Genomic DNA, 60,948 nt, shown 5'->3' with positions numbered 1-60,948 from the left:
CCTGGAGAGAATTACATGAACTGATGCTGAGTGAAATAAATAGAACCAAGAGAACACTGCATACAGTGTATATAGCACAAGATGTGACCATCAACTGTGATAGACTTTGCTCTTTTTGATAATGAGGTGATTCAAGGCAATTCCAATAGACTTGTGGAACTAACATAGTATTTTTATCTTATTGTTGTCATTGTTTGCTTTTTTCTCATTTTTTCTCTTTTTGATCTGATTTTTCTTGTGCAGCATGACAAATGTAGAAATATATTTAGAAAAATTGCACATGTTTAACCTTTATTAGATTACTTGCTGTCTAGGGGAGGGAAGGGGGAAGGAAGGAGAAAAATTTGGAACACAAGGTTTTGTAAGGCTGAATGTTGAAAATCATCTTTTCATGTATTTTGAAAAATAAAAAGCTATTATATTTTTTAAAAATACAAAAAAGAACTATACAAGAAAGGGTTTAGTACTAGTGATAACCATAATGGTGTAGTTAATCATCAAGAAATCCTGGAGAGGGACATGAAGTGGGCCTTAGGAAGCTTTGTTAACAATTAGGCTAGTGTAGGTGATGGAATTCCAGTAGGGCTATTTAAAATCCTAAAAGATGATTCTGTTAAAGTGCTGCACTCAATATGCTAGTAAATTGGGGAAAGCTCAACGTGGTCACCGGATTGGTCTACCTTCCAAACCTAAAGAAAGGTAATACCAAGGAATGTTCAAATTACAGAACAATGGCTCTCATTTCACAAAGGGAACGGGGAAAGACATGGTATAGAAAGCAAGATTATAGCTGGTCCCTAAAAGAAGTCAGTAAAATCAGAAGGAAGAGGTATAGTCTGGGAAATAACCCAAATCAGGAGATGGAATATCTTGGGCAAGAAACAGAAGCAAGGCAGCTTGGTAGTACAGTGGATAGGGCACTCGTCCTTGAGTCAGGAGTTCAAATCTGAACTCACACACTTGGCCTTTACTAGCTGTGTGATCCTGGGGCACGTCAGCCTCAGTTTAGGGGGGAAAATAGTAAGAAAAAGTGTGTGTGTCTGTGTGTGTGTGTGCAGTCTCCTTAGTGATCAGACATGTGTTTTGGGGAAATCCCATTAGGGGCTGAATGGAGGAAGAACCCCTGAATGGAGACTTGAGCAAGCAGCCTCTCCCCATCCCTATCCCCAGCGGCTATTCCAATGGTCCAGGAGGGAAATGTTAAGGTCCACACTAGGGTGAGGGCAGGGTCCAAGGGGAGAAGGAGGGGAATTCTGCAAAGGTGATATTGACAGGCCTTGGGCCCATATTGGATCTGGGGGATTAGAGATAATAAGGATACCAGGATGAGGCCTGGCTTGGGAACCCGAGGGACTGGGACAGGTTTAGTGTCCTGCACAGTAATAGGGAAGATAGAAGAGGGGAAAGTTTGGGGAAAAGAAAATGACTTTGATGTAAAGGACTGCTTGCCATCTGGGGGAGGGAGGGAGGGGAAAAATTGGAACAGAAGTGAGTGCAAGGGATAATGCTGTAAAAAATTACCCTGGCATGGGTTCTGTCAATAAAAAGTTATTAAAAAAAAAAAAGAGAGAGAGAGAATGAGTTTGGTTTGGATATATTGCGTTTAAGATGTCTACATCCAATCCAAGATGTCTAACTTGGAGGTGAGAGGCTTGAGTCAGCAAAGAGCTTGGGGCAGGAAAGGGAGGTTGAAAAACAGAAAATAGGGATAGGAATGAAATCCTTGGGAACTGATGAGCTCAGCTCTAGCCAGCTGGCTATGGTCTTCTATCCTTCAGTCCTGGTAATGACACTCTTCTCTTCCAGAAGAAATCGTCTCTCATTGAGTACTCAGAACCTCAAAAAGTCTTGGAAAGTCTCAGCAAGTCTAGAAAAACTAGGATTCTGGCAAGGCTGGAAATATTCATGTCTCTACTTTGTTGGTTGATGCCTTATGGTCAAGGAAGGAACAGAAAACGGAAGATGGTAGCTAGGGCCTCTGGGGGCTGCCCAGATAAGCATGCATTCTCATTGCTCTGTACTTGTGGCCACCATTGTTGCTGAAGGATGCATGGGGAAAGGAAAGGAAGGGTTGGGATGAGAAATTTCTTCCTCAAACCTTGCTGGAATAAAGCCTAGAGGATGAACTTAAAGGAGCAAGCCTGAAACAGGCAGAGAGCCAATTTGCCTTCATCTTGTAGCCCACGGAGTACGCTATACCTCCTACATTAGCACCTCCATCAGTGGCCCTGTGACTGAGTGGGGTCAGTCACTATCAATAGAAACCCCCATCACCAGAGACTTATCAAGAGTTGTTCTGTCAGGCAGAGGTCCCATCATAAGAGCTTGGAGAGAACGTCTAACTCCGTGGGAGGTGGCCAAACCCAACAATCCCTCTGTTACCCTCTGATAACACACTGCAAGAGAGATCTACAAGTGATGTATTGTAAATGTAAGTCCCAAAGCCATTGGATGGGGCTCTCTCCTTACTGGTAGAGATCAATGCACCAAGTCTGCAGAAGAATGGGGTAGAATTGGTAAGAGTCAGAGAAAAGAGAGCTTCAAGTTTTCTTTGAATCCCTGGTCTCTTCAGAGTTTGGTGCCTCTGGTTTCCAACTTCCTCCAGAAGATGAAGGAGGCTGACTCCAGTTCAGGTTATTGAAGGAAAAGATTGGAAAGACACGAGAGGAGCCCAATAGCCTTAATCTTGTTTCCTTCCCTAGCTTGCTATTGTAGGGAATGGATTGGAAAAAAGCATCAGACAGGATGTTCCTGATATTGGCAGGCGACCTCAAGCTGGGAGAGATGATAGCTAACAATACATGACAGGCTGAGTAGGCAAAGAGATTGTTAAGGTTAAAACACAGGGCTAGATCTAGTAAGATGAACTCCAAAGGGATGAATGCAAAGTCTTATACAGGGCCCCAAAAAGTCAATTTCACAAATGTAGGCTAGAGAAAGCTTGGTTAGATATAGCATGAAGAAATCTTAGGATTTGAAGAAAATTTAAAAGTCACGGGATCTTAGGTCTCCAACTAAAAGTAACCATGGAAGTTGCCTCTTCCAACTCCTTCCTTTTAGAGGAGAAAACAGAAGCTCAGAGAGAAGTGACTTGCTGAAGCTAACAAAGGTTGTAAGTGGCAGAACCGGAATTCCGAGCCAGTTTTTCTGACTCATGTTTCGCCCCTTTCTACCTCACCCTGATGCCTCCACCCAGGTATCGTATCTTAACTATCTTTCTCTCTTAGTAGGGAGAACACAATTTGGGGTACTGGGCAAAGGGAGGCATTTCCAAAAATGATTGGGGTGTATAACAGAAAACCTAAAGCCTATTTTAAAAATAGAAACATATATAATAAATAATAATAGGATGATATAAATATAATATATAATATGTATTAATATCTTTTCTATAAAACCTATTTTTAATTAGTTTGAAAGACAGAAGTTTAGAGAAAGAAAAGATGGAAAAGCATAATCAATGGCTTCAAGTACATTAATGGGAATTAAATGGCTCAGAATTCTGGTTCTGCCACCTTTGTTAGCTTCAGCAAGTCACTTCTCTCTGTGCTTCTATTTTCTCCTCTAAAAGGAAGGGGTTGGAAGAGGCAATTTCCATGGTTACTTTTAGTTGGAGACCTAAGATCCTGTGATTTTTAAATTCTCTTCAAATCCTAAGATTTCTTCATACTATATCTAACCAAGCTTTCTCTAGCCTACACTTGTAAAATTGACTGTTTTGGGCCCTGTATAAGACTTTGCATTCATCCCTTTGGAGTTCATCTTATTAGATCTAGCCCTGTGTTTTAACCTTAACAAGGAATAACCTTAAAAGGAATAATGGGAAAGGAAGGAATAAGCAATAAGTAGGCACCTATTATTGCCAGGCACTGGCTAAGTGCTTTACAAATATCATTTCACTGGATCCGCATAATAGGCCTAAGAAGAAGGGGTTATTATTATCTCCATTTTACAGATGAAGAAAATGAGAAAAAAGTTAAATGACATGGCATCTGAAGGCAGATGGTTCCTCCTCAGTGGAGGTCTGTAAGCAGAAGTCAGGCAACTACTTATTCTTATTGCAGGGATTCCTTTCACATACAGGCTATACAGGATGGACTCAGGGGTCCCTTCAGGGGAAGGGAAGGGTTGGGAACTGATGAGCTCAGCCCTAGCCAGCTGGCTATGGTCTTCTATCCTTCAATCCTGATAATGGCACTCTTCTCTTCCAGAAGAAATCGTCTCTCATTGAGTACTCAGAACCTCAGGAAGTCTTGGGAAGTGACAGGAAGTCTAGAAAAACTAGGATTCTGGCAAGGCTGGAAGTGTCCATGTCTCTGTTGGTTGATGCCTCATGGTCAAGGAAGGAACAGAAAACGGAAGGTGGCAGCTAGGGAGGGATGGTCAGATTCTCTGCTTTTGTGGCATATTTTTGCCAAGAAAGATGGCTTGAGTGGAGTGGAAGCTTGCTTTTAGACTAGTTTTCCATCTTCATTCAATAATCATTAAGTGCCTAATGTGAACAGAGCCCTGTAATCAAGTGCTATGAGGGCCAGTGGAAGGAAACACTGGAGAAAAAGAGACAGGATTGAGCATTGTTTTCAACTATTTGAAGGGTTTTCTTGGGGTAGACAGCTTCCACTTGATTTGCTTGGGCTTCACTGGACTATCTGTACATAGAAAACTTCTCTTCTTTCTCTACCTTTTTGGGGGTCATAGACTTCATAGAAGTATTAATAGTTCCAGGAGGATGCACAGTTTAATAGCTTTTTAGGCACAGCTTCAAATAGCTTTCCAGGACTCTGCTAACAATGGATCAACATGCTGTTTTTCTCCCAGCCTCTCCAGCATGTACTTTCCCCTTTTGGGGGAGGGGGGGGTCAGTTCTCCCAATCTGACCAGTGTTAGGTGGAACCTCACAACCGCACGTTCCTAATTATCAGCAATTGGGATCTCGGATGTCTTTAAGAAAGAGATTTTGAACAATTACAGCTGCCGGGATTGCATTATGAGGTCCATTAGGGGTGTGCTGGAGCTGCTTTAGCAAGCTCCAGAGAGCGGACTGTTAAGTTTTCAGCTTGAGCATCGACACCTGGGAAATTGGCTCTGGAGTCGCTCATTTTTCTGGAGAAGGATCCCACGCCCTGACTCTCTCTCCGTGGACAATTGGGTGCAGCAGAGGCTAGAAGGCCGGGTCTGGGGTGAGAAAAACGAGTTCAAACGCAGCCTCCGGCAGTTTCTAATAGCTGTGGCCCTGGACAAGACTCCATCGTAGAATCCGGACATAACGGGGTTTTGTGAGGATCCCGTGTGTGATACTTGTCAAACATACAGGAGGTGCTCCCTGAATCCTTGTTCTCTCACCAGTGGACAGGGCTATACAGAGAGAGGTTTACCTTGTCAGGGACATGCATGCTTCAAGAAGGCGCTGAAGAAAACCTGGATTCAAATTGATCCGCTGATAGAGGCTTCGGGATCTTGGGCAAGGTGCCCTGGGTCTCGGTTTCCCCATTTTTCAAAGCAAGGTGTTGGCCTAAGGGGGTCCCTTCAAGCTCAATGACCTTTGACATCCCTTCCCCGCCCAAGGTTCAAAGGTGAAGGTACTTAGTCATTAAATGAATGCATGATGCCGGCTTCTAAGTCCCAGCTAATCTCACCTCCTACCAGAGCCTTCCCTCCATTATTTATTTGTCTTGTATAGACCTTGTTTCGTAGATGATTATTAGCCTTCTGTCGGCACCCCCAAGTTTGTAGGACTGGAAGCTCCTGGAGGGCAGGGATTTGCCTCTTTTTGCATCCCCAGCAGATGCTTAATACATTTTGATCGAATTGAATTAGGGAAGAGTTAAGAAGTTTGGGATTCTCTTTTCCCAGAGGGACGAAGCTGTTCCCTTTTTCTAGCACCTGGGACACCATAGGCATTAAATAAAGGCTTGGGGAAGGAATGAGAGTCTCAGACTGAGGCAAACCCTGGCGACTAAATAATAGTGATTCTCATTTTCTACCCTTCTGACACTCACTAGGATACACTTCTGCGTTAACGTCTTGGGGGCCTCAGTTGCCCAGTTAAGAGTTAGACAGGAGTTAAGCCCCCTGCCGTAAACACAGGATGGGGGGAGGGAGGAAGAGGCTGGAAAGCCTTTCAGAAGCCGGGGGAGGTGTGGCCCGGACGTCAAGGCTCCGGCTCCTTCCTCCCTCTCAGGCGCCAGCCCTCCTGAGCGCGTGCACGGGCGGACGCAAAGACTGACGCCTGGCAGCGCGCGCCCGAGCCCCGGCCAGAGTCGGGAGGGCCCCCCAGTCGCGCGCTCCCGGAACTCGGGCCTGCCCTCGCCGAACGCCTGAGGGGCCATCTCTCTCTCGACCATTCGCTCTCACTATAGCTGGACGGGAGCCTTAACTTCTCACTTCTGTCTCCTCCTTTCGAAATCTGCTCCGCTGGATGTGGGCAATCAGTCAAAATGCGAGAATCCTCCCTCTCGGGATTACAACCCTCTCACTTTAATTTTGAAAGAATTGCATTTTCCATTCAGGCTCCCCCGAGGACACCTCTTAGCCGGGGACAGGGGGCGGGGGGAGACCGGAGTGTTGTCAGCCGTGGCGATGCCGGCGCAAGCGCAAGGGCCGGTGCGTGGAGGGAGTTATTAAAGGGGCGGGGAAAGGGGGCGGAGTGAAGGCCCCAGTTACGGCGGCTGAGGGGAGACAGATTCAGAGCTCTGAAAAAGAAACTAGCAAACGAGCTGGCGCTCGGGGCCGGGGAGGGTGGGGCGGGAGTGGGGCCGGGCCCAAGGAGCGTCTGGGGGAGGGTCAGCCGGGCTCGGGAGCGCGCGCGCGCGCGGGGTTGCGGCTGCGCGGGGGCCCACGGAAGGCTCGAGGCGGCCCTCGCTCCCTCGACCTCCCTGCGCACGCGCCGTCGCGCTCACGCTCGCTCGGGGCGCGAGGCGCAGCCAGGCGGGCAGGAGGGCGAGCTAGCGGGCGGGCAGGGGGCAGCCGCGGGGCCGGGCCGGGCCGGGGCCGAAGGCGAGGAAGGCCGGACGAGCACAGGGCGGCAGCACGGCGGCCGTGACGGTGGCGGCGGCGGCGGCGCCGGGGCCGGGGCCTGGGCCGAGCCCGGCCCGAGGCGCTGCTGAGGGGCTCCTCTCGTCGTCCCTGCCCGCCTCCCTTTTCCGCACGGTGAGTGCGCGGCCCGGCCCCCGGGAGGAGGGGCCTGCGGCCAGCCCGGAGTCTCCCCGGGTCCGGGGGCTTCCTCCTGCCTAGCCGGGGCCGAGTGGCGGGGCGGGGGCGGGGCCCTGCCGGGGTGGGCAGCGGGCCTAGCCTCTGCTCTCCTTCCTAAGGTAGGCCGCCGCCGCGGGGGCAGTGAGGGGGGGAGGTCCGAGCACTCTGAGACTGGGGGGACCCGTGGCAGCTGGAGCTCCTGCCCCTGTCCAGTCCTGGCAGGCTGGAATGCTTGTACGGGGTCAGCCGGGTGGCCTGCGGGAGTGAAGCCAGACTTTGGTCTCCGGAGGGCTTCCCGTGGAACGGGGCTCCCCACGGAGGAGTTCTCCCCTTGGAGCGAAGCTCAGGGCTGTACGGAGCTCCCCTAGGAAGCTAGGAGTCGGGGGAGGGGGGGGGCGGCCAAGGCAAATGGAAGCTCGGAGCCTTCGATTCTTAGGCTTTTCTCTTCCCTGGGGAAGAAGTCTACGATTCCTTCTCTTCCGAGTTGGGGGTGGGGATTTCTTGGTCAGGTCTGAGGATTCAAGTCTGGTCTATCCTGTGTAATGAGGGGCAGCCGGTGCCCTGACATCTGCTTTTGAACACTGAACTCTCGTTAAAACCTGGATGTGTAATTAGAACTCGTGCTGATTTGGGGGAAAGTTTCCTTCCCTGAGTTTACCAGCTTTTTCTTCTCGACGAAACTTCCCTACCACTCTTCTGTGGCAATGACTAATCTTTGGTTATTTTGTGCCTGATTGCTATAGGCTCTGTGCTGTTCAGTGAGCTAAGTCCCTATTTCTCCTATTCTTTCTCTGTGCTAAATTTTCTTAACCTGTAAGATAAGGGACATTCATCTTTCCCAAATTGGTTCAGCAGTTCAGAAAATAGCTATTCTACGAGTGGTTTTTCCTTTGGGTTTTTTTTGGGGGGGTTTTTTTGTCCACTCTTAGGAGGGGAGCAACGCTTTAAAGAAAGGAAAGCTACTGAAATGTATTTCTAAAGCCCACTTAGATTGAGCCATAAACCTGTGCTGGTTTTTCTTTCAGGTGCATAGAGTTAAAGACCCACAAATAGCCATGGATAGAAGAGGTGGGGGAGAGACGGAAAATGGTGAAACCTTCCTTGACCTGAAGAAGCTACCAGCATCAAAATCCCCACATCGTTACACAAAAGTAAGCTTTGCTTCTAATAGTTTCCTTTACAGATTGGAGGGAAGTGACAGCATGGGTGTCCGTGCCATTAATTGAAAAGACCATTGAGCAGCTATTATTCCTCTTGGCTATATATTGGAAATTGTTTTGATTATCAGATGACATTTTTTGGATTGTGCAGCAAGTTAGGAAAATTTAAGCCTGTTTTAGATCTGAGTACTTTATAGCTCAGGGGTATCTTCTTCCCTCCAATGTGAGTGCTTATGCTGTGGAAGCCTACTTTTTATTGACAGTGCTTTGTAAATTCTATAAGTGTTCTGTAACTAATGTGTTATTGGTTCAAATAGTTCTATAAAGATTAATTCCTTAATAATCCACAAAATAAGAGTGTCTTGTGTGGAATATTTTCTTAGGAGGTGACATATTTCCTGAAAGGAATGCTGTCTAGTGTGCTTGTCCAGATTAATTGAGTAGGAGGTTTGTTGTTTTTCCCCCCTTTTCCTTGTTTTTTCCTTACATTCTAAATTAGGCACAGGAAACTTTTTTTTTTAAGTTTTGTCATTCTTACACAGAATGTTACAAATGGGCCCAAAAAATGTTTCTAAGATTTTTGTGATAGTTACAGATGAAAGATCTTATAATACATTTATAATTCTTACCTCTAGCCTTTCCATTTTTTCCTGGGGGAAAAGCTTTGTTGACTTACCTACTCTGACTTTATTTTCAATATAGGGAGATAGGGCTGCCAAGCGAATCTAAGAGATTAACAGGTCTCCATGACACTTCTCTTATATTGCCTATAGAGCCCATGGGAAACATTAATGTTGGTGAGACTATCTAGAGTGCTTTAACATAGTAACTGTTATTATTGGAAGAAATTCTTTTGTATCCCTGTTCTTTCTCTGGGTCAGATCTAATTTAGAAGTTAAGGGATGTGTTGTAAAGTGGTTGAGGTTCAAGTGAGAACCAATGGGAAGCAGCTGAGCAGGTGCTGTTGAGCAACTCCAGTCCAGGTCGTCTCTGTGGATGCTAATGCTGTTGAGCTTGGGTTTTCCCTTGCTTTCTGCTCCTCGCCATAGTCATTCCTGTATTAAAAAGTTAAGATTAAGTAGTGTTCCTCATTGTACCTTTTGGTTTTGCTTGTGGTTTAAAAAAATTATTACAGGAAACCAGACTCACAAAACCCTTTGCTCCAAAATCTGTTATTTAGCAGGTTGTTTTGATAAATACAAAGGAGGGGCAGCTGGGTGGTGCAGTAGATCATTGGCCCTGGAGTCAGCAGGACCTGAGCTTAAATTTGGCTTCAGACTAGCTGTGTGACTCTGGGCAAGTCACTTCACCTGGATTCTCCCCCATCCCCCCACCCCCAGTAATATAAAAAATTTAGTAGTTGAACAAGAGTGACAGATAGGATTTTTTTTTTTCCCTTCACTGGTTCATCTTGGTTGAATTTTCTGTCTTGCAAGCTCGTTGACTTGACTAGTACCCGTTTTGATAGCTTTGAAAATGCCTTTTTAATAGCTCCATATTTTAGTTTATCAAATAAACATGTGAGCAGGGAAGGTGTGACTTCTCCATATGGAAAATTCATGTCAAAGGAAAATGATTTTAAAACACTTTGGTATTGGTTTGGTGGGGGAAACAATCTTCTTTGATAAGGAAGCACTTGAGGGCTAAAAAGCACTTGGCTCACTGCATGTGCTTCACCAGGTTGTTTGCAGAGAGGATGACAGTGGGGTTAGGGAGTTCATTGCTTACCCAAAAAGGAAGTATTGGAGCAAAGCTTGGGTTCTCAGTGAGCCTTCATCACTTTAGCTGCCTTCCAAGTACAAAAAATCTACTTCTGAAATCAGGACTGGGAATTTCAGGTCTGGTTCAAGGTGCCTTGTACCACATTTCCAAATGTTCAGATCTTGTTTGAGGGGACATAATTGTTTCACTAAAATGTGACCATAGGAAGTGAAATTAAAAGATGGACAATCTATGCCCCTCTTGCCTGTTCTACATCATTGCATCAATGAGTGTCTGTTTTATCTGAAGTGTGGCTTAGAGTGCTGGGTTTTAAGGACCACAGACATAGCTTCCCATCCTGCCTGCCAACTTGGGGGACCTTGAACAGCTCTCTTATTCTGGATCTTGGTTTCCTTTTCCATAAATAATCAGAAAATTGGAATTGGTCATCTAAGGTCATTTGCAGTTCTAAATCCTATGATTTTGTGAGTATATCTCAATTTTTGTGTGTGGATTTTGACTCTTAAAACTTTCATATCACCCAAACCAAAACATTAAATAAAGTTTTTTAAAATTTAGCTTGGAGAAATCTCCAAAACAGGCTTCAGAAATGTATTACTCTTGAATATAAGTAATCCTTAAGACTTCACCTGAATTTCACTACATATGGCAAGTATAGCAGGACCTTATCCCAGTGGTTTTTGAACAATCAGTTTTGAGATCAATTAGTGGGGAAGTGTCAGAAGGACTGAATTACGAGGTCAGAGTGATCAGGGCATCTTTCAGCATTAGCTCTTTGGTATATAAGTGGATCTGAAAAAGATGGTATTACCGGCTTTTTTTCTGAATAAGATGAAGTGAAAAATAATTCTTCCTCATTTCCCTAACCATTTCTTCCTCAGACCAGGTGTTTCTACGGTGAAAGTGTTAATGATCTCAGGGGTAAATTGGACTTGTATAGGTAGTATGTTTTTGGGGATTGGGGGTCCATGTGAATGTCAAAAGCAAGAATAATGATTGGTGGAAGGGGACATGCCTTTGATAATGGGCTAGATGTTCTTCTCTTGGATTATGGGAATCAAATGTTTCAGTGTTAAAGACTTTAATTTGTACTTGGCATTTGCTCCAATAATGGACATGGGGCAGCGTGCTAGTGTTCTGGTCTCTGAATGTAGTGAGCTTGGAAGCAGGAAGACTTGGATTCAAAATTCTGCCTCTTATTAGCTGTGAGACCCTGGACAGCTCCCCAGCCCTTCTTACTAAATTGGAGAGCCACTCCTAGAAGTGGAAGGAGTTTCCATACTGTAGTATACATTAAATATAAAAGTTTGCCCTTGAATGCTTCAGTTAAAGATGCTCTCATATTGGATACATGAAATAGAATTTTGCCAAGAATTAAGTAGAAGGGCTGATGTACATAATTAAAATTCACATGTCTTCTCTGAGATGATTCAACCATCCTTATATCCTGATCTACTTTTCCTTTTGCTAACCTGTGGATTATTGGAAGTCTTGGTGGAGATGACCTAGCTATGAGAAATTATGCCTGTTTTCTCTTTAGAGAGATGTTCAAGTGTATTTATTACATCTTATTGAGTCTTCGTGTGGAGGTTTTTATAGCCCTAGTTTTAAAATATGAACAGTAAGCTATTGCAAAAATTTTTTTAAAATTTGTTTTAAATGTTTTGTTTAAGTGTTATAAACTTGTTCCCAAGCCCCCTTTTGTTTTAGGGACCCGAGATAATCCAGTATAAAAACTGCTGGCTAGGAAGTGGCCTAAGAGAAAGTCGAACTCTTCAGAAGTAGAGTAGCCTTCCTGTTGTCTTTGTCCTGTGGCAGCTTACCTATCACTTCTACCTTAATGCTTGTTTGTTAGCAGACAGTCTTGTGTCTGTAGGCTGCATTATCTGAGGGTGTCTACCTCAGTCCTTTTTCTTTTTTTTTTTTTTTTTTTTTCTTTTTTGTCATTTCTGCTTGTTGGTGCCTCTGAAATGGTAGTGTGTCACAGGAAGCTAGAAAAGGTCATCAGAAGTACAGTTGGCTGGCCCGAGGTCACACAGAACAGAGGAGAGGCTTGGACCCAGGCGGTCTTGGACTCCAAACCCATCCTGACATCCCAGGGGAGGATCCCCTTCCACTACTTACAAAATCATCCCAAAGGGGTTCTGTAATAAAAGTATTACAGAAAAGCTCATTGTAGAAATGGTCACTGTTGTAGGGCGTTCCTCATACAAAAGAAATCCAGTCCAATCCCCATCTTAAGCCTGAGGCAAGTGATCAGATGAGGGGACCCAGGAAGCCAAAGAGTAAAGGAGCTGAAAGTAGATCTTTATAGTTTGACTTGACAAATGGAAGTTTGAGGCCCTTACTTTATTCAGATCTTGGATCATTGGTGAATCTGAATTTACTCCACTGTTTGTTGCCCATTGATTTAGTTGGAAATCATGTGAGATACCTTTTTAAACCAGCAGTAGGCTGATATTGAGGGTCTGGTTTTAAGTACCCTTTCAAAAGAAAGTGATACCTGCCATCTAGGGGAGATGTTGAGAGGAAGGAGGGGAAAATTTGAACACATGCTTTTGCAAGGGTCAGTGTTGAAAAATTATCCATGCATATGTTTTGAAAATAAAAAGCTTTCATTTAAAAAAAGAAAATGAAAGGGAGCTAGTGGGCCATTCTCCTGTGCTAGTGATGTCCCTCCTTTTCTTGGAAAGAGAGATGAGAGGAGTATTCTTAGGAGCCTACAGATGGAGTATAGAGGTCTAGGGCTACTGCAAATACTTGCTGAGGGTAGCTCACTATTTGAATTCATGTATTTATTCCTTCTCTGTGTCTTCCCTTTTTCTTTGGAGCATATGTAGCTCTCATTTTTATGAGAAGGGGGAATTGCCCATTTTCTATAAAGAACACTTACAGTTCAACTTAACCTGAATGCTTGGCTCCTGTCTGCAAGGAACCCTGAGGTGACATGCCATAGCAAGGTATATATGTAAATGGGAGGTAATCCCAGAGCAGAGGCTGTGAGGGTTTGGGGGGCCAGCAATGTCATGGATCAACAGAAACTTCTAGGTGGGGGTGAACTGAGGGGATTAGTAGTTTCAGACACAGGCTTGGAGGTGGGAGATTACCTGCTCTTGTCCCTAAGGCAGCCTAGTTATAGATTGTGGTAGCTGGCTGTTAGATACAATTAAGCTTCTGTTACTGGGGATGCATTTTGGCGATGTGCTTGTCTAGAAACTATAAATCCTAATACTTGAGGCGTGTCAAAATGGTCTAAGCTCTTAGAGCCTCCTAGGTAGAAGGAAGGTTTGAGGGGCTAAGGTTTAGGGGCTCAGGGGTAAAAGATGGAGAATCCTGGGGAGGAGAGGAGCCTGCTTTAGGGCTTGTTTGTGGTTGTTGTGTTTTTTTTTTGTTTGTTTGTTTTGTTTTTTTTAATGCCAAGTAGTAAACAGCAGGGCTCCCTTTGAGGCTGGGCTTCCAGCAGCCTCCCTTGTGTGATGGGGGACCAAGAACTTCTGTAAACTGCCCTGCTCCATCCTTCCATCCCCTAAGAGGAACTCAGCCAGGCCCTGCCTGATCTCTTTGGGTTCCTGAGTCCCCTCATCTGGTCACTTGCCTCAGGCTTAGGATGGGAACTGGACTGGATTTCTTTTGTATGAGGAACTCCCTATAATAGTGACAGTGAGCTTTTCTGTAATACTTTTACACTTAACCCCTTTGGGATGGTTTTGTAAGTAGTGGAAGGAGATCCTTCCCTGGAATGGCAGGAGATCTACCCCACTCCCCATTCCCCACCCCTGGGGATGGCACTTACCCTGTGGGAGTGGAGGCTGGATTTGAAGCCAGCTCTTCCTGACACCAGGCCCCACTCTGTGGCACCCCTTCAATGTCTCTGCATTTAGATTAATTTGAGGGGAAACCACTTGCTGAGTCCCCCAGCCTACACATTGGAACCCAGATCTCTGGTTCTGGGGCAGCTCCTTGCCTTTTCCACATGCTACCTTCTCTCTGGGGAAGAATCACTAAGAGAAAACAGGGCGAATGTCCTCAAGTGAAACCAGTCAGCAAGCGCTAACAATTTATTTCCACTTTTCCCTGTTTTCTCTTTAAATTTTATCTCTTGACCCTTGTTTTTGTTTAAAGGGCATATGAAACTGACCCCCCATCAACACAGAGACAGGTAGGATGGGCACTGTCCACACCCGAGGGCTGCCAGCTCTGCCAGGGAGGGAGGACTCCTGGGGAGAGGGAGAGTGCTTCCTGCTCACCACACCCAGAACTGGTTTGCTTGTGCTCCTTCCCCCCAAGGATGGGGAGCTCCTCGAGGGCAGGCGCCCTTTGTCCTTGTCCTACTCTTACTTTGGGTCCCAGCCTTTGCACAGTGCCTGCCTTCATAGCAGGTACTTAATAAAAGCCCTTTGCCTTGACTCTTTTGGTTCCACTTGATCATTTAAATAAATGCCATGTAAATTGCCTTCATTTTCTCTCCCTTTTAAAAAATTTCTATTATTGTATATATTGTCTTACTGATTTTCACTCTGCAAGAGTTTGTATAAGTTTTGTCATACTTTTCTGGGTTCTTCATATTCATTTACAGCATGGTAACATTCTTAACTTGTTTTTAATAGTGAAGAATGGGTGAAAAGAAGACAGTATTGGGAGCCAAGAGGCACAGGAATAGCCTTAAAAACGTTTGGGATCCCTGTTTCTCTGTAAATAGAAACTGTTCAGTGAAAGCCGAGGCAGTGTGTTTGCCATGAATCTGTCCATAGGTTATGTTGCCAGAAGATTTTGTTGGTTTTTTTCTTGTTTTATTTTTTGTTTTTGAACAAAGTATTTTTCCTGGAGAATTTGAGATATAGTCATTTCTAGGGGAGTGATGCTTGAGCTTAGCCTTTTTTTTTTTTTTTAATTGATATTTTCTGTTTCTGATTCCCCTGGTAATCATGTATCCCTCCTCCTGTCAGAGAACCATCCTTTATGATAAATTGGACTTTTTTTTTTTTTGAGAGGAAAAAACATCAGTCCAATTTATCGATAAAATCTGAATATCTGTGCAATGTACCTATGGACTTTCTACTTCCATGAAGGGATAGGTTAGAGGGGGTCTCTTCTCATCTCTTCATTGGAGCCCCACTTGAACTTGATCATTTTGTTATATTTATCTTTAAGCTTTTGGCTTCTGTGTTGTCTCTGTGTAGATTGTTTTCTTGACTGTTCATACAGATCTTTCCAGGCTTCTCTGTATTCCTCACATACATCATTTCTTACAGCACAATAGGATCTATTACATTCTTACACCACAGTTTGTTTAGTCATTTCCCAATCGATGGGCATTTACTTTATTTCCAAGTCTTCGCTGACACAAAAAATGCTATTGCTATTTTAGAGTCTGAAGACTTTTTACCAGTGGCTTCCTTGAGCTCTAAGGCAAGTAATAGATTCTTTGGGTCAAAGAAACATTTTAGTTACTTTATTTGTGTTATTTGAAATGGCTTTCTAGAATGCTTATATTGTTTCACTGCTCTGCTAACAATGTATATATTAAGGTGCCCATCACTTCATAGCTTCTCCGACATTGACTGCTATTTTTTGGCATCTTTACCAATTTGCAAGGTGTGAGGGTTGGAAGCTCAGGATTGGTTTTTTTTTTTTTTTTAATTTATTTTATAATAACTTTATTGACAGAACCCATGCCAGGGTAATTTTTTACAACATCATCCCTTGCACAGCTCAGGATTGTTTTGATTTGCATTTCTCTTTATTAGTGATTTGTAGCTTTTTCCTTGTGCTTCTGAGTATTTTGCAGTTCTTTTGAAAACTCTTCCTATCCTTTGACTATTTTAATCTATTGTGGAATGTCTATTTTGTTTTTTAATATACACATATGTGTGTATGTGTGTATACATATATATATATTGACTTCTTAGTTGTTTATACATCTTGAATATGAAATTTTCACCAGAAGTTTGAGACAAAGATCTCCCCCTTCCCCCATTTACTTCTCCTTGATTCATTAATGTTGTTTGTACAGAAGCTTTTCGATTTCAAGTAATCAGTTTTCTATTTTAGAACTGAGTTTAAGGAAACTCAGGGATTCTTAGAATCCCATTCTAAAGGTGGGGTTCTGACCTTTAAAGCAAAGATCATCTGGTCCAACTTCACAGGCAGAGCCTGTAGCTAAAATTTAGCTGTTTATTAGCCACTTGACCTTGGGTCATCATTGCCCCTCTCTCTCTTTTTTTTTTTTTTCCATCATTGCCCCTCTTAAGGAGAACTCAATTTTTTTCACTGTGAGATTGAGAGGATTATATTAGGTCATCTTCTCCAAAGCCCCTTCCAGCCCTTTTCTAGGAAGGGTCTAGCACCCCAGAATGAGCAGCCATAATGAAGCTCTCATTTCTAAAATCATCTATGAACTTCTCTTTATGGAGGCAACCTGGTGTGGGGCAAGCGAGGGAGGCAAGAGAGACCTGGTTTCAGTCCTGCCTCTGACACTTCCTCCAGGAAACCCCTCTTAAGTCATTTTTTGCTGTTCCTGTTTTTTTCATCTGTCATATGTAGGTGATTCCTGTAGTATATACTTCACAGGATTTCTGCACAAATCAAATTAGTTTACTTAAAGTATTTTGGAAGCCTTAATCTTGAAAGCTGAAGAATACATATAGTGTATTTGCTTTCAAAAATATTCATATTTCTTTCCAAATCCATCACTTGGAAATTACTTCATCTGTCTTACATTTCAATCCTCTTTTTTTATCAACAGCTGAGTGACTTGATTAAAAAACCTCTAGGATTTTTATCATCTATTTTTTAAAAATGTTTTCTGAATTCTCTCCCCTCCCTGTTGCAGTTCCCCAGTCCCTTGAAAGGATAGGCGCTATGCCATCAATTATACATGTGAAGTCAGGCAAAACATGAAGAGCCTTTCCTCAGAGGTGACTCGCCCCAGAAGCCTGCGGAGGAGCCACATTTCTTTTTCAGTTTGTCTTGGACTTAGCAGAACTTTGCATTCTCCTGGACTCATAGGCCTGCATGGGTTGTTGTGAGGAAAGTGCCTAGAATTCCACAAAATGCATTTAACGTTCACTTCTGAGGTGTCATTGTTTGAAGGAACATTAGTCAGTAAACATTTTTTTAAAGTCCCTATTGTGTGGCAAGTGTGGAGGATACAGATCCTTCAAGGTTCTTGCCCTTGAAAATGGGGAGGCAGTATGCAAAGAGCTGAGTGGACATCTGCAGAAAGGATCACCTGGAGGGGAATCATTGGGAGAAAGCCCCAGAGTTAAGGGCTGTTGGCAGCAGCCTTCTGTAGAAGATGGGACCTCATCTGGGTGGGCATGGGTGCTGGCCAGTGTTAATGGGAGGAGGAAGATAGGGTAGGGGCTAAATCAGGCAGGACTTGGAACACCAACTGATTTTATATTTGATCCTGGAAATGATAGGGAGCCATTTTTATTGTAGCGGTCATGATATATAGACCCCGTGCTTTAGAAAAATCACTGTGGGACTCAATGGAGTTTGGACTAAGGGGAAGAGAATGGTAGCAGCCTATTAGGCATTTCCTTTCAGCAGCAGCTCTGCCTTTCTAGATCTTTATGAATGGAGACAGCCTCAGAAATAGACCCCTTTTTGCAGTGTCCTTGAAAACCCTTCTCACAGCTGCCCTAGCAGTACCATTGGTGCTGCTAAAACACCCCATCTGCAGCGGGCTTCTTTTTGGGAACCCTGGCGCGGGTTTGGGTTTTCCTGGACTCTTAAGGACAAAGTATTCCTCCTGCTTAGGATGAAAATGGTCTTCTCAACCAAGAACCAGAAGGTAACTGGAAGGATTGAATTCTTCCTCCAAAGGAAACTGGAAAGGGCAGCTTCATTTTTTCTTGCATAGTGATCCTCAGATTTGGGGAGGGGGGGTCACTGCTGTTCTCAGAATCCTGTGTGAGGATTGGATGAGCTCCTTCTTGTGAGGCTTATAGAGGGTTGAAGCAGACTTGCTCGGATATGTTTGGTTAGGGATGAGCTGGGCCAAGATAGCACTGCTCTAGCCTGGCCTTGCCTGTATTCGAGATCTGGGTACCCTAGAGTGAAGCTCTTTGTTTATTAAACTAAATGCATTGAAAACAACTGATGGCCCTGTCCTCTTTCCCTGTTTTATGAGAAACTATTGTCAGTGTTGGATTTGTTCTACAGAAGGTATGGGACTTTTGTTTCAAGTTTTTATACACACACACACACACACACACACACACACACACACACACACATATTTTTTAATCTCTGGGCTCAACACCAGAGGTGAACAGGTAATTTGAATTTTCGTGTTGCAGGCTTTTTTCACCCTTTTCATTACCCTAAATAGCCAGCCCCTGTATGTTCTTGTCAGGTCATTAGCAACAAGCATTTCATTAATGACTTGTTCATGCACCATTCTGTGCTAAATGTGTTGAAAGTACCAAGACAGAAACCTAAGACTCTGTCTTCAAGGAGCTTAGTAAATTCAGTTGTAAGGGGGGAGGGGGCGGGGGGCGGGGAGTGAAAACCTATATACCATAATTCAACTTTTTTAGGCTGGAATGATGGCCATCAGGAGTTGGGAAGTTGAGGCATACGAGCTGGGAGGTTGTTATGAGGACTGGCAAGTAGACTGAACTGGTTGGCCAAGAAGGGCTTTGAAGGCCAAACATCATCAGAGCTCATATTTTATAGGGAGCTACTGCAGTTTCTGGAAAGGAGTTGAGTTTAGAGACTTGCCAGCTTGGGCTCTGGAGCCTGAGGGACAGAAAGGCAGGCAGGTGCTCACAAAGGGTCTCGGCAGGCTGGCCAGAGTCGAGGAGGTGGGATTGACCAAAGGGAGACTCGGCCCTTGTGATAGGCTGAACCTCCACTAAGCTCTTTTGGGAAATGATTTCTTGGATCTTAGATCTGGTGGTTTTGTTGCTTGGGTCTTAGCTGGTTTTACAGGGGAGAGACTAAAAACCTAGGCCTGTCTACTCCTGCCAGACCCTGCATAGGGAGGACTTCGCACTTCTGAAATGGAAGTGGTGACCGCGTTCTCCCAGAGGACTCTTGGGTCCCCTTTCAAAAGAGACTGGATGGCCTTTGGTCATGTGAAACACTACCACTCAGGAGAGGGTCTCAGGTGCCTGGACAGTGGCGAGCATCCCTTTGTTTTCTGGGAATTGTTAGGGTTCCTTCTGCTCTTTTCTAAAATGCCTTTTGGTGAAGTAGCACTAAATAGGATAGTTTTCTTCCCTTACTGTTGCAAACGGGGCTGCCTTGAAGGTGTGGTAGCAGTGTTGGTAGTGGAACTTTCTTGCCATTAATAGTTTCTGTGTCACTGAAAGATGATCTTTGCCCTGCATAGAGGAAGCACAGACTTGTTCATCAGAAACGGATTGGCTGTTCTGAGAGTCAGCTTCTTTCTTCGTGCCATTTGGACTGTCTCATATGTTAGATTTTAATATGTGTAAGAGTAATATTCAGGAATGAGGCAGCTCTAACTAGATGACCTATGTCTTTGTAAGTGTGATTCAGAGCAGCACGTTTAATTCTCTTTTCAGGAGGAACTTTTGGACATTAAAGAGCGCCCTCACTCTAAACAGCGGCCTTCATGCCTTTCTGAAAAGTATGACAGGTATGTTTACCATTTGACTATCTCTCTCTGAGAGATTTTCTTGCTGTGATTGACATGTTGGCAATAACTGCATTTCTAATTTTGGGGCAAAATTGCCGTATTTGGATTGTAACGAGAAAGATCTTTGTAATTATTAAGAACAGATACTTGGTCTTCAACCTCCTTAGTTGTCTATCTCTCTCACTCACTGGCCATGTCCAGCTCTCCCTGTCTGTGTGTATGTGTCTCCCTCTCCCTATCCTTGTCTCCCTCTCCCAGGTCTCTTTCATTTCTTTCTTGCCAGCTTTGAGACAGCTTTTATCTGCTACTGCATCACATTAGAACTGTTTGAATGCAGCCATGTGTTTTATGTTGTAATACACAAATACTGTGTCTCTCTGTGTTGGCTGTTACTTGCCTAATATTTCCATAGCTCACCCTCTCCCCAGTTTCCGTAGGGAGACCCCCGTGTGCCTCAGTGTCTCTCCCCTCCTTCTCTTCCCCCATTCCCTTCATCTAGAAAACAGCTAGAAAGTGCCTTCTTTCTTTGGCTGATTCTCAAGGGTCTGAGGCACTTCTCATCAGTAATAAAGACAGGCCTCATTGAAAACTTTTATTTTTCCACTTTGTCCCAACTGCCGTTTCCAGAAAAAGCTTAGGTGGCTGTGAAAATGTCTCTCCTTATTTAGAGCTAGACAGCTGGGGGCTGCCTCATGGACAGAATGCTGGGTCTAGAACTGGGGAGACCTGAGTTCAAATCTAGCCTTAGACCCTTCTCAGCTTGGCTCTAGGCAAGGCACTGAATCTCTGTCAGTGTTCGTTTCTTCAAAGGTAAAAATAAAAATATACTTGGAGGGAATCCTCGAACAGACCAATCACAGATGACTTGGTCACCTAGCAGGGGATTGGAATTCTTGGGAGACATCTCTAATGAGAACATGGAGCCGGGACTCTGATGTGTTCTAGGACTCAGTACTAGCTGTTAGGAGGCAGGCTTCCCTCCTAAAGGAGGAGGAAAATAAAATCCCAAACAACTGTTATCCTTAGGTGGATGCATCTGGATCCCTGGGCGTGGCTAGCCTGGACGGGGAGAGGCAGGATTTCTGGAGAGGGTCTTTGGAGGAAGGGGCAACCTTAGATGTGTGCTCTTCTGACTGGGCAGTGGGAAGGCAGGGACAACTGAAACAGCACTGACTGCAGAGGTGTCGTGGGGAGGCCTCGCTAGCGCTTGTTCTACTGCCCTGCCCATCCCTAGATCGCACACAAATCTGGGGTCAGGGTGGATCCCCTGCCTTTCCTCAGTATCATGACTTGAATGTTTTCCCTTGGCTTGCAGCGATGGCGTCTGGGATCCTGAGAAGTGGCACGCATCCCTTTACCCAACCTCAGGGCGAAACTCTCCGGTAGAAAACTTCAAGAAAGAGCTGGACTTGGAGCGGCCCCTGATGCGGAAGGCAGCAGGTAAGCCTCTGTTGGCAAAGAGGTGGCGGGCAGAGGCCTTGTGGGAGGGAGGGCCCGACTAGGTGAGATCACGGATCCCTCAACTAGTCGGAGCAGGGCTTTCTTTAACATAGGACTCCTGAAGCCTTTGAACCCCTTTCTTTGGGTCACAGTGACAGATAATTAAAGGAAATGCTTGAGGTTAATAAAAATGAAGATGGAATGGTTTTCAACATCCCAAGTTCACAGATCCCTGATAGGAATGTACAGGACCCTTGGGGAAGATGGTGGTCCCCAGGTTTTCCTGCTAGGAAAGATTTTCATTAATTGGGAAACCATACTGTCCATTTAGCTCCTCTGGGCCAAGCTCAGCTCTTTGGAGGCCGGGGTCCAGCCTCATTCCTGGAGGAGAACGGCAGAGTTGGGCCTCACTCTCAATCCCCCCAGCAGTCTAGTCTGCCTTGGAATCCCTTTCACTGAAGTTGTGATAACAGTAGCTTGAAGCAGAATCCACAGGTAGTGACGGACTAGAGCTTGGGCAGTGGTGGTTTCCATGGGCATTCTGCCTGAGAAGTGAGTTGTCTGCTTTCCGAGCATTTTACAGAGAGGATGTGGTTTATTGAGGGATTTTGGTTTGCTCAGCGTGAGATGGGCCTTCACAGTCATGGCCACGGCAAGGAGGCTCTCCTTAGCGAGCTGACGCAAGTGTCTTGTAGGAAAACTGGATGCTGGAAAGATTAGAACTGACTGGCACCTTGATTGTTGGGCCACAGTATTTGTTGTTTTCTTGATGGTCCAGATTTCATGGAATTGTGAAAATGAATTGTTCTGAAGAATGTTCTTGGGAAGAAAAGTAGAACCCGTGCCCTCTCTCTGTTTAAAATAGAAAGTATCCCTGCCTTTTTGACTGACAGTAGCCTTGCTTGCTCTGTAAGGCCCCTCAGAGAGTGCCCTTGGACAGAGAGGAACGTAATGCTGTTGTTGTTCCTCCCCCCTGCCTTTTTTTTTATAACAGATCCCAGAGAGCGGGTAAAAGAAGATGATTTAGATGTTGTTCTAAGTCCCCAGAGACGCAGTTTTGGAGGGGGCTGTCATGTCACGACCTCGGTCAGCTCCCGGAGATCAGGGAGCCCCTTGGAGAAGGACAGCGATGGCGTCCGCATGATCGGAGGCCGTAGGATTGGCAGTGGAAGGATCATCTCTTATAAGGACCACCGCAGTGGGGATAAAGACTTGAGGGACTGCCGAGACTCAAGAGACCGGGAGAGAGACTACAAGGATAAGCGTTTCAGGGTGCGTCTTTTTCATTGGTGCCCGGGAATCACTTGTGTTGCTTCTGTGCCAGTTTTGGGGTCATAGCACTGCTCGGGATGGGCACAGGGTGGCTGACGGGGACAGAGATGAGTCTTGGCTATGGGCCTCCTTGTAACGCCTCTGTTCTTTTCTCCATTCTATTAGAGAGAATTTGGAGACAGCAAGCGTGTCTTTGGAGAACGCAGAAGAAATGATTCCTATACAGAAGAGGAGCCCGAATGGTTTTCTGCCGGACCCACGAGTCAGTCTGAAACCATCGAGCTCACGGGCTTTGACGACAAGATTCTGGAAGAAGATCACAAAGGGCGAAAAAGAACAAGACGACGCGCCCCATCTGTGAAGGAAGGTCAGTTGCCTTGTCCGATGCCAGGAGGGGCCTGCACGTAGATGCGTTGTCCCCCTTATGGGGACGGTGGGATGAAAAGCCGTGAAGTCTCCATCCTGTGAAAGGTGGCTCTGTTGGTATGAGCCTAGCCCTGCTTTTCCCAAACCAAACCTCGAAGGTTGTTGGCTTGTGGGGGGAGCCTTCAGACTGGGAAGTCTAGTCAGCGCCCATGGAAGCTAGCTTGTGAGGGGCCATGTCCCGGGTCCCCCATGATCTTGCTCTTTATTCTGGGTCCCTGACTAAGGCAGCACCTCAGGGGGCCTCAGTAGCTCTGGCTTCTCCCATCGGGTGGCGCTGTGAGTCTGACTTGTCTCCCCCCCAAAAAAAAAGGGGTGATGGGTAGGTGAGCTCTGGAGGCCCTGCCATCAGCTCTCTGCTGCTTTTCCTCTGCACCGACCAATGTGTTGGTATTTAGATCTAGAGGACAGTCAGAGAGCGTGAGAGCTGGCACGGCCCTGGACATCTAGTCAAGCCCCTATCTGCCTTGCCAGTCTGGATGCAGGGTTATTTTGGGAAAGAGGGATGGTGGTGGGTCCTTTTTGGGGGGAGCGGTAGGGGTAGGGGGGTAGCTGCTTTGACCAAACTCTTCACTATCCATGAATCTGTGAAACCATTCCTCATTTTATAGAGTTGTGAAACGAAGAAACTTGTTAGCTTTGGCTGAGAGATGAGAATTGGTATCCCAGGTAAGGGTCTCTCAAGGGCAGAAGCAGGCCATTCCTCAGTAGTTTGGTTCCCCGGCTGAGCTGCCGTGGTCTCTTTATTTTAGGACCAAAATGATTCTAACCTGATGTTTCAGTGTTTTTATATCCAATTGATTCAGAATGGTGGATGGAGAACTTTTAGTTGCAGTAGCTCTGTTCCTTGTCCTGGCTTGAAGAAGAGGGAAAACTGGGTTCCTTAGTCATCCAGCTTCAGCATAACCTCATTGGAACCCTAAGGGACCTTAGGACACAGCTTGGGAGATGGGAGAGCTCTGAAGGTGGGAGCTTAGCCTCCAGGGCAGCCTCTCCTGCAGGAATGTTGGAGGGATGACCGCTCAGCTAGCAGAGGGACTTCTTGAGGAAGAGCGGCCTCTAGGTGCTGGACACCAAGTGTGAGCATTGAGGATTCCCAGGTGAGGGGCTGCAGGTGGCCCCTTCACAAACTCCCCAGAGTTCTTCCTCTCCCTTGGTTGTTAGAGCTCAGTTCTTCTGCTCTGACGTTCTCACTTCTCTGTCTTCAGATCTTCTTCCCCTCTTCTAAGCCTTGCCCAGTTCTCTCAGGAGAAGCTCTGGCTCTTCTGCAGTGCCCGCTCTTCTGTTGCCCCCCACAGATTCCACGCACAAGTCATTAGTTTTTGTGCGTTAGTGTGTTGTGCTGTTTTAACATTTGGGTGAGGGGTTTCTGATGGATTTGGTCTGTAAAAGACTTGGGCTAGAGAAAAGGTACATATGCAGCCGCTGCCACGAGAAAAAGTGACTCTGGGTGTTCTGGATCCTTCATAGCAACGTTCCTTACTAACGTATACTTAGCTCTCGTTCTCCTTCGTTGATGACTAATTCTTTCCAGGAAAATTAGTTCCATTAAAGTAAGATTTTAAATGTGCTCTTCGTGCTTTCAGACTAACGCCTCAGTGCTGGGAAGGGGCTAAACTAGCAGTGACTTGCAGCATCTCCTAGAGCCTCAGAGACATTTATTTATTTTAATAAGGAGATTGTGCTTCACCTTTTGGTTAATTGTTAGTGTTATGACAGGAGCCATTAGCCCACACTGTTCTGAGCACTTGTGCTCTCTAAGACTCGAGCTGCTTGTCTCCCGTGGGACGGGCCCACGCTTCCTCCAGGCCTTCACAGGTCGCCCTATGTAAATAGCCAGCGGTGCAAGGCCTGCTGTTGATGTTTGGGGCGACTCCCGCGCTGTCGGACTTCACAGCCAGCCCGCTTTCTAGGCGGGATCCGGCTGGGCCAGGAATGTACACCAGACTGCTGGGGCTTTTTTAACTTTATTTTTTAAATAGCAGCAGGTTTAACCCCCACCACAAGAAAGCCATTTTTGTTTGGCCATAAAATCTTCCAGTCTCACTGTCTCTTAAAAGAAGGAAAGATGTCAATGTTTATCTTTAGCCTTTGCTAGATAGACCAGTGCCTGCTCCTTTGAGGCCTTTACTGCTTTCTGATAGAACTTGAAGCAGCCATATTTTTGTCCCCTGCGCAGTCCAAAGGAGTGAGGGGATGGGTCCCTGGCCCTGTCTGACACAAATTTACCACAGACCCCAGCCCAACCTGCCCACCTGCCTCCTCCTGAGAGTGAGGTTTGATGGGAGCCAGTTAAGACAAAGTGTCAGACAGCAGGAGGAACTTTGGATTGAGGGTTGGAAGACCTGGGCTTTGGGGTCCCTGAGCCTGAATGGGGGAAGGAAGTTGGGCACCAAGACCATCCGAGTAGCCCCGGCTATGATTCCATGAACTCTGGGCCCCAAGCCTAAAGGGGGGCTGGTGTCTATATTCCCCCTTCCCCAGGCTGGGAGCTGCTCTTCTGGACCATTGCTCTGGGCCTCTGTTTCCCCATGAGATGGGTGTGATTCTTATATCTAAGAACAATGAGGAAAGTTTGGACATGCTGTGGAAACGTGAGCTGCTTTTTTAGTATTGCAAGTGGATTACATTGGCAACGGCGACTTCCAGGGCCAGAGAGTTCATCCAGATGGCGGGGATCTGAAGCTGTCAGGGGAAGGAGGCAACAAGGGGGCCGGGATGCATGGTTTTTACTTTGGTTGTGTGATGGGAAGGCCCGACCAGGTGGTGCCTCTGACAAGGTGTACGTCTACAGGCAGGGCCCGAGGACTTGTTTCCAAGGGACTAACACACTAATGACGCTGAACTGTCAAGAGAGTGGATTCATTTGGAAGTGATGGGTCAACGTCTTCCTGCCCTCCTTTCCCCGTTCTCCCTCCCCTCAAAAAGCCTCTCTAGGTCAGATACAAAGAACACTGTGTGTGGAGGAAGCCTTCTGCACTTAATACCTTGGAAGGATAATTCTCAAGTATTTATAAGCAGGCGTAGGTATACAGTGATGTCTAAACAATGCCATATCAGGATTTTTTCTAGCTTTATAGAGATAGTGCTAAGTCTTGCAATGACCTAAAGGCGACTTGATTTTTGGCTTGTGTTTCTACACACCCGTTTATAATGAAGTCCAGAGATTGCAGCTCGGATTTTTTAGGATTCTTGCTTCAGTTTGTATAGATGAGACTTACTATTATTGGAACTTGACCTAGGTGCCATCTTTGATGTGGAGTCCCTAGGTTGCTAAATCTTGAATCAAAGCTTTGTGGTAGCCGTGCCCACGGCGGGAAGGCAAAGCCGAGTTTGCTTTCCACCTGCCTGTAAGTGCCTTCCACGCCGGGGGGCCGGGAAACGCTCCCGGACCGCTTTGGAGGCCGAGGGGGCCTCGTGCAGCCCCAGTCTGGCTCTGCTTGTGCAGAACCAAGCTGTGAATGTTGAGTAAGCTGCTTCACAGTGATTAGATCTGATTTTTGTCCTCGTGGTTTTGCCTTAAGGAATAGTTTCAGAATTCAATGGAGGCGTTGCAGAAGAGGATGAAGTGGAGGTCATTCTTGCCCAGGAGCCCGCTGCAGATCAGGAAGTGCCCAGGGAAGCAGTGCTGCCTGAACAGTCACCAGGAGAATTTGATTTTAATGAGTTCTTTAACCTTGATAAGGTGCCAGGCCTGGCCTCGGTGAGTGAACCCACCCATGTGGCTACAACCACATGGTAACGCCTTCTCTTTGAGCCTTTGTCCACTATGTTTTTGATAATATGGATGTGGTCTGTCGAGTGCAGCGTTTCCCAAACCTTCCTGGGAGCCCTGGTGTTGTGCATGCTGCCCACAGGGATGCCCTGGGGATGTCGGTGCCAGCTCGAGTCTCCCCTGGTGACGGCACACACTACACGGATGGTCTTTGGCTTGACTCCCTCCCCTTCCCCAGCACCTGTGGGCCCCATTGGTGCATTCTGGGTCCGGGAGTGCTCCAGGGCGGCCCCCTTTTGGGAAGCGCTGGACTGATGTTTGCAGAGTGTTCCCCTGCTCCCCCGCACTTCTGTGACGTTATTGTTTTGTTACGCTGTTGCTTCATTGGGGCTTTTGGAGTGTTTGTACTTCCTGTGAGACTTGCAGGCTTAGAATTGCGTTTTCAGTTAGTTAGTTAACTGCCTTAGTTAGTTGTGGCCGGTTTGAGGTTGGAATTGGGCCTTCTGGAGGAGGAGGAGGAAGAGGAGGAGGAGGAAATGGGGTTGCCGAGACAAGAGGATCCAGCCCGGGCTGGGATCTGCAGATCCTGGGATCCCAGACTGGTTTTGGATGGTGATGTCGTGTCTCATCCAGTGCAAAGCAACGTGGATTTGCCCTTCATGAGCCTTGATAGATTAGTCACCCTCTCTGCCGAGAAAGAAGGAAATGTAAGGATGCAGTCAGGAGCCCCAAGGAGGAATCCCCTCCCTCTGTCCCCATGAGTTTGCTGCCATGTCTGGGCCGGCGGCCCCAGAGGTGCATCAGGTGATTGAACTGGGAACTCTCCCTGGAGCCTCGTTACCTAGAGCCGGCGGGGTCAGACGGAGGGGACCCAGATCCCCAGTGGAGTGAGAACTCCCCTGAGGCCCCACGGCTGGGAGAGAAGACAGGGGGGCTTCCTGCGATGCACAGACTTAGGTCCCTTTGGAAGAGGAAGGGCTGTGTGAAGGGAAGGGAAGGGTGTGTCAGCTGCTTCTCTATCGCCTCCCTCCCCAAAGACCTCCCGGGGAACCATTTCCTGAAGCTGAAAGGTGGGGGGAGGGGGAAAGTCTGCTTTTGTCTCTTTGGCGCTCGTTTGGTCGTTAGTGTCGCGGTAGGTTTGGGGCAGACTGATTCTGCCCGCCCAGGCAGTTCCAGTGGCTCTCCGTGCTCCGTATCCTTGGTCGTCCTTCCTGTGGCCCAGTAGTATCCATCACACACGTGTATGACTATATCCAGCACTCGAAGGCCACTTTTCAGATGGGATTTACAGGTTCTGCGCGCTCTGGTGGTAATGGGCACGTTTTTGTGGTTGGTCCCAGGGCCAAAAGAGCACTTTCAGCCAGCTTCCTGTTCAGGCGCCCTTTCCCATGAGCACCCTGTATGTGGAACATCTTGGCGGGGGAGGGGCGCTGGGGTCCCTGCCCCCCAGGAGCTCAGGAGTCAGTGTACTGTGACAGAAAGCTGCATAGGGATTCAAGCAGGCTGGTCCCAGGTCTGTGAGCAAAGATGGGAGGGGGCAGCAGATGGGGAGAAGGGCTTCTGTCCATGAGAACTCCTGGTCTTGACTTCCTTTTCCCATGCCCCACTAAAAACAGTCAGGTTCTTGTCAGCTCACGAGCCCTCGGCCGTGGCATCCCCAGCTAAGCCCAAAGCCCTAGGGTATTGCCAACAAGGTCCTGGTCTTCCAGGCTTGGTTCTTTTTGAATAACAGACGACTTCCAAATTTCTGGAATGGTCATTCTCTTCTTAGATGAGACAAAGTGACTTAAGACAGAATCGTAGCACAGCCCAGCAGCAGCTGTCCTGTGATGTGGCTGATCCACAGGGGCCTTGCATTCCTGTTTCTCACAGATGCCCGTGGGAGGCTCGCATTGGTCCCACTGTGGCTCCCTGGTTCCCTTCTTCTAGTCCCGACACCTATTGCTTGGAGCACCTTCCTCCCCTGGGGGTGAGTTTGCAGGGACTTGAGGCTCTGGGAGGGGAGAGAGCCTTCCTCCTTCCTGGCTTTCCTCCGAGGTGGACAGATCTGACCCATGGCCTGAGTGAGGAGACTTCCCAGGCCTTCCCAGCAGCAAAGGCTCTTCAAGGGGCTCTGAGTGACAGGCTATGGGCAGGACTCATGAGAGGATTCTGTAAAAAATAAAGAATCTAGTCGTCTTTGGAATATCAAGGGGAGTCTTCCCTCTTAATAAGCGGCATGAAGTCTTGGGCATCACCCCCAATCTAAAGGCTGCTGGAATATGCTCCAGGTGCCCACTGCTGGTTGGGTAAAAGCCTCATGGCTTGGGTCATGCCCTTGGGTCCTCCTCTTAGTTCCTCCTTCCCTTCTGACCTGTGTCGGTTTTCAGCTGTGGTTGAGGCTTCAGGACTTTCCTGGGGGTTTCTGGGATTAATAAAACCATCTGGAGACAAAAGAAACTTGAAGGTCAGACCTTAGGGTCAGGAAGAGCTGGGTTCAAATGCTGCCTCATACACTTGGCACAGGGATCCCTCTGGCACCAGTACCCTCGTCTGATCAGTGGGAACTCCTGGCACCGACTTCCCAGCATTAATGTAAGGATCAGATGAGCTAATTAAGCCATTTACAGAGTCTGTTAGTGCTATTAACTATGTGACCCTGGTTATGTCACTACCTTCCTGTTTTCCCTCCCAGGGTTGTTAGAAGGCGCCATAAATGATTACTGCTGCTACGTTTGGGGTGACCCTGGGACTCCGAGTTATCTTTACCTTCATCCCCAGTGATGAAGCTCTTGGAATTTGCATACTATTGGAAAACTTTTCTTATAAAACTTGGCAGGTAGTTTCGATATTGGATCTTCATTGCAAATTAAGAGGCTCTAGTTCAGAATTTATTTTTTATCTTTTAAGTTATAAGATCTGTACAAATAGATAACAAGATCTGAGTTGTTTCGAGTAATTTTGAGAAAAAAAATTCTGCTTTTTATTAGAAGGGGGAAGAAGATGTCTTGAATTAACATCCTGCAATTTACAGATTTTAAGGATTAGGATTCTACAATTCTGTAATCCCCTTTGGTGTATTAATTCAAGTTTAAATAATCCAGGGCCTGGAGATGGAGTTTCTGGCTTTATTTAATTGGTCATTGACTAACAATAGCAAGAACTGAATAATTGTTCAAGTTACTCTTAAGGAATAGGGTGAAAATCTGCCTAATATGGGAGTTTTTTTTTTTTTTTAAGTTAAAAATAAAGCAGCATTTAGTTTAGAGATAGGTGTTAAAGGCCAGTTTAAAAACTGCAAGTGAGTTTCAAGAATTAGCTTATGACCAAATTACAAAATCATTTTGTGTTCAACTTCTAGAAAATACCCGACTCGTTTTCTAAAGGGAAGAAGGTAAATTAAGGTGCCCTTTCCCCTCTTAACATCCAACTATGACAGTGCTGTGCTTTCCCAGTACTTGCTCCCTCCTCCCTACCCTCTCTAGTGACAAATACTGACTTAAGGAAACCTGCTGGGCAGCTGGTGATGGCTGTAGCCTCAGAGTAGCCTATTCTTGGTTTTCTGCATCGATTTGGGTTCTGGAGTCTCCTCATTTTTCTTTCTTTTTCAACAGTTCATACAAATGTGTCCCAAGTTTTTAGAATTCATATTTTTATTGCTCGTACAGTAATCCGTGATCTCCGTGTACCGTCGGCTCTGTCCAATCATCTCCCCACTTGATGCCCTTCTTTTCCTGTTTATCATTTCTACTTCCCCCTACCTGAAGTGCCTCATGAATGTTTTATTCTGTCTGACCTTTTATAGTGACTTCGCAGGGTCAGTAGGATTGCTGGCTTAGAGGATCTGAATGGCTTAGTGATTTTACTCACGTTCCAAATTAGTTTCCAAAACGATTGGACCAATTCATAGCTTCACCAGTTATGTCTTTGTTTTCTTTCTTTCTCATAGCCCCTCCTACATTGAGCATTTCTGTCTTTTATCATCTTGGACTGCCTTGGTTGTGAGATGAAATTCCAGGCTTATTTTCTTCTCTCTAATTTATTAGGCACTTGTAGCGTTTTCTTAAATGGCTCAACCGTTTGTTCTGAGAGCTGTTCGTGGCCTTTGGCCATTTATCTGTTGGTGTTCTATTTATAAATTCTGTATGTCTGGTGGATCTCCCTCAGATGTTTGATTTGAAAGCTTCTCTGTCATTCAATTCATGTTTAGTTTGTTTATATAAAAGCTTTTCTTATTACATAAATTTTGAGGGTTTTTTAATGGCTAATTATTTTACCTGTTAAGAACACTCCCCATGACCATTGGTTTGAAAGGCAGCTCCTTCCATCTTCCTGCTTTTCTTCAGTTTTTTCCTTTGGAGATGATCGCAATGCAAAGTGTAAAAACTGCTGCTTTCTAGTTTGCTCAGCCGAGACTCTTCAGACTTTAACAAGGGAGCAGCTTCCATTCGCTGCCATGGTTTACATGAGGTTTTTGAGCATGAGCAGTATTAGTTTCCTTGCATCTTGGGTCTTTGTGCAAACGTTCCCTCTGTGTCGGCTTGTTCTGCTTAAGACAATTAAGTGGAATGGAGTCGGTTAGCCTTCCCATCTATCAGCTATGGGTTCCTCTGCTGGGATGAAGTTGTCAAGCTTTGATAGTGCAACCTTGATTGGCCCGATTGTATTCCTGGCCTGTTTCTGCCTCTTACAGTCAGAGCCATGGTCCCGTGATCAAAGGAAGGGGGATTGCCCAGGGGATGCCCCTGTCCCTGTCTTTGTCCTGGTGTTTATAAGTAGCCTCCCCCAGGACAAATACAGGTGGATCTTGGGCCGCCCAGGGGGACAGAGGATGGACAAAAAGGAGTATTGCATAAAGTGGAGATTTCATATGAGTAAAGAGATAATGGTCAAATGTGGGCCAGGTGGTTGCTTCTCAGAAATGAGGCAGCTTCTGGGGAAGAAAAGTAAGTTCAAAAGCGGCTCCCATCCCTCAGTTCTGGAGGCCTGTACAAAGTAAGTTCCCTTTCTGATCTCAGTCTAGCATGCTGTTCTTTTCTTTCCTGAGATGGTTCTTTAAAAGTGTTATTCTCCTATTTAGATGATAGAAGATGTTCTAGGAGAAGGTTCCGTCTCTGCCAGCAGATTTAGCAGGTGGTTTTCAAATCCCAGTCGATCGGGAAGTCGCTCCAGCAGCCTCGGATCGACGCCCCATGAAGAATTGGAGAAACTTGCAGGTAACGCGGCACGTGGCCACGCTCTTGTATTGGCCTTTGGGGCCGCTGACTGCCGCCCAGGGTCATTCGGCTCCTGCTTTGGTTGCCACTGGCTAGTGGAGTGCAGTTTCCCTTACCTCTCCATCTTGTCAAGCCAGTGCCTTCCCCCCTATAAAATGCTGGTGTTTAACCCCGTGGTGCTGTTGGTCCATTTCTTCTTGTCCTTGTTGATCCAGGTTTAGAACAAGCAATTCTGTCTCCGGGCCAGAACTCAGGAAATTACTTCGCTCCTATACCATTGGAAGACCATGCTGAAAACAAAGTAGACATTCTAGAAATGCTCCAGAAGGCCAAAGTGGACCTAAAGCCGCTTCTCTCCAGTCTTTCTGCCAACAAGGAAAAGCTGAAAGAGAGCTGTGAGTTCCCTGGAGGGGGAGGAGGGTCAAGCTTGAGGAGGGCATTGGTGAAACAGTCTCTGAAGTGCTCTATGGGCATCCCAGCTCCCCAGGGGAATATGCAGCTCGAGACCTGACCCTCATCCTGTGGCCCTTTGTCTAGATGAAGGGAAGCAGAGTACCAGGGACGGACAAAGCCTGGCCATGCTCCTGAGGGGAAGGAGAGCTTGTGCTCGGGAAGTCACCTGAGGCTCAGAGCTAGTGGGAGTCAGTCAGGAGACTGGGCCCTAAACGTGTATGACAGATCCCCTCTGTGGGGGTTCCTGATCCCTTAGCTAAGACAGCTCTCCTGTGCTCTTTGTTGGAAAGGGGAGCCTCTGACTTTGCTAGTGGGTTAGTGTTTCCTGAGGGATACTTTTTTCTTTCTCTGTTCTGCAGCGCATTCAGGGGTCGTACTCTCAGTGGAAGAGGTAGAAGCAGGGTTGAAAGGCCTGCGAGTGGACCAGCAAGGGAAGAACGGCCCGCCCTTCCTGGCCGAGCGCTCGGAGGAGGTCCTGGGGGCTGTGGCTGGCTCCCGGCCACTGGCCAAAGATGGTGATATGTCTGCCTTTAACAAGCTAGTGAGCACCATGAAGGCGAGTGGCACTCTGCCTTCGCAGCCCAAAGTCAATGTAAGTAGTGCATGGGAGCCACGCGTCTCACCTTCCCAAGCCTCAATAAATGCATTCAAAACCTGGGATCTGGAGTACGGTGGATGTTCTTGGTGGGCTCGCCGCCACTGCACGGCCGAAGCATCCCCTGTGCTGACGGGGGTCCGGGGGTTCTGGAGGAAGAAGGGCGTGTCCGACAAGCGTTCAAATGGACTTCCATTTGTTGGCTGTGGGGTTTTATATTGGCGACTTCTTCGCCAACCCCTTCTCTCCTTTCCCAGTCTGTCTAAATGCTTTCCCTCTTCTTGTGCAGGCCGGGCTAACCCGCCTCAGTCCTTGAAGCCTTAAATGTTCTCCTTGGACTTAAAACTCGAGGATTTCTTCTTGGTGACAAGTGTGTTCATGCGTGTTTCTGTTATTTGGAGTTTAGTGTGAAACTAGAATTCCTCTTGAGGGATAGCGTGGAAACTGTGACTTAGCCATTTGCTTTTGAGCAGAGGATGTGGGGGGGCAGAGATCTGGCAGAATGGTGGGGCGTGACCCTGAGATCAGAGGTTCCAGGTCATAGCCATCAGGCTGTTGACCAGCTCGGCCAGCTTCCCTCTTTACAGACCGAGACCTTGGCAGGATAAAAGGTTGGGCTGCGGCCCCTGGATGGAAGCAGCAGGAACAGGGCTCTCGCCACTGCGCTTCACCGCCTGAGAAAAGCAGGTGTCCTGGCAGCAGGTCTCGGGGCTTTTGAGGGCAGGAAAGGGGGGACAACCTCTGGCTTCTGTCCTTGCTAAGTGTCTGAGGACTCGCCTGCTGGGCAGGGAAGGGGCACGTCCTTGCCTGAGGGTTGGTTCTCTCTCTGGTACAGATGTTTCTAGCTGTCCAGGCTCCCAACACGTAGGTGACGGAAATGTGAGCGGAGTGGATTTCCTGGCATTCTAGCTTCTTCTGTGGGTGGTGGCTGGCTAGAGATTGTGGGGAAAACCGGGTATGGAGAGCAGCTTTGGGCTCTTTGGGCAGGAAGACAATCGGCCTCCTTCAAAGACTTTGTCTCATCTTTTTGCTTGGCTGAGAAGGAGCTTATACATATCCATAAATGAGACATCCTTTGGCCGGCCTTCCTGCTAGAAGGCTTCTGGGGCAGGGGCTTTCCCTCTCCCCTTTTTTTTCTTCTTGAGAGGCTTTGGACCCGGGAGGCATGCTGGTGACTTTCAGAGAAGTGCAGGTGGTAGGTGCCGACCCAGGGGTTATCAGCTTTTGTGGGGAGCCGAGGGCTTTAAACCCAAGCGGAACTGGGAGCCACCTGACCTAGGGGCCTGCCCAGGCACTGTCCATTCTGTGGGGCAGGCTGGTGAGCCTTGAGACACCCCTGCTCAGAATCATAAAGTATATGGCAGAAATCCACATCTGTTGAGACACATTCACAGGTCTTCCCAGTGTGTTAGATGTGGAGGGGCCCTGGAGCCGGCCCTTCCAGCCTCCACGTGCTTTGGGGACAGTTCGTTTAGAATGGCTTCTTGCTTGAGCTGTAAAAAGACTGTGTTGGCCAACTGAGCTGGGAAAATTTCCCGAGTTTGCATATTCCCATTGCAGGATTCTATTTGGGTTTGGTGTTTCCCAGTGTGTGGATCTCATATCAGTTCAGAAAATGAGTTAATGTTGTCTGTTGAAGGGCTCTTTCCGGAGGAGGGGGATCACTTCATTTTTTTTTAATGTTTGCTGTGTGCCGGATACTGTGCCAAGCACTTTACTGTTGCTATCTCATTTGATCCTCTCAACCACAGGCAGGCTTTGAGAGGCTTGCCCAGGATCTCCCAGCTGGCCCATCTGGTCGGAGGCTGGATTTGAAATCAGGCCTTCCTCACTCTAGGCCCTCGTTCACGTTTGCCTGTTCTCCCGGGGTCTGATTGAGCCCAGTCTAAAGGGAGGACGCTTGGGGGAAAGGGTGGGAAATAAACAGCTTCTTGGAACTTCCGGGCCATAGTTTGCTTCCTTGTAGTTGGGTGGGCTGTTAGAGACGGTCAACGTAATTTCCAGGGGTTCAATTCTGTGCAAGTGGAAATTTTGTATTCGGATGCAGATTGGAATTGTCAGACTGTGACAAAGGTTTGGGGGCTAAAATGACTTCCTTGGTGATTCCCTATAATTTGTGTCTGAATCCAAGTCCCTAAAAGAGCAGGAAAAGCTACCAGCTTTAAAGCTGGCCACGACAGCTGAGACCCGTGGGGGGGTGGGCACAGGAAGCTCTTGCTTCCGCCCGAGGTAGAAGTTGTTGGTCAGGACCCTCAAGGCCCACGCAGGAGCTCAGGGCTTTCTCCGTTGCTTTTCCCCTAACATGTTGGAGCTGTGCCTAATATCAGAAAAGGAAGGACTCAGTAGTCTCTCCAGTGCATTGTTTTTCATCTTGCTGGTTGAGAAATGAAGGTGACAAGAAGAACTTTGGTTCAGTAAATGTTTCAAATGTCCAATGGACAGAGGCCTGGGCCCTGTGAGTATACAAATCCTTACTTGGCTTAGTCTTATAGGAGGGTCAAGACACACGGATCGCTATAATAGTGTGAAGTAGAAATACCCAGAGAGTTATGGGTGAAGCACTGTTAGAGTAGAGAGCTGAGGAGGGCAAGACACCAGGAGAGAGATTCAGAAAATAGCCTGTGGACCAAGGAACATTTGGGCTGGGCCTGAAGGGGGGGTCGGATTTCAGGTAGGACAAGGAGCAGGGCCCGCTGGATGTTCCAGGCCAATAAGGCAGGTGTGTCTCTATTTGTCCCTCGGAGTTCTCTTTGCAACGTGACCAGCCTCGGCCTGGCTTGAGCGCGCACTTTCTCTTTAGCCCATCACTGCAGGCGGTGTCTGTCTGGTTGGAGCATTGCCATCAGAAACAGTGGCGAGTGAGGTTAATGGGTGGGCTGGTGCCCAAAGGCTCACCAGGAGAAGGGTGCTGTGAGGGCAGACCTTCCTCGGCACTGTCAGAGAGCCTGGGAGCAGTAGGCAGCTGTGTGAGAGTGTGTGTGTGTGTGTGTGTGTGTGTGTGTGTGTGTGTGAGAGAGAGATGAGTGTGTGAGGGAGAGGAGCGGGTGAGTGGCAGACCTGTGCTGTGGGTGTACACACACATGTGAGACACCCCTCCACCTTCTTTGGGGGGGGGGTCCCCGTGATGCTAGGTTCCCACAACTAGAAGACGCCCAGTAAAAGTGGGATGGCGCTGCTCTCTGGTGTGGGGTGGGCAGGGGCCGGGCCTTTTCTCCTCTTCCTTTGACTTTTCGCTCCAGTTACGTGCACAAGGGTTACATGCCGTTTTCCTCTGACTTTTAGCGAAACCTTGAAAGCCATTTGATGTCCCCTGCTGAGATCCCAGGGCAGCCTCTCCCTAAGAACATCTTACAGGTAGCTATCCTCCTTTTCCTTCTGAGCCTTCAGTTTGCGTCTCTTCTAGTACAGGCTCGGTCCCTGGGGCTGCTGTCTCCTGGTTAAACTGAGAGGAAATAGGATGAACTTTGAGTTTGGCTTGCGAAGGCTTTTCCCGTCATCCTAAGCGCCTGAGACAGGAACTTGAGCTTGGGGTGGCCCAGGGCCAGCTCCGGATGTGCCCTCCTGCCACTTGGGCTCTTTCTAGGAAAAGCAGGGCTGTTCCACTGGCATTAGGGCTGCCCTCCTCTGGGTCAGTAGGTAGGGACTCCCAGGGATTTCGGCCCGCCATCTGGGGTGGCATGCGTCAGAGTGTGGCCAGCTGTGCGGTACCGCACTTTTTGTGGCACCGGGAGAGGTTTATTTATTGCTTTCATATTACTAGACTTCAAGATATATATTGATACTTGGTCTTTCCCCCAAGCACGTTGTGGGATGTGCTTCTTGTACTTGCAGCTGAGAATGGTGGGGCCAGGGGGCTGGGGTAGAATGTGTGCTGGGCACACTATTGGGAAAGAAGCAGCTGTTCTTCATTATTCAGCTCTCTTTCCATCCAGGAGCTTCTGGGTCCACCCGTGACAAGACCAGCTTCTTCTCACCTCCTGAGTGGCCTTATGGGAAGCCTGGAGCCGACAGCTTCGTTGCTGGGTCAGAGAGCCCCATCTCCTCCCATTTCACAGGTGTTTCCAACTCGAGCGGCTTCCGCAGACTACTTGCGCCCTAGGATACCCTCACCCATTGGTAAGTAGGCCTTTGTTTAGATTAGAAACTTTTTTCCCCCAAAATACATGCAAAGATAGTTTTCAACATTCTCTTGCAAAATCTCATGTTCCAATTTTTTCACCTTCCTTTCCCCTCGTCCCCCTCCCCTATACAGCAGGTAGTCCAACATAGGTTAAACATGTGCAATCCTAAACGCATTTCTACATTTATCGTGCTCCACAAGAAAAATCAGATCAAAGGGGGGAAAAAACGGAGAGAATTAAAAAAACAAGCAAAGTTTGAAAATCTTCGGCTTTGATCCACACTCAGTCCCCACAGTCTCTCTCTGAATGCCGATGGCTCTTTCCATCCCAAGTCTTTTGGGACTGGCCTGAATCATCTCATTGCTGGCAAAAGTCACGTCCATCAGAATCATCCAGTCTTGTTGCCATATATAAACCTCTCTTGGTTCTGCTCATTTCCCTCAGCATCAGTTCACATAAGTCTCTCTGGGCTCTGAAATCTGAAATCCTCCCGCTGCTTGTTTCTTACAGAACAATAATAATTCCATTATATTTGTATACCACAATTTACCCAACCATTCTCCAATTAACGGGCACCCACTCAGTTTCCAGTTCCTTACCACTACAAAAAGGGCCGCCTTTTCCCTCGTTTACATAATGCCCGGTAGAGACATTGCTGAATCAAAGGGTACACAGTTTGATAGCCCTGTGGGCATAGTTCCAAATTGCTCCCCGGAATGGTTGGATCAGTTCACAACTCCACCAACAATGCATCAGTGTTCCAGTTTTCCCACATCCCTTCTAATAGTCATCGTTATCTTTTTCTATCATCTTAGCCACTGTGAGAGGCCTGCGGTGGTACCTCCAGTTGTGTTCATTTGCATTTCTCTAAGCGATCCTGACTTAGAGCATTTTTTGCTATGACTCGAAATGCCAGGTCTTTGATGCTCTGTGCAGCCGTGTCCTGGAGCAGGGAGAGGCTTTGCGTGATGAGCCAGAGCAGCTTGAAGGGATTGAAGGTTCCAGGACAAGGATTTCAGTTCTGGCCTAGCCCAGTGTTGGCATTTGTGAGGCTTTTGGAGGCTCACCCAGGACCTTCTCTCTCTAGTGTGTGAGGAACATTGTATAGTATAAATAGTAATCCATTTTGCTTGTAAGGACATTGAGGCTTAGGGAGAGGCAGGCCCTTGCTGGACAGCCTCAGTATCAGAGCCAGGATTCAGCCCTGGTTTTTTATTATCCATCATGGCCCATCTATTTATCACCTTGGCCTCCTCAAGCCTTCATTTCTCTGTAAAACTGCTATTAAGTGGTTCTCCTTTCCCTCTTCCCTGTGCCAGCCCTTAAAGCCTTCCTGTTTCACAGGCAAATTTGCAAATGCCTCTGGGAAAATGGATCCTCTCAAAGCTTCTCAAACTTGATCTGCTACAGCTGAGGGAGGAGGAAGAAACAAAATGGACTTTTTGGGGGGAAAGGATGATCTTGGGCTTACTGGAATGGCTCTTGGGTACTGTGGACTCCTGGGTCTGGTCTTCAGCCTCAGCTTTTTAGCTCAGTGAGACTGAAAGTTTCTGCTTATAGTCTGTGGGAGAGACAATATACAAATATTGATAGATAAGAAGATTGGGTAGGTTTTGGCAGAGGGGATGGTATAGAACCCAGCTACTTAAACTGTGAGTCACAATACTGAATGAGGGGAGGAGGCAATAATAGTTAGGATTTACAATCAGTAAATGCTTGATGGGTACACCATTTTAAGCACCTATTTACCCCGGGGCACACAAAAACTTCTTGGGTAAAAAGGGTTTGTGAGTGGGGAAAAAATTAAGAAGCTCTGCTCTGGAAAGTCATCCCACAGCCCTTTACTTTGGGGAAGTCTTGGATAAATGGTGGGTCCTGCAGCCACGTGATCCTTCTGAATCTGCTGGCCCGGGAGCTTTGCTCTCTCTTGTCCCACGTGCAGAACACAAGTGACTCAGCTCGGGGACAGATTCTGATGGTGTAGGGTCAGTCCTATCCCGCGAGATATTTGCCGAGATGTTCTCATCTGATCCCTTCGCTCCTCACGTTCTCTGCAGGTTTTGGACCCAGTTCTCAGCAGTTGCTTGGAGATCCATTTCATGGAATGCGCAAATCAATGAGCCCTGTTGCTGCACAGGTCAGGCCATGCTCCTGGTGAAAGGGGGAGGGAGTTGGGAGGTTTAGTTCTAGATCGAGATATTCTTGTAATGGCCGTCCCCCAGCTTTAAAGACTTGGGAGAATTATGGCTGTTTGGGCTTTATGTTCATTCCATTAGAACCTGTTTTGTGGAGCCCTTTTCATAATGTTGGCAGATTAATCCCCGGGGTAGGGGAGGGGTCTCTGTAGAGGAGACCCGGCTCTTCCTCGCTGACCCTGCTCTCTCCCCTTGCGCAGATGAATCAGCTGGAGCTGCAGCACCCTGCCCTGGAGGGGCTCGGCCTGCCCCACGAGCTCGCCATGCAGGCAGCCAGCTTTTACCAGCCTGGCTTCGGCAAACCGCAGATGGACAAAAGCAGAGATGGCTTTAGGAGCAGGTGTGCTTCTGTAGGCTTAAGCTGGGCTGCGTGGAAATGAATACATTATTGATGAACTCCCTGGGAGGGGTTGGGGTCATTCTTTGTCCCAGGGCCTGGCACCCAGGTGATTAATGAATGCTCGTTCAGGCTCCTGTGGCTACTTGGGGCTCTGCTGCATTTATTTTGCACTTGTGGTTTAGTGTGCCTAAAGGGAAGCCAGGAGCTCCCTGGGCCTGTCCTCAAGGAGCTCCCTGATCCTGGTCCCCTCCTCGGGGGACCTGCCTAGTTTGGGTCCCCATCCTTGGGGAGAACCCTGGTCCTGGTTCCCTTCTTAGAGAGCCTGCCTGCTCCTGGTCCCCGTCCTCGGGGGAGCTCCCGGGCTCTCATTCTGGTGGGAAAGGGTCCACACACAAGTCTACAGGAAACAGTGCCGCATAATTGGAGGAGACCGAGGTCATCTGGGAGAGCTCTGGGCTACTGTTTGAGGAGGGGAGGTGGGGAGGCAGAGTAAGTTGTGGTCTCCATACTTCAGTGTTTCTAATGTACTGGGGGCAAAGGAGTTGTGTAGACGACCCCAGTGTGGATGGAAAGATGCAGGACTCTGGCCTCCAGTTTGGAGTTGAGAGGACTCATTGCATCAACAAGGGCAGGGGGAAATCCAAGCAGAGATGAGGGGAAGAAATGGGAAGAATCGGTTCAGGAGAAGGAATCGTCTGGTTTGGCTGCAGTTTGAGGGGAGGGCGACAGGTGAGAAGAAGTTAGGGCCAGACTCGGAGAAACCTGGAATGCCAGATCTGGGACCTGCTGCCTTCATTCTTGGTCCTCTTAAAGCCTCTAGATTTAATTTTAAAAATTGTGCCAGGGTCCGGGTGTCATGGTCCCTTGCGCCCCAGACATCGGCTGCTGGGCTGTCTTGTGTCCATCGGTGGATAGTTGTGGGAATCTCGGCAGTCAGACTAGAAAGACAGTTTCTTGTGGAGTTTGTTCTCTGTGAGGTGCCAGCTGGTCAGAACACTGCGGGGCTGCTGCTCGCTCCCAGGAGGCCACTGGGCTCTCTCTGCTTCTGGAAGGCTGGTTCTTTTCTTGGATCGAAGGCTGTGTTCATTGATCGTCCTTGTCTGGTGTGACTCGCAGGCAGAGCCAATAACTGGCATCTGAGGACACCCTGTCCCTTTCCTTCCCCTTCCCCAGGCCTGGCACCCAAAAAGGCAGCAATTACCAAGCCCTTCCTAGTGCTGGTTCTGGGGCTTACAAAAGTAGTGAGAGCTCTGCAGGAGGCTGCCATTGGAAAGGGGACAAACTGTGTCCATAACCAGGGATGTCGAAGAGGGATACAGAGTAGGGGAGAGGTTGTGTCTGGGGAGAAGGTCCTTGCACTTGGGGAGATCGGAAAAGCTGCCTCAGAGGGGGAAGACTTTCCTCCATGGACCTGGCAATGGCGCAGGTCTTTAGGGGAACAGAGGAGTTTGTGGAAGGGCGTTTCTGCCTCCGCTGGAGGGAGGAGAGAGCCAGCAGCAGTCACAGGGCAAATCTAGGTTGGTGGCATAGGAGAGAGCGTGGGGGATGAGACTCCAGGCTTGAAAGCCCTCCTGGGGTCTGGAGAGAGGTAGAGGCGAGACAGCGGCAAGAGTCAGAGTGGGCCATTGAAGCTGTGGGGAGGGGTGGGGTCGAGGATGGGATCGAGGAGCCCATAGCTGCGATGAGGAATTGGGAAGAGAAAGAGAGTTCTGCTCTGAACATGCCCATAGGGCATCTGAAAGACGGGGTGTTGTGAGACCAAAGCCGAGGAGAAAGATGCGGCTGACTGTATGGGGGGGTTTCCAGCTGATAAAGCCTTGCTAGTTTAAAACTGCCACCCTACATAGGCCTGAGACTCCCAGCAGAGAGAACAGAGCCCATGGATGCTGAGGGGGTCACTCCACAAAGCAGTATGGGGGGGGATCAGAAAAGGGCCTCGGACGGATCCCTGGGAAACGCCCGTAACTTGGAGGTGTGCCGAGATGGAGAAGAGCAGAGAGATCTGGGAAAGAGGGCTCTGGGCCCTCTTGAAGCCTTTACCTGCTCTGGAGCCCTGGGCCGCTCTGGGCACCTGTGGTCAGTCTCCCACGTGGGTGCTCTGTCCTTGACCGCTCCGGCACGGGCGGGTGTTCGGCCTCATTAGGGACATTGTCTGAATCGTGGCCTTGGTGGCGGCTTGGCCCTGGAAACTGGAAATCTCCTCCAATTGTTTCCTGTTTCCTGTAGAAATTGTAGCACTGTTTCCTGTAGACTTGTGTGGGGACCCTTTCCCACCAGAATGAGAGCCCCCTGAGGACGGGACCCAGGAGCTCCCCTGAGGACAGAGAACAGGAAACTGGGCGAGCCCAGGGAGGTCTGGGTGCAGAAGGGCTGCAGACACAAGGGGGCCACGGGTCAGAGTGAGCGCGGGTTAGGAGTGCTGGGATGGAGGGGAGAACCCGGGCCAAAGCAGAGCTTGGCGTGTCTTGTGTGGAACTGGAGCCCGCATGCTATGGTCGCCCCTTCTAAAGGGAACCCAGGGAATCTGAAGGGTCAGTGACCTGGCCAGGAGCAGAGATGGAGAGTGGAAGCCTGGCTTTCTCCCCCAGAAAGGCTTTGGCAGGTGGAGATGAGGAGAAAATACTCTCTGGATGTGGGGGCCGCCCTGGGCCCAAAGGGAATCCATCAGCAGGCATTTATTTTATTAAGTGCCACCGCATGCCAAACGCTAGGAGTACAACAGTGAGGTGCCCTCCACTCCTGGAGGTCTGTAATTCTTAGGAGAGCAGCAGTGGGGGTGCCCCAGGAAAACCAGGAAATGCGCGCAGGAGGGGGGTGAGCCCCAGGCCAGTGCCCTCGCCAAGACTAGAGATGAGGAGGATCCCCTTGAATTAAGTTGGTGTCACTATAGGAGAGAGAGAGAGGCAGAAATGGGACTGTGTCCGTGGCAATGCCCAGAGGGTCTGGGAAGATGGCCGCTGCCTTTGGGGAGAAAAACGAGGTGTGTTTGAACATGGTGAGAAGTGTGGGGGACACAGCAGGCCTTGAGGCTCGGGAGAAATTGGGGCTGGGAGAGCCAGAGTTAGCGTTCTGGAGATAGGAAAACCCGGGAAGCTTCCAAGAGAAATGTCGAGAGAAGGCAGAGGATGGATTCTCGGGAGACGCCCAGAACGGGGGTGACCTGACGAGCAGCCACGGAGGCTGAGGAGTGGACAGGCCGTTGGGAGGGATGGGAACCTGAGAGTGGGAACCCTCCAGTGAGGGTGGAGCGGGCTCTAGAGTTCTATTTTTGAAGAGTAGAGAAGACTGGGGAGGAGCTCGCAGCTCTGTAGCCATGTTGTTCCCAGATGTTTGAGGACCTCGCTGGGAACTCCTGTGCACACCGCTCTCTGGACAAGCATGAGCAAGGAGCGGAGACGGGACAGGGGAAGGAAAGGGGGGATATGGGGGGGGGGGGATGTTGCTGGGCTGCAGGTAAAGGCTGGGTGAAGACACAGGCTGTCCTAGCGCTTGGTCTCCTGCGGGCCCGGAGCAGTGTCGGGAGAAGGGAGACAGGAGGGTCAGCCAGCCCGTGGGCAGGGGCCTACAAGGGGCCAAGCTCCTCCGGAGCGGGCATGGGGCCTGGCATTGCCAAGCCTTCAGCACTCCTCCATCAGCTGCTCCTGGGGCTCGGCGTGGCGCCTTCGCCCGGTGTAAGGTGGGATGGGGGGGGGAGCGTGGGGCTCCACAGGCACTCGCTCACTGACCTCTCTTGACAGGCAGCAGCGTGTGGCCAAATCTCCGGCCCCTGGGCATCGAGGGAACTCTGCATCTCCTGCGCCCGCCGCTGCTGTCACGAGCATGGTGAGTGGTGGGCTTTCTGGAGGAGCCAGAACCACTCTTGTCCACGTTGGCCCTGCCCAGCCACAGAGGCCACGCAGGAGAGGAAATGGGAAGAGATTTGGGCGTTTTGTGCAACCCCAGCCGTTCTTGCCACCCAAATCCTTGTTGGAATTCCCAGAGGCTGTTTTCTCTCAGCCCTGGCCTGTGCTTTCCCTTCTGTATTGAAAAGACCCCACGGGGCAGCTGGGTGGTGCAGTGATAGAGCCCCAGCCCTGAAGTCAGGAGGTCTGACACTACTTCCCGGCTGTGTGACCCTGGGCAAGTCACTTAACCCCAGTTGCCTCAGGAAAAAAAGAGACAAGACAAGACCCCACAGCCCTTTATAAACTCTGTGAAGAGTCGGGGCTGTCCTACCTGGCCCTGGGCTGGGGCCTTGGGAGATCCGTCCTCAGCGTTGGGGTTAGAGGAGGTGGAGAGAAGACATCACTGAGGGTGAGAGAGGCCTGGTAGGAAGCACCTCGGGGGCGGCCGGAGAGGATCCCTGGGGTGACCCCTTCATGGTGGTGATGCTCATCTTCCTGGGGCTTGTCCGATGCTCCTGTGGCTCAGGTCTCTCCAATTTAGAATTTTTGTGGGCTGTAAGACCTCGTCCCCACCTCTGTTGGCAGCGAGATTGAGTGATGGGGCGTGGTTTTAATGGGGCGCTCTTTGTCCTGGGGAGCTGCTGGCTCAGGAGGTCTGAGAGACATTGAAGGAACATTGGACTGTTTGGGAGCGGTTTTGGTTGGGGGCTCCAGAGATGAGCACCAGAGTTGGGCAGATGGGAATGATCTGGGGGCCTCTCCCAGAGCGGTCTGGAGGAGGAGGGGGCCTGGGGATGGGCCTGCCCTGGACGCCCCTGTGCTTGGGCGTCTTCTGGCTGACACACACACACCCTCCTCCCCCCATCCCCGTCTTTAACATTGGCCTTCAGCAAGTGCTTCTATCCCCCGGGTTTCCCCTCTGTGTGGGGGCAGCCGCATTTGCCGTTTGATGCAGGGACGCTGGGACGCTGCACAAATGTGGCCTATCTGGGCCGGAGGCTCCCCTGAGGGGAGGTGGCTTGGGAGTAGGCAGCCAGGGCCTCGAGAGGTCAGAGCCTGGACGGTGGCTGTGGTCTGGCTTGGGCGGGCGCGGGGCTCGGGCGCTCAGGCTGGTGTTTAACAGGCCGGATGTTGCTTTGTTTGCAGCTGTCTCCTTCCTTCACTCCTACCTCAGTGATACGCAGGATGTATGAAAGCAAAGAGAAGAGCAAAGAAGACCCCATTTCTGGAAAGCCGGCCAGCGACGGGAAAGAAGAAGGCCAGAGGGCAAATGAAGGTACTGAGCAGGGGCTGCTGGGGCGGGGGAGCCATCTGGAGGAGGCCGGGGGGCCTGTCTGAGGCGCTGCCCCTCGCTGCCTCACTGGGGGCAGGTGAGCTGGGAGAGGCTCTTTAAGTCGGCCCGTGATGCCTTGAGATTTGTCCTGGATGTCATTGGCAAGAAGAAGATCATCTCGGCCCTGAGACAGGGGGAGGGAAGGGAGGGAACTATGTGGAAGAACTTGTTCCTCTGATGGGGACATTTCTGGGAGGGGCAATGTCTGTCCCGATGGGCTTTTGTCCCAGGGAGAGAAGTGGTCATTGGGAAAGGGAGTGAAGAGAAGAGCAGGGGAAGGAAAACTGCCCACTGACCCTGAGACCCACGTGTAGGGCATCTGACCCAGGCCAGCATCCTGCTTCTGCAAAGGACTGTCTGGAAGCCTTTGGGGAGGCTCTCCGAAGTCACCCTGAATGGCGGCTCCAGTTCTCTAGTCTTGGGATCTTGAGGGTGCTCTGCAGTGCAGAAAGCCCGGCTTCTCGGGAGGGGCGTAACCACAGCCAAGCTCGTGCCCCCTGCAGCTGGGCTCCTTCTGCCATGGCCCCCTCCAGCTTGGAGAAATCCTCTACTCACAAACCTGTTGGGGATTTTCTATAAATGAACAAAGGTTGAGCCTAGAACACCAAGACTGGAGAGCTGGAGCCGCCATTCAGGGTGACCCTCGTTTTGGGAGTGCCTCCCCCAAAGGTTCCCCGACAGTCGATGGCCAAAGCAGGATTCTGACCTGGGTCTGATGCTCCAGCCTGGTCCCGTCAGGGTCAGTAAGCAGGAGTAATGTGGGGATGTGCCTGCCCATTTTCTGGGTTGCCCCTGTCCGGAACATGTCCCTGAACCCCACAAAGAGGGGCAAAGCAGCCAGGCACTTTCCCAGCTCAGCGGCGTGGGGGGAGCTCGACCTTATTGGTAGTGAAGACTTTCCGGCTTCCTCCCAGACTATCTTGCCCATGGAGTCCGACTTTGTGCTCGCTGGGGAGGTCTGCACCTAGCAGGGGGCCCGGGTCCGCCAGCAAAGATGCCATAGACCAGGACGGGCGCTCTCCGTAGCCTCAGAGGCCCCGCCTAATGGGCCTGCTGGCAGGAGCGCCTGCAGGTGCTGTCCTTGTAGAGCGTGGTGGGCAGCTCTCCAGAGCAGAGCAGAGGCCCCTACCCCGGGCCCAGCCAGGACAGGCCGTGGGCGCTTGAATTTGTCCTTGGGTGTAAACAGAGAAGTTCCGGGCTGACCAGGAGGCAGGTGGGCGGGGCCAGACCACCTTTGGCTGGCAGGGTGACCGGCCCCCAAGCTGCTGCCTGGCGTGCTTATTGTGCTGATATTCTGCGGAGGCCAGAGCGGAGGCTGGGACGCTTGTCAGAAGCTCGCGCCCCCTCCCCCTTTCCCCCCTAGTTTTGGAGGCGAGGCAGGTGTCGGACCTGACCGCAGGAGGAGGCGGCACCACATTCCCAGCTTCTCCCAAGCCCTTCTTTGTTTGTCAGGAAGGGGCTTGTAGGTCCCAGGGGATGGGCTGGTCCCCTAAAAAGTGGGGAGAAGAGAGAATCCCCACGCTCTATCTCGAGAGAACATGAGGAATGAACCTCTCAGATTGGGAAGAGCTCCTGGGGTGTCCGTGGGGGAGCAGGGGTGGTCAGACTGGGGGCGGCCTCGGGTCACACCATCCCTTAGAGTGCGGGGGGAGCAGCATGATGCAGGTGAGGCCGCTGTGTAGAACCCAGAGGAAAGGGGGGAGAATAGGCTGCCAGCTCAGGAGCGCCTCCCTTGTTGACCCCATGCAGGGAGGGCCAGGACCTCGGTGCCCCATCAGGTGCTGATTCTGTGGCAAAACCCTCGTTACGTTTCCTGTGCTTGTGACGTAGGGTGGGGTGAGGAAGGGGCAGGGCCGCCTGTGGCCACAGAAGGACTGGCCTGGAGGGCAGGAGGCCTGAATTGGCCTGGTGGTCTTGGGCCATTGGGCATCCCTCGGACAGGTTTCCTCTCTGCCAGTCGGGAGCCTTCTTGTCTCGCCTCCTTCCTCAGACTGAGCTAACCTAAGACAGGGGCGGGACAGTGTTCGTCAGAGGATCTCTGGTCTGCAAATGCCTGGTGGGGTCTTGGATCAGGGTGGTGAGAGCTGGTTGCTTTGTTGCAGAGAACCTTCTGTTGAGTTCCATGGCGAATCCAGACCGCGACACGTCCCCTCCCATGAACCCCAAACTCTCCACGCTGCAGCGATCGACATCTTCCACCCCCTTGTCCCAGACCAGCCGCTTCACCAAAGAACAGGACTACCGGCCTAAGGCAGCCGGCAGGAAGACCCCCACGCTGGCCTCCCCAGTGCCCGGGGCCCCCTTCCTCCGTCCTGTCCACCAGGTCCCGCTCGTCTCCCACGTTCCAATCGTCCGGCCTGCTCATCAGTTTCACCCAGGACTGGTCCAAAGGATGCTCGCTCAGGGGGTCCATCCTCAGCACCTTCCATCTCTGCTTCAAGCTGGTGAGTGCCTCTTTTGCAGGGGGCGCTGGGCCCTGAGACACTGACACCCCTAAGCCCCGCAGCTTCCCTCGCCCTGGCTGGCAGAACTGTTCCTCCCTCTGGGCACCGCACCCGGGCCCTTCATCTGCTGGGCCTCGGCTGGGGTGGGGAGGAGGTGGTCCAGGATCCAGCTCTCTAGAGTCCGGGTCCGAGTTAATCGCCCCGGGGCCCCGGGCACATCTGAGCTTGTGACGCTCGACCACATTGAGGTTTCAGCACCAAATCCAGGCTCTCTCCTCCCAGCCACCGATCCCAGGGCTTGGGACTTAGCCTCTCCCCTAACGTGCACTGTCAGCTGTGGTTCTGAGCGTTCCCAGAGACACTTACTCCTTCGTTTGCCCTTTTCTGTGACAGGTATGCTTCCTCCTGGGATGGACTTGTCCCACTTGCAGGGGATCTCCGGCCCTCTCCTCGGGCAGCCCTTTTACCCCCTCCCTGCAGCCAGTCACCCTCTCCTGACCCCTCGCTCGGGGACCCCTCTGCAGCTCGCAATGATGCAGCAGCAGCTGCAGCGGTCAGGTAGGTCCGAGGGAAACCCCCGCCAGGGTCGGTATCTGGGAGCAAAGGACCTGGCTTTGGGAGCCGCGATTGTTGGCTGTCTGGGGATGCGCCAGGACCCGAGGAGCCGGGCATCCAGCTGTCTGCGGGGGCCTCTCCAGCTCTCGGCACCCATGGTCCTGCAGCGACAGCCCCCCAGCACCACGCCTCTGGAGGCTTTGGGTCGGTTCTCTGAGGACTGATACCAGGCCACCAGGAGCAGTTGCCCCCCTTCTGGGGACCCTTTCCAGCACATTCCTGGTGCGGGGTCCCTCAGAGCTCCTTGTGGAGGCCTGGCGCCTACCGGGGGGGAGGTGCTCTCCAGAGGACCCGGCACTCTGATGTCTTTGTGGTGTCCTGGGTGCTGGGCTGGGGGGTGACCACGCCGGCTTTTACTCCACCGCAAGGTGGGCAGCTCTGGCAGGTCACATCTGGGTTCTCCTTGGGCAGGGTGTGTGCCCCCGGACTTGGCCCGCTCTGGAGCGGTCTGGGGTCTGTCCCGCGTGCAGGGTGTCCCTAACCATCTCTCTGTCTCTGCAGTCCTCCACCCCCCAGGCTCCGGCTCGCAGGGAACAGCCATTGGTGTTCAGACGCCCCCCCAGAACCTGCCGGGCCGGCCGGGCCTGCCCCACATCCCCCCGCAGCTGGAGCCCCGGCCCAGCCAGAGGAGCGCCTCCCCCGTGGGCCTGGCCAAGTGGTTCGGCTCGGACGTGCTGCAGCAGCCGCTGCCCTCGATGCCCTCCAAAGTCATCAGCGTGGATGAGCTGGAGTACAGGCAGTGAAGCCGGGCCCGGGGCCGCGGACACGTGGTCGCCCGGGCTCTGGGGAGCCCAGCCCGCTCCCCGAGAACCTTTGGCGAGCCCGCGTGGCCGGGGAGCGGAGCCTCGAGCGGCGGCTGGACACCCGGCCGCGCCTCCAGCCCGCCGGCCCTTTTGTCTTGGTTTGTTTTTTTTGTAAGATATGTGAATGAATGATGTGCAGGTGACCTCCCCGAGAGGTCACGCCTGAGGGTTGCTCTGCAGAAATAAATGTATAGACTCTCGTGTACAGACTTGTGTATAAACCCCTTTTGTATATACCCGGGATGGCTTTTTTGGAACTGGAGCTGTACATAAAAGTAGCTGGACTCCGCGAAGCTTTAGTTGTGTCTACACTTTGGAGTTTTTCGTTTAATGTACATCTGGGACTCTTCTTCCTCCCTCCCGTTTTTGGTTTGTTTGTTGGATTAAAATTGCATATGCCAAGTGTGTGAGTGGAGTGAATGAAGTTGCCCTGGCCCCTCCTCCTCCCCCCAGCCTGTTTGGGTTAGCCTCCCCCTTCTGTGGGAGCCTCTGCCCCATGGGAGCCCTGCCAGTCTTCCTCAGTAGACTCCCAGTTGTTTCAAGGAGGGGGGTGAAGAGAAGAGGAACAGTCTTTCTTCTCCCCCCAAAAAATAACCTCCTCTCTGGGGGTCACAGCCTGGCCTTGAGGGCTGGGGGGGGGTGTCTTCAGAAGTTCATTTTGTACTGAGCACTGTCCTAGCCCTGCCCCCCCTCCCAGGTGCAGTGACCAGAGGGTGGGCTGGGGCTTGTTCTCCGGGAGCCTCTCGGGACAGACTGACTAGGAGCTGTTCCTCTTCTCCGGCGGCTCTTGGGGAATATTGCAGAAGGCATTAAAGTGAGCCGGTGCCCTGCAGGAGGGGGCCGCTGACCCTGCCGTGTGCTGGCAGCCTCCAAGCTCGTGTGTAAGACTGCTCCTTTCCTCACTGTCTGTAAATAAAGCCAATTCTACCAGCCTGCGGTGTCTGGTGCTCATCAGAATAGATGGGAGGGGGCTGCCCCCTTTTGTTGCCTCCCTCTCCTGCCAACGGGGCCCCCACTGCGCCCAGAAAATGGAGAAGTCTTATATTGGTGGTTCCTCTGGGGGTCAAGCAGAAGGGCCTAAGCCAGGAGAGACTGGAGGCCTGATCTCCATGACGAGAGCAGTAGGGGGCTAGGGGATCTATTGGGGGGATGGCCAAACTTGGTAAAAAGGACTTCTGCAGAAGGGTGGGAAGCTTCCCAGGTGCCCAAGGTGAGCCACAGGCAGGGCCTGAGATGGGGAGGATGGGTGTTGGAGGCCCTGGAGTCCAAGAATTACATTCGAAACCAGGCTGTCCATTTATATGGTATTGATTGAGCCCAAGGATATCAATGCTTGGGGAGGGAGGAAGGGGCTCAAGCCACCCCCTGGGCCACGCCTATCACCTTAGAGGAGGCTGAGGGGAGAGTGAAGTGATTGCTCAGGCGATGACCCGTAGGGGTCGGCCGTCTGCTTCTGGCCAGGCTCTTGGCCATCCCCTGTCTCGAGCTACCCTGAAGGCTACAAACGCCAGCCTGCCTCAACAGAAAGGGTTTCTCCACACCCTTGTGGACACTACAAAGGACTTGGCAACACCTGAGTTGGCGTGGGGGTGGAAGGTAAGTCTGAAGCTGGCTGTCCTGTCCAGCTCAGGTTGTCCTTAGTGATACCTTTATTTTTCATTTTTTCAGGTTTTTAGGTTAAATGTACAGTTCTAAACCTATTTCCACATTTGTCCTGCTACATGAGAAAAATCAGGTCCAAAGGGGGAAGAAAAAAAACAAACAACAAGAGGTGTGAAAATGCTGTTGTGACCCACATTCAGTCCCCACAGCCCTCTCTCGGGATGCAGACGGCTCCATCAATGCCATTGGAATTGACCCGAATCACCTCATTGTTGAAAATCACCATCACATTGATCATCAGTCTTGCAGTCTACAATGTTCTCGGTTCTACTCCTCTCAGCATCAGTTCCTGTAAGTCACAGAACAACAATATTCTATAACGTTCATATACCACAACTTGTTCAGCTGCTCTCCAATCAATGGGCGCCCCCTCGGGTTCCAGTTTACAAAAAGGGCTGCCGCAAACATTTCTGCACATGTGAGTCTTTTTTCTTTTTTATGGCATCTTTCTGATACAGACATCACTGTTTGGGATAGAGACACTCCTGGATCATAGTATGCACGCTTTGATAGCCCCTTGTGCATAGTTCCAAATGGCTCTCCGGAATGGTGGGATCAGTTCACAGCTCCACCAACAATGCATTAGTGTCCCAGTTTTCCCATATCCCCTCCAACATTCGTCATTATCTTTATTGCCTTAATTTAATTTGCACCAATAATGATTTAGAGCATTTTTTCATATGACTACAAATTGTTTTAGTTTCTTCACCTGAAAATTGCTCATGTCCTTTGATCATTTATCAGTTGAAGAATGGGTTGCATTATAAATTTGAACCAATTTTCTATATATTTTAGAAATAAGGTCTTTATCAGAAATCTTGAATGTAAAAAATTTTCCCCCAATTTATTGCTTCCTTTTTAATCTTGGCTGCATTGGTTTTGTTTGTACAAAAACTGTTTAATTTAATATAGTCAAAATCATCCATTTTGTATTTTATAGTGATTTCTGGTTCTTCTTTAGCCATAAATTTCTTTCTCCTCCACAGATCGGAGAGGTAGACTATCCCTTGTTCTCCTAATTTGCTTATAACATCACCCTTAATGTCTAAATCTTGAACCTATTTCAACCTTATCTTGGTTTAGTTAGATGTTGGTCATTGTCTAGTTTCTGCCATATTATTTTCCAATTTTCCCAGCAATTTTTGTCAAATAGTGAATTCTTATTCCAGAAATCTGGAGTCTTTGGGTTTATTAAACACTAGATTCCTGTAGTCATTGACTGTATCTTATGAACCTAACCTATCCCAATGATCCACTGCTCTTTTCTTAGCGAGTACCACTTTTTTTTGATAACCACTGCTTTATAATATAATTTTAGATCTGATATAACTAGATCACCTTGGTTTGCTTTTTTTTTCTTCTTCCCTTGAAATTCTTGACCTTTTGTTCTTCCAGATGAATTTTATTATTTTTTTCTAGCTCTTAAAAAGTAATCTCTTGGCAGTTTGATTGGTAGAGCACCGAATAAATAAATAAATTTAGGTAGAATTGTCATTTTTATTAGGTCAGCCTACCCATGAGCACTTGATATTATTTTAATTGTTTAGCTTCAACTTTATTTGTGTGAAAAATGTTTTGTAATTGTGTAATTTCTGGCTCTGTTTTGGCAGATAGACTCCCAGTTATTTTATATTATCTACACTAATTATAAGTGGGATTTTTCTTTCTATCTTTTGCTGCTGGGCTTTGTTAGCAACATAGAAATGCCATTGATTTATGTGGATTTACTTTGTCCTGCGATTTTTGCTAAAGTTCATTGTTTCTCATAGTGAATTCTTATTCCAGAAATCTGGAGTCTTTGGGTTTATTAAACACTAGATTCCTGTAGTCATTGACTGTATCATAGATTTTTATTGGATTCTCTGGGTATGCCATCATCTCATCTACAAAGAGTGATAATTTTGTTTTTCTTATTACCTACTCTTAATTCCTTCAATTTAATTTTTTTTGTTTTTTATTTTATTTATTTTTTTATTTTATAATAACTTTTTATTGACAGAACCCATGCCAGGGTAATTTTTTACAACATTATCCCTTGCCCTCACTTCTGTTCCTATTTTTTCCCCTCCCTCCCTCCACCCCTCCCCTAGATGGCAAGCAGTCCTTTATATGTTAAATAGGTTGCAGTATATCCTGGATACAATATGTGTGTGCAGAACCGAACAGTTCTCTTGTTGCACAGGGAGAATTGGATTCAGAAGGTAGAAATAACCCGGGAAGAAAAACAAATGCAAATATTTTACATTCATTTCCCAGTGTTCTTTCTTTGGGTGTAGCTGCTTCTGTCCATTCTTGATCAGTTGAATTGAATTAGCTCTCTTTATCGAAAAGATCCACTTCCATCAGAATCCATCCTCACACAGTATCATTGTTGAGGTCTATAATGATCTCCTGGTTCTGCTCATTTCATTCAGCATCAGTTCATGTCAGTCTCTCCCGGCCTCTCTATATTCATCCTGCTGGTCATTTCTTACAGAACAATAATATTCCACAACGTTCATATACCACAATTTACCCAGCCATTCTCCAATTGATGGGCATCCATTCAATTTCCAGTTTCTAGCCACTACAAACAGGGCTGCCACAAACATTTTGGCACATATAGGTCCCTTTCCCTTCTTTAGTATTTCCTTGGGGTATAAGCCCAGTAGAAACACTGCTGGATCAAAGGGTATGCACAGTTTGATAACTTTTTGGGCATAATTCCAGATTGCTCTCCAGAATGGTTGGATTCGTTCACAACTCCACCAACAATGCATCAGTGTCCCAGTTTTCCCACATCCCGTCCAACGTTCATCATTATTTTTTCTTTTCATCTTTGTTTTTGTTTTTTTAATTAAAGCTTTTTATTTTCAAAATATCTGCATGGGGGCAGCTAATTAGTATAATGGATAGAACACCAGTCCTGAAGTCAGGAGGACCTGAATTCAAATCTGGTCTCAGATACTTAACACTTCCTGGCTGTGTGACCCTGGGCAAGTCACTTAAACCCACTTGCCTCAGCAAAAAGAAAAGCAAAAACAAAATTTATGCATAGATAATTTCCAACATTCACCCTTGTGTTCCAGATTTTTTCCCTCTTTTTTCCACCATCTCCTCCCCCAGATGGCAGATAATCCAATATATGTTAAATGTGTAATTCTTATACGTATTTATATAATTATCATGTTGCACAAGAAAAATCAGATCAAAAAGGGAAAAAAATATGAGAGAGAACAAAATGCAAGCAAACAACAAAAACAGTCTTTTTATTTTATTGCTGAAGAATATGGGAAATTTTTATGCCTTAATACATGGTCAATTTTTGTGTAGGTGATGAGGTCTAGATTTCGGGGTTCCCGGTGAGGGAACCAAAATGATGAGATTAGGTTTCCTGGTGGTCAGGGAGTTAAATGATGAGGGTTAGTGGCAGGTTCAGGGAACTCAATGAAGAGGTTTAGCTCCCCTAAATCCCCCAAGTGAATAGTAATGGTGATAGTGGCCAACCTTGTTTTGCCCCTGATCTTATTGGAAGTGCTTGTGGATTATCCCCATTACATACGATGCTTGCTGATAGTTTTAGATAGATGCTACTTATCATTTTAAGGAAAACTTCATTTATTCCTATACTCTCTAGTATTTTTAATAGGAATGAGTATTGTATTTTGTCATGTTTTTTCTGCATCTATTGATAGAATCATGTGATTTCTGTTAGCTTGGTTATTGACATAATCAATTATGCTAATAGCTTTCCTGATATTGAACCAGCCATATATTTCTGGTATAAATCCTACTTGGTCATAGTATATTATCTTGGTTATAATTTGCTGTAATCTCTTTGCTAGTATTTAAGATTTTTGCATCAACGCTCATTAGGGAAATTAATCTATAATTTTTTTCTTTGTTTTGGCCTTTCCTGGTTTAAGTATCAGCACTATATCTGTGTCATAAAAGCAATTTCGTGGGACTCTTCGTCCCCCTATTTTTCCAAATAGTTTTTATTGTGTTGGAATTAATTGTTCTTTAAATTGGTAGAATTCACTTGTATCTAAAGATTTTTTTCTTAGGGGATTCATTAATAACTTGTTCGATTTCTTTTTCTAAAATGGAATTATTTAATTTATTTCTTCCTCTGTTAATGTGAACGATCTATGTCTTTGTAAGTATTCAACCATTTCACTTAGATTATCAGATTTATTGGCATACAGTTGGGCAAAAAAGCTCCTATTTATTGCTTTAATTTCCTCTTCCTTGGAGGTAAGTTTATTCTTTTTATTTTTGGTACTGGTGATTTGGTTTTCTTCTTTTTTCTAATTAAATTAATTAGAAGATTATCTATTTAGTTGATTTTTTTCATAAAACCAACTTAGTTTTCTTTATTCAATAGTTTTCTTTCAATTTTTTAATCTCTCCTTTTATTTTCAGAATTTTAAATTTGGTATTTAATTGGGGGGGGGGAGGTAATTTGTTCTTTTTTAGTTGCTTGCTCAATTCATTGATTTGCTATTTTTCTATTTTGTTCAAGTTAGCATCTAGAGATATAAGATTAACCCTAAGGTTCTGCTTTGGCTGCATCCCATAAATTTTAGTATGTTATTTTGTAATTGTCGTGCTCTTGGATGAAATTATCAATTGTTTCTGTGATTTGTTGTTTCATCTGCTCATTCTTTAGCATTAGATTATTTAGTTTCCCATTAATTTTTGCTCCTTATTGCTCATAATTTTTATTGCATCATGAGTGTGAAAAAGATGTTCTTTTTCTATCTGCATTTGATTGTGAAGTGTTTATGCCCTAAGACATGATCAATTTTTGTTTAGGTGATAAGGTCTAGATTTCGGGGTTCCCGGTGAGGGAACCAAAATGATGAGATTAGGGTTATCAGGGAGTTAAATGATGAGGTTAGTGGCAGTTCAGGGAACCTAGTGAAGAGGTTTGGTTCCCCTAAATCCTCCTAGGATTTGGCACAGGGTAGGGAGTTGTGGGAACTCCCTTCTGGCATTACAGAGGTGCTTTGTAAAGGAATTTATGAACCTGAAAAGATAGACTGGTAAAAGAAGTTTATTATTGGTATTGGGAAGTCAGCCTTTGCTATGCATGAATAGAAAGACTGAAATCCTTGGTGGCAAGGTCCTGGCAGAGAAGTAAAGTTTGTAACAGAGAAATCCCGACAGAGAGGTATAAAGTCTTATTAGGGAAGTAGGTGAGAAAGATAAAGAGAGGGTAAAGCTGAAAGAGAATATCATTTCAGCAGGCAGAGGTTGCTACTATGCTAGGGAGAGAGAAGTTCCTTGGCATGTTAGGTCCTTTGCAAGGACTGAGTTTAAAATTGTTTTTATAAGGAAATCTGAGACAGGAGTTTCAATCCAATGAGATTCCCTCAATGCTGTCACTGCCCCCAGGCCCAGATGAGACTACTTACTGGGAGTGGTTTTGAGCCAACAGTAGGGGTCAATAGAAATCTAGATCTCCAGCTAAATGAGATTACTTCAACTAGGCCCACCAAGATAAACCACTTTATCTTGATTCTCTAGGGCAGGTCTCTCACTGAGGCAAGGTTCAAAGAGAATCTCTCCTTCAATGAGCTTCTCAAGTGCTCTACCTCATGGCTCACCCCCAAAGTCAGAGAGAAAGCGTTTTGGGGCTTCCCTCATCATAAGTTCCACGTACCCCTGAGAAAAAAGTATATTCTTTTCTTTTCCCATTCAATTTTCTCCAAAGGTCCATTATACCTAACTTTTCTAAAGTTCTATTTACCTCCTTAATTTCTTTCTTGTTTATTTTGTGGTTCAATTTATCTCGTTCTGATAGAGGGAGGTTGAGATGCCCCAGTAGTATCGTTTTCCTTTCTGTTTTTTCTTGCAATACTTAACTTCTCCTTTAGGAATTTGGATGCTTTACCACTTGGTGCATATATTTCTATTGTTATTACTTCATTATCTGTGGTACCCTTTAACAAGATGTGGTTTTCTTCCTTATCTCTTTTAATTAGGTCTATCTTTGCTTTTGCTTGATCTGAGATATCAGGATCGCTATCCCCGCTTTTGCTTTTTTTTTTTTTTTTTTTTTAACTTCCACTGAAGCATCATTGATTTCACTCCAGCCTTTTACCTTTACTCTGTATCTCTCTCCTTCAAATGTGTTTCTTGTAAACACCACATTGTAGCATTCTGACTTTTAATGCACTCTGCGATTTGCTTCCTTTTTTATAGGAGAGTTCATTCCATTCACATTCATGTTTAAAATTGCTAACTCTGTACTTCCTATTTTTCCCAAGTTATACTTTTCTCTTGCCTTCCCCCCATCCCCCTAGTGTTTTGCTTCTGACCACTACCTCCCTCAGTCTGCCCTCCCTTTTTCCAGTTCTTCCCCCTTTTTCCATCCCTTTCCCCTTCTACTTCTATACTCCTTTATTAGCCCCCTCCTTTCCTTTTCCCTCCTACTTCGCTATAGGATGAGACAAGTTTCTATGTCAAACTAAATATGTGTGCTATTCCCTCTTTGAGCTAAATCTGATGAGATTATGGTCCAGACGATGCTCATGGTGCTATCTCATGGTAGGTTTCTAGTGGAGGGCCACAGGTCTCTGTACAGCTTGGTCCCGGAACTGAGAGAATCTGCTGAGGAAGCAAAACCGGAAGAGAGCGCTAAACAGATGATGAAATGGATTCAAAAAGATTGTGATGGACCTAGAACGTTGAGCTCGGTGCAAGGTTGCACTTGTAAAAATTGGCTTCCCAGGCTCAGGAAGGTGGAGACCATCTGGGGATTTTAAGGGAAAGCAAGCCCCAAAATTACAGTGGCTCGGTTCACGCTCTTGGTGTCTTTGTTCTGCCCGGGTTAGACCAATCTGACCAGGTAGATTCTGTTCAGTTGGTCAGTAAGCATTTATTAAGCACCTGCTGTGTGCCAGGCACTGTGCTAAATGTTGGGGATGCAGATTGAGGCAAAAATGTTCCCTGCCCTCAAGGATAGTACAGTTTAGTGGGCAGGGCCAAGTTAAAATAATTTACCAACTATACGGATAGATGGGAGTAATTAATGAAAGATATTAGTGTCTGTAAGGTTTTCTGCAGAACGCAGGACTTTAGCTGCATTTTAAGGGAAGCTGGGGAGATCAGTGGTCAGAGTGAAGGAAGGGGAGCCTTCCAGAACCGGGAACAGCCAGAGAAAATGCCTGCAGTTGAGCAGTGGCGGGTCTTGGAGGCCTGGATCAAAGGTGGGGAGGGCGGTGTAAGAAGGCTGGAGAGAGAGGAGGGGGCAGCTTGTGGAGGTGCTTGAAAGCCAAGCAGAGGACTTCGTATTTGATCATGGAGGCCAGGAGTGCTGTGATCAGAGCTGAGCTTCAGGAAAATCTTATTGGTGGCTGAGTGGAGGCAAAGAGCCCCAGGGTGCAGACTAGCAGTGTTTGAGTGTGGTGAGAAAAGAAGGAGGCGTTATTGGAGGGATGGCACGGAGCTGTTAGTGACAGGTCTGGGCATCAGCTTGAAGAAAGGTGGGGATGGGGAAGGGGGAGAGAGTCGAGTCCTGGGGGACTCCTAGAGTAAGGGATTGGGAGGAGTCAGTGGGGAAGATGATGAGTTCTGTTTGGGACGCCCCCTGGGAAATGTCGGAAAGGAAGTTAATTGTTAAATGAGTAATTGATACCCAGCACTTTAAAAAAAAAGTTGGTTTTTTACTTTCAAAATACATGCAAAGAGTTTTCAACATTCATCCCTGCAAAACCTTGCTCCAAACTTTTCTCCCTAGTCTTCCCCTTCTTTTTCTCCTTCCCCTCCCCTAGAGAAAGTAATCCAATATGTTTATATGCAGCTCTTCTAAACGTATTTCCACAATTATGTTGCACAAGAAAAATCAGATCAGAAAAAATTGAGGAAAAGTAACAAAAAGCAAGCAAACCAAAAAAAATCTTGATGATTCTGAAGCCTTTGCTGTCCTTTAAATCTGGTTCTCTCCCCATTGTTTTATGTGTGTGTGTGTGTATATATATAATTTTATTTTTCCAAATACACACACAAATAGGTTTTTTTTTTCTTTTTCTTTTTTATTTTCTTTTATTTTATAATAACTTTTTATTGACAGAACCCATGTCAGGGTAATTTTTTTACAACATTATCCCTTGTACTCACTTTTGTTCCCGATTTTTCCTCTCCCTCCCTCCACCCCCTCCCCAAAATGCCAAGCAGTCCTATATATGTTAGATATGTTGCAGTATATCCTAGATACAATATATGTTTGCAGAACCGAACAGTTCTCTTGTTGCACAGGGAGATTTGGATTCAGAAGGTAAGAATAACCCGGGAAGAAAAACAAAGATGCAGATAGTTCACATTCGTTTCCCAGTGTTCTTTCTTTGGGTTTAGCTGCTTCTGTCCATCATTGATGCATTGAAACTGAGTTAGGTCTCTTTGTCAAAGAGATCCACTTCCATCAGAATACATCCTCATACAATATCATTGTTGAGGTATATAATGATCTCCTGGTTCTGCTCATCAGCGGTTCCAGCATCAGTTCATGTAAGTCTCTCCAAGCCTCTCTGTATTTATCCTGCTGGCCATTTCTTACAGAACAATAATATTCCATAACATTCATATACCACAATTTACCCAGCCATTCTCCAATTGATGGGCATCCGTTCAATTTCCAGTTTCTAGCCACTACAAACAGGGCTGCCACAAACATTTTGGCACATACAGGTCCCTTTCCCTTCTTTAGTATTTCTTTGGGATATAAGCCCAATAGAAACACTGCTGGATCAAAGGATATGCACAGTTTGATAATTTTTTGGGCATAATTCCAGATTGCTCTCCAGAATGGTTGGATTCGTTCACAACTCCACCAATAATGTATCAGTGTCCCAGTTCTCCCGCATCCCCTCCAACATTCATCATTATTTTTTCCTGTCATCTTAGCCAGTCTGACATGTGTGTAGTGATATCTCAGAGTTGTCTTAATTTGCATTTCTCTGATCAATAGTGATTTGGAACACTCTTTCATATGAGTGGTAATAGTTTCAATTTCATCAACAGATTTTTGAATTCATCTTTGCTAAGCCTTGTGTTCCATATTTTTCTCCTCCTTTTGTCCTCTCCAAGCAATCTGATGTAGGTTAAATGTGCAATTCTTCTAATCTTATTTCTATATTAGTCACATGTGAGAAAAATCAGATCAAAAAAGGAAAAAACCATAAGTCATTCTGCAACTGAAGTCAGTCCATTCTTTGATTCACATTCCCCTACACACAGCCCCTTCCAGTTGTCCCATTTCAAGGTACGTGTCCCTTTCTCTGTGTTCTATGAAGTGCCAACATTCTTCTTCCACCTCTTCCTTCTCCCTCTCCTTCCATCTTTGGACACTCTCCTGATGACACAGACTCCTTGGCTGTCATTTACAATACTGGCTTCACTCCAGGCCCCTTCTCCTGACTGATGGAGGAGGGTGACATGAAATTCTCTTTATCTTCCATTCCTATGCTTTCCCAACTTCCCCTCCTAATTTGAGCTTCACTCGGTGCCTCCCCATCAGCTCCGCACTTGTTGCCTCCCCAGCTCTAGGACCCTTGCCGTGTTTTCCCACTGAGTCCCGAAGTCGACTCCCTGTCTGCCTCCCAGCTCTTGCCGTACTAGGAGATTCGCTCGGCCATCCTACCCGCCGGGCTCTTCTTGAGCATTGCCTGGGACCTCCTCCGTCCCTCGAGGCACACACAGAGATGGGGGCTCGCCCAGTGTCACAGCGTCTGAAACCAATCTCCTTGACTCCAGGCTTGGTGCTCTGGGCACTATGGCCATGAGGGTTTCCAAGGGACGTAGACTCCCGCAGATCCCGAGTTGACTTAAAAAAGCCACGTGTTAGTATTATTCATGTTCTGTTGTTTTTTCATCGTGTTAAACGTTTCCCAGTTACATTTTAATCTGTTTTGGCTGCACTTGGGAAAGGATGCTCTGTTTGAAGTCTTTTGTCGGCTACATTCTCGTCTCTTGGGTGCCCCCCAGATCCCGCTCGGCCACATCTCGACCTTGGATGTCGCCTTTGCTCCAAAAAGCTAGGAAACCTTGCTGATTGTATCCACCTATGGATTTGTTACAGAGCCTCAACTGAGCCCTCACTGCTGCAAGGCAACCCCGTTACAGCTCCCTAATTAACTCGCTATCTCACTCTTCCAAATATTTTCATTCTTCCTCAGACCTCCCATTCCCACCAAACTTTCAGCTGAGAATTTTGCCTCATGTTTCGTTTTTAAATCATTTTAGTTCATTTTGAACTTAAATACAAAAAGACCAAAAAAAAAAATTTCCACGAACACAACATAAAAAGAGGATCCAAAATAAATTCACGAATTTTCATTTCCTATGGTTTACTTCAAAACAAAACAAAACAAAAACAACCTACGGAATAAATGCTACACCTCGTTTTCAAAGCTAGCCCGCTTTTCTATTTTTCCTTCTACATTTTTTGTTTTCTGCTGTGTAAACTTATTTTTTTTTCAGTCCTCCCCATTTGCCCCAGAGAATGACATCATCAGACAAATATATAGGTATGTAAGTATTTAAATCATACCACGCATACTTCTGGTTATCAGTTTTTTCCTTGGACGGAGATAGTTGGACAATTCCAAGTTGGAATTAGGGAAAATTGAGAGGAATGAACATGCATGTAGAACCCAAAGAGCTCACCATCCATACAAAAGCTTGCATATTTATGACAGTACATTTGTGCCAGTTCCTTATCAAAGGAGATAAAAAAACAAAAATCTCCCCCTAAAGGGATGTGGCTCAGGTGGGGGGAAAAAGAAGCA

The 60,948-nt window shown here is 47.8% G+C and overlaps 1 protein-coding gene across 2 annotated transcripts; it reads left to right on the top strand.

Annotated features, from left to right (window-relative positions):
• The first annotated feature begins 7,033 nt into the window (after nucleotides 1-7,033).
• EIF4ENIF1 (eukaryotic translation initiation factor 4E nuclear import factor 1) lies at nucleotides 7,034-49,444 on the top strand. 2 transcript variants are annotated; one of them, XM_051973163.1, is made up of 19 exons: nucleotides 7,034-7,149; nucleotides 8,217-8,342; nucleotides 19,613-19,686; nucleotides 21,002-21,126; nucleotides 22,121-22,398; nucleotides 22,564-22,765; nucleotides 26,346-26,524; nucleotides 31,596-31,731; nucleotides 31,947-32,126; nucleotides 32,544-32,776; nucleotides 36,062-36,133; nucleotides 36,712-36,895; nucleotides 38,958-39,037; nucleotides 39,296-39,435; nucleotides 43,173-43,257; nucleotides 44,466-44,595; nucleotides 46,755-47,096; nucleotides 47,490-47,654; nucleotides 48,213-49,444. In XM_051973163.1, the coding sequence occupies exons 2-19, from the start codon at nucleotides 8,247-8,249 to the stop codon at nucleotides 48,452-48,454; spliced, it is 2,943 nt and encodes a 980-aa protein (XP_051829123.1). In that variant the 5' UTR covers nucleotides 7,034-7,149; nucleotides 8,217-8,246; the 3' UTR covers nucleotides 48,455-49,444. The 2 variants fall into 2 exon arrangements, with proteins under 2 accessions (XP_051829123.1, XP_051829124.1); XM_051973164.1 differs by lacking the exon at nucleotides 36,062-36,133.
• The last annotated feature ends 11,504 nt before the right edge of the window (nucleotides 49,445-60,948 follow it).

Source organism: Antechinus flavipes, chromosome 1 (genome assembly GCF_016432865.1).
Source record: "Antechinus flavipes isolate AdamAnt ecotype Samford, QLD, Australia chromosome 1, AdamAnt_v2, whole genome shotgun sequence".
NCBI lineage: Eukaryota > Metazoa > Chordata > Mammalia > Dasyuromorphia > Dasyuridae > Antechinus > Antechinus flavipes.
The sequence above is the reverse complement of the archived record's forward strand: the minus strand, read 5'-3'. Positions and strand labels throughout refer to the sequence as shown.

Bases quoted from the DNA above. Each gene is read 5' to 3' on its own strand.
- EIF4ENIF1 (XM_051973163.1), top strand. From the start codon at position 8,247: ATGGATAGAAGAGGTGGGGGAGAGACGGAAAATGGTGAAACCTTCCTT. The intron at 22,399-22,563 runs GTGCGTCTTTTT...CCATTCTATTAG, and splicing joins ACAAGGATAAGCGTTTCAGG to AGAGAATTTGGAGACAGCAA. The intron at 39,436-43,172 runs GTGTGCTTCTGT...CTCTCTTGACAG, and splicing joins AGAGATGGCTTTAGGAGCAG to GCAGCAGCGTGTGGCCAAAT.